The following is a 71,843-nucleotide window of genomic DNA, read 5'->3' on the forward strand; positions in this document are numbered from 1 at the left end:
AGACCATTCTTGCAAAAATTTATACGTTGTCCCGGGTTTTTTTTTGTCCCGGGCTTAGCCACTTTACTGTTTGTCGGTGGGATTTTTACTGCTTTTATTCTTAAATTGAGGTTATCAAACAGATTTTCGCACTTTAGCGATCCAAATAAATTGATTTGGACAAAGCCAACAAGGAAATCAAATCAAAAAATGCTTGCGCAAATATCAAAATAATTGCCAGCGACTTTGATGGACATTTATGTACCTGGCTGTACGTGTGCTTTGACTATGTGTTTCCCTGTTGATTTGCGGTTTGGTTTTCCCATGAATTTACCATAAATATGTAGTAGTTTTTTTTTTTTTTGGCCTCGTGTCAGAGTGCTAATGTCTGGCAAAAGTTTCCTACATTTGTGTGTCACAGATCCCTTCTGACATGGAATTTGTTGAACCTATTCTGACAGCTTGGATAAGAAGTGTAGGATATGAGGCTGATAAAAAACTTTTCTTGCTTCACTGTCTATTTCTGTGATAAAGGGAACACCTTTAACCTGCCTTTGGACAGAGCTGATATTAAATTTCCCACGAGATATGTGCATTGATGAATGTACATTTAATGTTCAAATTCTGACAAATATTTATTCTTTGCTCGCCAACGAATAATATTTGATACGTTTGATACAGCATTTAATTACAGCTCAAAGAAGAAAATTAATTATTTTCAAACAGAAACAGAAATTGATGGAAATGCAATGGACATCAGAAATGCATGTATATTTTACTTAAATTTGTATTGTTTTTTTTCATGGTATGTACATGTATGCATGTATGATATATGAACGTATAATAGCGACGAGCTGAAATGACAGTTTTATTGAAAATGTTTATTCAATTTACAGATTTATTCGTATTTTATTTGTATTTTAATATAAAAATGATTCAACAATGGTTGAATGCTGCTCACATTTCACTGCTGCAGCTCATATGGAAATGGAGCTGTCATTAATACTCTGCTCTGTAATTAATCAATTCTCGTCTCAATGGATCTTTAATTAACTCAATTATTTTCATTTATACATCATTTTTTCGTGTATTCATGCACACCTCATCTAAATGGTTACCAAGAACGTTTCCATAGCATAGCACTTCACTTTACGTTCACGTTTTCTTGGGAAATCCTCTTGAGTAGTTCCTTTTAATTCGTTTAATTTCTACCAAGAACAATTAGCCATCAGCAGCATTCCCAAATTTCATTAAAAACCCCTCCGATTCGAGCAGGCAGACTTAATTTCTTCCCCAGACAACAAGTAAATTATAATCTGCTGAAACAATTTAAGCAGTCTGACAAAAATGTCAAACTCCTGCTCGAGTTTGGAATTCGGCTGCTGTCACGGCGCTCCTCCTCCTGTTGCAGCTGTTGGCTCTGCTACTTCTGCTGCAAATTAGATCGTTGTCCAAATTCGATTGTTTCATTTGGAGAGTTTCTTAGGAGTGCATTTGGTGTCCGAGAAAAGTTTTCCGCACAGTTCTAATTAGCGCAGTAAAGATATTCAACACTCAGCGTAATTAAATGGAATTTTAAGCGATGCATCGCCAGCCAGTGGCAGTGCCAGCGCCAGCGCCAGCTGCCGGTTGCCATTTGGTCCAAAGCGCCTTTAATTACAGGCAGAAGGCTCCTGCAGCTGCAGCCGCAGTTCCTACTGCTGCCGTTGCTCCTGCAGATAGTGAAAACAAACAATTCTGTAGATGGAACAACTTTTTTTGGTGGGCTGCAGCAGGAGACTCCCCCCAGCAGCAGCAAAAACTTGGCCGCACAAATTAATCATAACTTTGGAGGCTGCCACTGCTGCCACTGCTGCTGTTGCATTGGACAAAATGTTGCCATCTCCGCCCATTAAATGTGGGTTAGGCTCTCACTTCTGTCATTTCCCCCCCCCCCCCCCACCCCACACACACACACTTCAACTCATCCACTTGAAGATATGCCTTCGGAGTTTAGTTAAGTTTCCCCAGATTCGTTTTGCCTGGTGCACATTTTCTTTGCGTCGGCGTTGCCGGCTGTCCCATAAATCTCAGCTGTTCCTTGACATATATCAAAATTGCAGAAACTTTGTGAACGGCTGCAGCTGCGCAGTGGCCCAGAGACAAGACAAGTTCCTTGCCTTTGGCCCGGCAAGTTTTCCTGTTTGTTATCCCCCGAAAATAGCCTACTCCAAGGAAGCTGCCGTGCTGTGCACCCAGGTATGTGAATTAATGTTTTTTACGGAAAACTTTCTCCAGCTACAAGCATCCTATCACGTGCCCATCCCTTGTGGCTGTCATTTATGTCTGCTGCTGAATGTTGATAAGCACTAAGAACCAGGAAAACGGCCGAGACGGCTGCAAGTTGCATCAAAGAACTCCAAAGAGGCGGCAACTTTGCTGTCAAGGGAGGCTGGGTGGATGGATGAGTGAGTGGAGAAGACACACCTTTTTGCTTTGGCTCAGTTTTTGAATTATTGCACAAGCAGAGACGAAATATGGGCAGATACTTTCTTTTATTTTATTTATTTTATTTCTTTTATTGTTGATGTGTATGAAGTTTATTTATTTTGATACAAATAATTAGTGAGACTTGGAATTTTTGCAATGGGTCCAAAATATTAATTTTTTTAAATTCTACGGGATTGAATTTATCTGAGTGCGTTAAATTTGGGCGAAACGAAGTTCGCTGTGTTTAGGGGTCTTTCCTTGAAATACTTTCAAGCGCTCCAGGCGTTGCCTGCCTATAGCGTCCACCGTTGAGATGCCTTTTCCGAACTGTATGGCAGATAGCTCTCCTGCCTCATCCCTGGGGTATGTCAAGCTCACCAAGTGGCCAGCACCCAACTGAAGATCGTTAAGGCTGAATTGCATATCGACCTTCAGGGATTCTCCGAATCTCTTTAGCTTTCTGCTATTGACATGTTTCAGGCTTAACGGTATCCCATCCAGAGCCAATTTCCGCCACACAACATTTTTGATTTGCTCAAGCTCCTGAAGTCCATATTAATATTCCATATTCCACAATGGTTGGGAACTCCTGTGGCCAATCATCAGCAGCACGTGTCCGATTGTATATCGTCGTGATTGCGTGATCTCTCTCAATGGTGGTATTTTTCCTCCATTCTATGCCTTAAATGGCGGAGGTCATATATGACTGTATAACTGCGTTGTTCGGCGTACATCATTGCCCCATCGGCTACAACGGGCATTAGGTTCCTCTTCTGCAGAATAATCAACACCTTCTTTACGGCGTGCCGGATCTCCGTACTTCCTATCTGGTTGACTCTCAGCGAGGCCACAGTCAGATGGACGGCACTCACCATCGATCCGGCAGAAAGCAATCGCCAGTGCCTTCCGTTTGCTGTGCTGATCCTCTCTGGCCATTTGGGGCAAGTGGCACTCGCCCAGCATCAGATAAAACGGCTGCTTGTAGTCCTCCAGATCTCCAAATCGGTTGATGTCGCCTTTTTTCTAATTTCTCTCCTTGGGACGCCCGTCTAACATAATCCAGGAACCGGCTGTCATCACTCCCTCTGCCTCGGAATATGAGCATATTCATGAAGAGCGTCCTGTGCTCAGATCCAAGTTAAATTTTGCAGATTCCACGCGACTTCCCCCTATGCAAGACGGCCGCCGCTAGCACGGCCTCAAATTCTAGAGGACTTTTAAGTCGTAGGTTTGACAAGTTTGAAGAGTCTTAAAGTCATGAAACTTGCAACGTTGCGTCTTTCCAGAGCCACCCCAATGGCCACAGGCTGATAAAAATGCTGGAGAATCTGCATCGTATGCTGGACTTGGATCGCCGTATCCGCCGGACGTTTTACGGACAACGATGTACAAATTTCCAACGCAACCAAAAATTAAAAAAATTAAAGGCAGAGATATACGCTTGTGGTACGAGGGCAGATTAATAAGTCCGTGACATTTTGGATCAAAAATAGGTTTATATATAAAAAGTAATTTTATTTGTCAACATAGTTTTTATTTTAGCTCCATATGTTTCTTCCAGCATTTCTTCAATTTTCGTAATTTATTTTTCTGACACGCAATTCTTCACTGATTTTACAATTATTAACCGCTTATTTAGTTTTAGGGTTTTAGTTTTAGTTTTTTTTGCCTATAATATCCGTTTTGAATATACGTTGAACTGCTTTATTTAACTGCTTGCACTGCTTTCACGAAGCAGTTTGGCTATCTCATGGCAGCCAGCTCCTAATCGATAGCAAAAGAGTGCTGCCAGCCAGCTTCTGACTGCTAGCTAAACAGTGCTGCCGGACTGTTGGACCAACAACTGATTTCCAAACTTTGAGCGGGCAATCGAATTTCAAAATTGAAAAGAAAAAACACAATGTCGTTCAATGCATTTATTTTGTAAGGATTGTTGTTTTGGTCAGAAACGCAAATAAATACAGAATTTTTGTAAATAAATAATATAAATAGCTAAGATCTAAATGGAAGTACATAAATTAATTTAAATTAGTTAAGAGAAAAGTCCAGTCGTAAGCACTAACGAAGTTCAGTGAGCCACTAGGCCCCCTGTCGGATCTAGACCTCATTGCACTCCAGATACATCTGGCGGCAGTCAAAGCCGGAGCGCCCCCGGCGACCGGCATCGTACAGTTCCTCAAAGCTGCCGCCACTGCTGCGTCCGAGCACATAGCTGGTGGCGTAACTAAAAAGGGGGACGGAGAGTTGTGATTAGGAAACATCTTAGGAAGGGGTCCGGCCCGACTTACGATCCCAGCTGGCAGAAGATGCTGCTGCCGCCAATCTCGCGCACGCACTCCGTGTTGGCGTCGCACATGTAGCGCTGCGTGCACTTGTCCTCGGAGTTGCGGTAGGTGCGGACGTAGCCCTTCATCAGGGAGATGCCCGCGACGACGGCATCGCTCACCGAGTCACGTTTGCCCAGGGAGCGGGCGGTGAGGGAGCGGTGCGAGAAGGAGGTCTTCAGGGCGTCCAGCAGATTCATCACGATCTGAATGAACTGTGGAAGGGGGAGCGTTGTTCAGTGGTGTTCAGGTGTGTGTGGAGTGTGGAGTGTGGAGTGTGTGTGTTTGTGTGTGGTTGGGAGCGGGGCAGAGGAAGCATTAGTCAATTAGTCTTGCATTTGCTTGTGCCAATTCTAAAAGGTGTGTGTGTGAGTGTGAGTGTGTGCGTGTCTGGGTGTGTGTGTGTGGTGTAAGATTGTGGTGTGTGTGTGTGTGTGTGGTGTGTGCATATAAAACATTTACATTCTCAGCACTAGGCAACAAGATTCAGGCGTGAACTAAAGGAAGAGAAATTTTGCCAAAGAAAACCATTTCACGGGTAACTTTTCATCTTAAACTGATTTAATTCATAATTATGATTAATAATTCTCTATAGAGATACCTGTTTAAAGAAGGATTTTACTTTAAACCCTGAACCCCCCCCCTAAACTCAAACTCCTATTCAAAATTCATCACTAAATTCTTTGAGGGAACTTTAAGGGAACATCTTTAAATTAATTGAAATAATGTGCTATCCTCGCCCCGATCTTGTTGTCTAGTGTCTCTTGATTTTGTTGTATGTTGTGTGAAAGCAATAAAGATGTTTACCTCGCCAGCTTGTTTGGCCATCGAGTTGACTTGATCGGGGTCTCTGGAGCCCAAAACGGCAGACATCACAGCCACCAATATGCCCTGTGCGATTTATTAGAGAGGAAGAGGTATAGGTACAGGTACAGGTAAAGGTACAGGTAGAGGAGGTATGCGGTAGGCGGGAAACGAACATAATCGAAAGAATAAGAAGAGCCAAACACCCAGAATCAGTATAAGTATAAGTAAAAGATATACGAGTATACGAGTATGTATGCATGTATGTATGTATGTATGTAAAACGAAAAAATGAACGATCCAACGATCAACGAATAATCAACGATAAATTACGATAAAAGCAAAACAAAAGTGGCACAAAAGCAATCAGTAAGTGTACACCATGTTATGTGGCTAATGGATCGATCGATTTACCTGCATGGGAGATCCGCCGTTGTCAACCTTATCGATGCCATCGCTGGGTGCTCCGCCGCCCAGCAGAGTGTTGATGATGCGCAGACCTAAGGTGTATAGATGGTTCGATAATGGGAGCTGCAACAAATACGAGCTACCGAGTGAGACTTACCCATGGAGATCACATTGGCCCAGGGACTGCCGCCCAGTCCGATCGGGGAGTCCACATCTTCGGACTTGGACGGGGCATTCACAGCGCCATTGAAGAACATGGTCATCACGGTGGACAGCATGTTGGACCAGGTGAATCCGCCGGGGCCGCCCACACTCTCCTGCAGCTGATTGTTCTCCAGATCGTCCTCGATGTCGTCCAGAGCCACCTTCTTCGAGGCGTTCGGCTTCACCGCGAACTTCCTGGCATTCTCCTCCGCCCGATAGACTGGGGACTGGGACAGCTGGTGCTGTCTCTGGTAGACCTCCTGCTGCGGGAAGGCGTAGGTCATCAGCAGGCAATTGCTGGCCACTATCGCGAGCAGCAGATAGGCGTGCACTTTACTCTGATTCCACATGACTGCTGCAAAAGACAGAGCAAAGCTATTTGAAATTCATCGAAGGCTATAGTCGGCCATTGGCATAACACTTTCACGTTGCCCAATTGTGTGTGTGGGTCAGTTTCCTGAACCGCCGCACGAGCTGGGCATTAAAATTAGGTTTGTCCCCCCTTTCAGTGACCTGATTTGCTCATGCTACGAGTATTACATATGTACGTATGAATTGGTAATAATATCATGTCTCCAATGAAAAATAAATTGAAGAACACGGATCCCTGCAACTCATCTTGACTGGAGTACGCCAGTTCTTGTTTTTACTTCTGGATTAAAATTTAAATATTACAATTCACACGACAAGATTTATCCTCGGAAAATGCTCTTTGAAAATATGCTTTCACCCATTAAAAAAAAGAAAAGAGTCATGCAAGCAACCCATCTGAGTGTTGCAGCATTTCATTTGCATTCAAATATTCTTTAATTGGCACCCAAAAAATAACAGAAAGAAAAGCTTTTCTCCGGGTATTGTCAAAAATTTTCCATTTCTCATGGAGCAAAAATTACTTTACAATTTCCATGGAAACCAGATAAGAAAGTTGTTGTGGCGTGTAATTAAAGCCAACGCCAGAGCCAAAGCCAAAGCCAAAGCGTCTCCAGGTTTGCTTCCGAAACAGCTAGAAACTAGTCTAACTGCTCCCAATTAAGGTGTCGGTCAAACTGAACCTGTTCACCATCCCATACCCATACCCATACCCATGCCATCCCATCCCATGGCAGACCCAAGCCATACCCAGTCCATACCATCTCCTAGTGGTTTCTGTGGCAGAAGCAGCAGGGAAATTATCCAAGTTGAGCAACATGCGTTAGAAAGCCGCCACAGGTGGGGCACAGGTGGGGCGCAGGTGGGGCACAGGTGAGGTGCCAAGTAAGAGCAATTAGTGGCGACTTCCTCAATGCGATCTTCACAGTTTTGTCTGATATTAGCATCCAGAATTGAGCTCTTTATCCGAGCGGCTTAGAATGGGAATGTGAAATGGGTAAAGTTTCTTCATCTTCGCTTTATTTCTGATCTGTTCTTCATGCTCCTCTCTTTTTGTAATATTATTTTGTTGCTGTGGCTAGAACCTGTTCCAGTTAGCGGTTCTCTTGCTCAGATGTCATGCAACAGGTTACCGTTACAATTAATAAAGCCAACGAGTGTGTGGAGTCGTGGGGAATCTCAAGAGTGGAGACTCAAGAGGATTGCCAATGGCAATGGCAATGGCGGAGAAGAGATTGCATTGATTTCCATTTAATTGCCGGCCGCCGTAGAACAGGCTCCCCAGAATGGGTCAAGCTGCATTGAAATGTAAATTGCCAGATCATTAATCAGACAGCAGCAGCAGCAGCAGCAGTGAGCCCCATCTCACGGTTATGCCAATCGAGATTTGATTGTTTTGTGACACAATTCGACACAGTTCCGTGGAAATTACGGTGCGCATGTAAATTTAGAAAGCTGTTGGAGCCAGAAGCTAGTTTAAGCTGCAGCCCCAGAGATCTGCAAGCGTGATCGAGTCGTTAAGATAATGGTAATTAATGGCTGAGGATATACGATATTATACGCTACGATACGATACCCGCATATGGCCGAGAAATTTCATTGATTATATGAGAGAGAGAGAGAGAAATGGTAAAATGCCAAGCCACAATGGGAATTGTGATGGGAAAATAACTCGCATGACTCGCAAAGAACTCTCGTCTTTATGACAGCCATCTGCTGTGACATAATTCTCTCAAAAAGTGGCGCCTTTCCCTCCACAACTTCTGTTTACACTCGAACGTATTCATTTTTCACTTCGGAGATACGAAACACGCAAACCTTAATTGGAAACTTCACACGCAACTCTTACTTTCATGGCCAGCGGCAGCACCAAATCGTTTGTCTAAAAATGGCAATTAAAATCACTATAAAAAGCAGCAAAAGCAATATAACTATTTCAATATAGAGAGCAGCCATTACACGGCTGCAGTTGGTCAAAAGTCGCAAATTAGAAAGTGTGGAAGCCGCAAAAACATACAGAGAGAGGGAGGAAAAGAAATGCCATAACAAGGGGGAGTAAACAGACATATAACAATAACCAAGTTCTTTGGATGGAGAAGGAGAAATATCATTGTAGTTTGTGTGTGATATTTATTTTCAGTTTCGTTTGCGGTCCCATGCCGAGACACGCTCCACCGGCTTTCTGGTCAAAGTCAAAGATGAGAAAGCGGTAAAAATGTTCGTGATTTGCGGTAAGTGAGCACATCTATACAGAGAGAGAGATGCACAGATACACAGATGCCTGCCCATTGCTCTCTGCTCTTTCGTGAATCATTCTCTGCAGCGAAGACCTAAAAGAGCGTTAGCCAGATTTCTGGACAGTCATGGACTGGTTTCCGGCCAACACCGCAGAGAAACTTGAGCAGAGCAGCCACAAATATTCAGGTTTCACTTTCTTTTTGCCCAGAATCCGAGCCAAGGTTTATTGACCAAGAAGAGGCTCAACACTTAAAAAAATAAATGGCAATTGTTTAGAGGCGCCGCGTACTTAGCCTTATTTGGCTGCGGCACTGCGGCTTTCTAGCAAGTTTGTGCCTTAAGTCTTTCGTTTTGCGCCGCTGGTCAGCCACCTCCAATGTAAAGCCGCTGGCAAACTGTAGGCACTCGGCCAAATGATTGACGAACTGTACTGCATTTTAATTCGGCCCAAAAGCTCGTGCGTGAGGGTAAAGAGTGTTGACCAGCTATATCGATTATTTGGTAACAAATATCCAAAGTGATGCAATGTGAACGCAGGCAGAAATGATCGTCAAGCGATTTTAGGCACGGAAAAGTTGACTAAAACTTGTCTTCAACTTTTACTGACCCCAAAATGCAGTCTGCAAATCCAACAGATAAATGCAGTTGGTGGCTGACTGCAAGAAAGCAGAACAAATTGCACTTGCAGTTGCCATTGCCATGGCCATTATGGTTATTAGTCAGCTGCAGCTGCCGCTGAGACACAAATTACAGCTGTCATAGCGACCTGAAAGTCATAGCAGTTTCGCAGAAAGACAATTTTTTAGCTTAGTTTTGCTTGCATTTGGAGATAACATATCCCCCCGCTCAGGGCTCAGCATTCTCTCAAAGTGCAATCAACGAAAACAAATTGAATTTAACTCGACTCCAAAGGCAGCTTCAACGCAAAAACTTTCACCTCACTCGACTTGACAACCGAACAGCCAGCCAGTCAGCAAAACCAACAAATACAACCGCAAAATGCCAAAAGAAACCAACAACCAACAACAAACAACAAACCGATGAATGAATGAAAGTTACCAACGAAAAATAAGAAAAAAAAAGTTAAATAAAATAAAATAACTTGCTTCAAGGTAGAAGCCGATAAGAAATAAATACAGAGCCGGCAGCAGAAAATCAGAAAATGGCTTGAATGCCAAGCAAATTGGTAAGCAAATGGCAGACAAACGTGACCTTTTACAGGCAATTAAATAAATAAAATAAATATATATTCTGCATAGGAAACTGCCCTAAAAGACTTGGCCAAAAGGCAGGCATTAATTGGCCAGCAGAGACAGCAGAGACGCTGAGAGAAAGAGAGTCAAGAGTGAAGAGTGCGAGACAAAGACCCACATGGAATCAAGGCCACAGACAAAACGGCCGCAAGGCCTCCTTCACAAAAGGGGAGTTGGAAGTGCCAAAAGAGGGGGTGGAGAGAGCCAAAGGAGGAGGGAGAGGGCGACAGAAAACGAAAATTCTTTGGAAAGGTGGACAGGCGGGCGACAGACGCCCATTTGGGTCAGTGGGCGGCCATCATCATCGTCAGAGTCGGCGTCAGCAGTGCACATTGGAGGTTTGCCTGGCATCGGTTTGCTTTCCAGAGAACCTGGGCTCAGTGCACATTTCCATATGTAGCCGGGTCTGTTGCCTGCTGGCCAAGAGTGCGTGCCCGGCTGGTAGTGTCGCCCGACCCTACACCGCACCGCACCGCACCGCACCTCCCATACGCGTCTCTCCTTACCACATGCCCCCCTCTTTCTTTTGACATGTTCCACGCTGCGTCCAGTCGATGGGTTTCTGTTTGCTTTTTCATGCAAAGTTGTTAACTCGTTTAACAGAAATTCTCTCTCTCTCGCCCCCCTTTGTGGCTTTATTGTTGCTGTATTTATGCTTCAAGTTCTGTTATTTCTTTAGGCCTGACCCAAATTGTTGGCTGTCGCCATAAAGCCCCAATTTGTTGGACAAACAAAACGCATGGCACGACGACGGTACAGAATTGTGGCATTCAATCAATTGTAAATAACTTTCTAATGCCCCGGTTCTGGTTCTGCTTCTGGGGTATGTCAGTGCTAATCAATTGGTTGTCGATCTGGCTTAAAGACGATACAGTTTAAGCTGCGAAATCTGAAAGTCTATCAGATGATCTTGATGGGGTTTTATTGAGTGCACAGTGATCTTTGAAGTCTGTATTTAAAGCAGGTTCATAAGCGCAATATTTAAGTGTGGTCCTTCACTTTCAAGGCAGAATTCTTAAGGGGAAAGTAGTCGTAGAAAATCCTTGCCATATCAGTTAACGAAATGGTAACTGTCCAGAATTTAAGTATATTTAAAGGAAATATACATATACTATAGATTTAATTTCATATTCAGGTAATAGTATTCATACCTAAAAATGTTATATATCTTGTTTCACACTAAACATATTTTATCCGATGTAATACCATTTCGAAAATTAATCATACGAATTTCCAGGCAATAAAAATCTCCCAAATATCGATTTCATCATTTAAAACTCCCAACTGTATCCGCAAACTTTTACTTCAGATGACTCAAGATATAAAAATGTTGACATAATTAACTCTTTAAATATCTCTTAAATTAAATAAATATTTACACCATTTAATGCGCACTTTCATTAAATTGAATAAATAAATCCACTCTTTAATGGAATGTCTCTGAATTGAACAATTTCAGTTTGCATAGTTCCATTAAAAACTAGTTTAGTTCGACACTTTTTTGCGATGTTGGAAAAAATTTCTCTCACCTGTCTGTTAATCCCGATGTCTCGCAGCTGGCTGAACTCAAAACAATTAAGCAAAATTTTAATTACACCTTTGGCGGAGTGTAGTTTTGGCTCGTTGGCACTGGAAAAACGGAAAAGTTCAGCACGCGATTGTCAAGCACACAATTCACTTAAAAATTCACCCAAAAATTGCACTGGAAAATTTCTCTCTGTATATTTTGTGTGTCTTCGATATGTCGATCGATACCAACTTTCGTTTACTTCGAGAGATTTCGGATTTCACTTCGCGATAGAGGTGGTGCTATTGCTGCTGGTTTTGTGGTGTTGCTGCGTCCGCTGCTAAAGTTGTCTGAAACGGCGATCGCCTTGAACTTGCGTTTATATAGCCTGACCCATTTTTCAGGGGCTTCGCGATGGAACTGGAAAACGAAGAAATGCAAGCGAACATGTTGGGTCGCTCACCTGCACAGGTAAGAGCGCGTTGGACGCCCGAGGTCCAACATGTTGCCTGCCACTCGTGCGCACTGCGCAGGTGCGACATCATCTGTCTTCTGGTTGATCTTCTGCCTCTGTCGCTGCCTCTGCCTCTCTTTTTGTTTGCCATTACTGTTAATGCGTTTATGGCCCATTGTTGTCTGGGCCGTTTTGTTGGGTTAAACGGTTTCTGTTGCGGTCTACCTGGCTGATCTTCCGTCAAGGTTTTCCACATCATTTGCATATCTCTATCTGATTGATTGTCTCCCTTTATTGTGGGTGCGGTACTTTTGTTTTTAGTGCACCTAGACCTTGACTAGGACGACTCAGAGGTGATTCATTAAAGGTGTGTTTCATTAAACTTAATCCGGTCTTTAGTCTTCACAGAGCTAAGACCTAGAACCACTCAAGTCTCCCGCAAATGAGGAAACTTCGTTGCCATCTAAAAAGGGGCTGGAAAAACATTTTAAGAGATTGCCAAAGAACAAAAGATTCTTCTATTTTTTGAGTTTAACTAAAAGTGTATAGTGGCAGGGTCTTACTTCCCCTCAACCTCATCCCCCGCCTGCTGCACAGCTACACGTGCAAAAAAGTTAAGCCGTTGAAGCAAAAGTTTGCCAAGGATGTCTGCCAGCCAGCCAGCTATCCAGTCAGCCAGTACGTCCTACTCCTGCTCCCAGTCATGGTCCTGCTGCTCCTGTCCAAGTCCCAGCCACTGAGGCATTAGAACCCTTGCGAAATCAAATCGGAAAAATAGAAATGGAACGAAGGTTCCATCTCCATCTCCGACTGCATTTGTATGTGTTTACATTTAGTTGTATTCGATTTGCATACCCGATTGGTATTGGTATTGGTATTGGGATTGGGCAAGGGTTCGGTTTCTGGGGTTAGTCCACCCCGTAAATCAATGCCAACAGTGCGGGCAATCAGCAAGAGGAGCTGGAGCCTCTGTCCGACTCCCCTTCAACCCATCCAAGTGGATTATTAAGTGGTCTTAAAGCCCAGTCAAAGTCGAGTGCTGCTGCTGCTGTTCTTCCACCCATATGTGAGAGTGTGGGTGTGTGTGGGTTGCTTATTGAATAAATGTGGCTGGATTTATGCAAATCCAAAGAACGACTGACGGTGCACTCGACTGACCCACGCACACACACACACGCATGAATGGAGGAGTGCTGACCATTTGGGCATATGCTTAATGCGGCCATAATTGTTCCACATTTGTTATCACCGAACGAACTAACTTTGCATATCGTTTGGGTTGCAGCTATAGAGCTGGGAATCAATGGGATTACTGATTTCCGGTTTAATTTATGTGCACAGCTCGTTTTTGTTTGCCAATTCCAATATTTGTGTTTGCAGGCCCTCCAATCGCATTAGCCTAATGATTTCCCTGTCAACCCAGAGAGGGTGAGGACGAGGACCGCAGTCTAAACATGAAGCATAAATCAGCTTATCAAATTGGCATACAGAAGTTTGGTTTATAATTTGTACAGGCAACACAATATTTGGCCCTAAATGATGGATTGTTTGCAGAACAATTCGAGTGAGTGAATCTATGTTTGTGTGTGGTGTATTATCTGAATAATTCCTAATAGAGCAATATCCAGCTGCAACATCCCACCAGTCAAGTGGAAAGTTTGCCCACTTCCGCCACTCTCCAAGCCACACAAATTCTGTTTAAAGAAATCGAAACTCGACAGCAATTAGAAGACAATTTGATTCAATTAGCAAGTTCCGCGGCCCAAAAGATTCAAATTCTCACTCAAATTAGCAAGGCTGCCCGAAGTAAAACCAGACAAAAAAAAAGCTGACCCACATTTGGGCAAATTGAAATCAAGGCATTAACCGAAACGAACGAAAAAAGAAGAACCGACAAACTTCTGCGTCAACATCCAAATTGCGGGCGAAAGAAATTCAGAGATTTGGTTGCATACTTTCAGGCGTTTGCAAAGTTATGCATACGTCCTGGGCATGTGTTTGTGTGCGTTTATTCCGCGTGTCGTCGGTCCTCTACTAATACGAAATCAATAAATTGTAAGCATTTTTTTTTTATTGCCATCAACTTTGCTCGGCATGAGCATCATGCCCCAAGAAGCTCTGTGTTTTTATTTACTCGAATCGTGTCTCATGCTCCCTCTTTTTTCTTGCATAAAGGATAAAGATGCCAAAGCAGAGCGAAAGACGATGACGATGCTGTCCTCCTAACCGAGGTCTGGAACTGGAATTGGGATTGGGATTGTATGGTCAGGGAGAGGGGAAGCTGCTACGCTCTATGAGTTTATCAGCGCAACATCTACTTGAGAAATAATGATGTCTGCCGGGACAGTCGTCGGGACAGAGTAGCAGCAGAATCTGCTACTCTGTTCTCCGTTTTCTGTGGGTAAAGGCCAAGACAATATTGTCATGTTCCATATTAAATATACTTCTCTGTCCATATATACTTGAATATTCCTGTAGATATCTTAAACAATAAAATGGCAGGGAGATGCAAGTGAATCAGCTGCAAGCGAAAAGCTTTTTGTCATGGCAACGAAAACTGGGATGGAAAAATAAATGTATAAACTTCTGCAGAGATTAGATGGCATTTGATAGAAAGCATAGATATACTATACACCAAAATGTCCGCCAGAGACAAAGAGTAAGAAGGGTGGAAATACAGCACAAGATTTAAAAGGCAAATGCATTGATACATAGACTGTTCGGCAGTCCCGCAGGTTTCTGGACGCTTTCCCCTTTCCACCCATAGTTATAATATTTCTTCCATCTACTGTTACCCTACTTACCTACCCTACTTACTCTACTGTTCGGAGACAATAAACCCTTGGGCATTCTGTGGCACAGAGAACCACATGGTGTCTTTAAACATCACATATATTTATAGAACAAATTTCAAAATAATAAATGCAGAAGGTATTTATGTACCATGTATCATGAGTTGCATGTAGAATGTAACAAATGCTTGCCTCTCGAAATACCTGCCTGCACACACAGGCCGGCAGCATTTGCACATATTCCGTATCGCCGCATTCAACGTATTCAACGTCATGAGCAACGCCCTCGAATTAGGCCCACACAATTTCGCATCTGGTCAAATGCAGGTCAACCTATTCGTAGTAGTTGTCTCCGCCCCCAAGCTCTCTCTCAGGGCTTGTCATTTTGGTCAGTAATGGACTTATGCAAATTACCGAGTTACACCGCGTCCAGAATATTGCATTTCAATCAATATCCTGGAGTCTGACTGACATTTGCATATGCCACTTGAAATTTATGAGCAGAGAGGGACTGTGTGTGGAGATGTGAGAGGTGTCGGTGGCATTAATGGTCGAGGCAGCCGATGAAAAGTGTGCAGAGAGCTGATGAAAAGGGTGAAGAGACCTGATAAAAGAGGGTGTAAGGTCTCCCCCCTAATATGATGAAAAGGGTGGAAATAGTCAAGAGTGGCCAAGAGTCGAGAGAGTCAAGAGCTGACGCTGATCAAGAGGGGGAACCTATTCAATCTCCCTCTCTCTAAATTACATTCTGTTCAATCTGTTCCCTGCCCACTCGATTTATCCCTGACCCACACACACACACACACACACACACACACACACATATCCCCAGCATGTTTTTTTATTACCATCCATCAAAATGGAAGTAAAGTAAATCATTAAAAATACATGCTGGCAGCATTCCTTTCACCCATAAACATCAAAATCAAACATCTGTTAAGCATTCTTTTACGATAAAACTTTCGCTTGCTGCGGGTTCAGGTTCAAAATGCAAGTTTAATCTCTAAACAATACTCCTATATATGTACAATTTAATTTACATGTAAATCTGCATAAACATCCGGTTCGCAGACAGATGAGAAAATGCAAAATTGCTGAAGGAGACACAATGCCCCGAGCAACATCTGGTGACTGATGTCCTGGCCCAGGGGTATAGGGTTACATTGGGTCTCCTCTCCCTTTTTCCACAGCTCCATGATTTCCATCGTTTTCCCTCTGCCATCGCTTTGGGCCCTCCTCTTTTCCGCGCATTGGGCACCGGCAAAGATAAAGTACATTTCTGTGATAAATATAACAACAAGTACCCAAGGCACGCACAAATGGGGCCCTGTCCCATTGGCCCATCAGGGCTCGGGTGAAAACGCATCCGAAAATTTCATGCCCAAACCAGGTTCCTGGTGGGGGAGAAAGAGCGGTGCCGAAAGGATAGGGGTACCTTCTGGCAGCTGTTATAATGATGCCAGCGATACATCATCGCAAAATGCTAACATTTTCGGCAGCGACGGCAGTCAACAGCTGTTGCCGCTGATGAATCCTTTGGGTCCGGCATGCCAAGGGTATCCTTTGCCTCTCTTCAGGACAGAGTCCAGCCCATTCCATCCACTAATATTTCAATATTTTGCACATAAAAAGGCGTAAGTTATTTTTCACGTTTTGCCAGGGAACGGCAGCCCTTACGGGCCCAGACCCAGACCTCTTCACCAATGCATTTTTGGCTAATTTCGCCCGTCCTTCCATAAATAAATCTTTGGAATTTCCGAATGTTTGCCTCATAGACAGAGATATAGCCAGAGCGCAGAGCACCGATACAATTAACTATCATAGAATATTCAAGACACGATCTGAAATGCTGCTTTCCCCTTGTTTGGGTACCCCTATCCCATTCTGCTTGGGGCTTCCCTCTGCCTGTTCCTAGTCTTCCCCATTTGTGTGTTGCGGCCACAGTTCTTCTGGTTTCTGGGGCTCACATTTATGACTTGTTTTAATTTGCTGTGCGTGCTTTGTTTATGCGAAATCTGCATTTCCGTATTTGTTCTCTGCTCAAATTCAGCTTAAAGAGAGAAATTGAAAAACTAGGAAAACTAACCAAAAGGATGATAGCGGATTGGGTGCAGAGTGAAGGAGAGTGGCCCAAAAGCCGCTTAAAAGGAATTGCATGCGTGAAGGAAAATTGGAAGTTTGGTCTGACGAATTTTTCCCATTGCCAGCTACCAGAGAACTTGCACCAAGGCAAAGGGAGAACGCATGAGAAAGTTGAGCGTGCTTATAACAAGACAACAAGAGTAGAGGATATACTAGGCAAGGAAACAAGAAAGTGGAGATGAAAAATCTCAGTAGGAAAAGAGATTGAATGCCGAGGCAAAGGATGCTGCGGCAGGAATTGGACAAGCAGCAGTTGCACTTGTGGCCCAGGGAATTGTTTTTTGGGAAAATGGAAAACACGAAAACCACTACACAGCTATGGGTTATGAAAAGAGAAGGAGTTCATTGTGCTGAAAGTATATTTAACGGTAAATAATTCGAAGTCAAAGAGTAAGCCGAATACAAAAAAGGATTAAAAATATAAATAATAATAAATAGAAAAATATGCACAACCTTTAAGCATTTAATCTGAACAAATAATTTAAAAGCCAGAAAACTATCCCCCTAAATGAGCAATATAAGAAACGCCATTGATGTGCCATCGTTAAGCTAAAATCGTAGTAAATTATTAATCACTTAACACACTGAAGCATCGAAGGAACAAACAATGCGGCCGATGATTAGATTGCTTCAAGTCAATTTATTTACTTATAGCGGATACCAGAAAAGGGGAGCTACATGCATGGGATTGGAATGGGAATCCTGTAGACAAGACAGAGCATATATCTTGGTCAGCAGACAAAAAGCTTTCATTAATTCAATATGCTTGCGGCGGGCAGGCAACCAGGGGTCAGTGGGGGGAAGTCAACTATCATTAACTAGCGCTCCAGACAAGCATCGTTCTAATGATGAAGGCGATGATAACCGACTGCAAGGAGAGGGATATGTGGAAATGAATTAGTTTGCATTAAGTATACGCCGGAGTGTACACAGTAGAAGCCGAGAGCAAAGAGCTGAGCAGGATTTAAGAAATATACACATACACATACACATACGAGATTGTACATATGTATTTATTTTCGTACATTTATGGCTGTGTGGCTGTAGCCCGCCTTATGACTACCGCTCATTTAGCTGCTGTCGTAGAGAGAGAGAGATAGAGAGAGAGAAGTGAGAGTGGTAGAAACCTCCGGGGAGATTAAGTTCTGACTGCCCTCCAGCTCCTGGGAGCCTGTTTTGGGGTGTGTGTGAAGCATGGAATATTAATTCCTTAAGTAATTCACAACATTTGCAACTAATGTTTGTTAATGAGCTATGCTCTCTGCCTCTCTCTCCCTCTCTCTCTCTCTGTGCTCCACCGACAGCGCCTGAGGTCAAGGCGAATGCTGTGAAATGTCTGCAGCTTTCCGACTTGTTAAATGCTGGAATTACCAAAATGGAAAAGTGAAAAGGACTCCCAATAGGCGCTCCATGTCCTTAGGGTGACTCTCTGGCTCCTGACAGTCGCCGCCAAAACACTTAATGAAATAATTATGCAAAGCAAACAACCTGTCGTTATACCTGCCAGACCATAGCCACCTCGGCCCCAGAGACTTGCTTTTGACATTCATTAATTTGATGATATCCAATCTTAGTTATTGTACGTACAATTATGAGGACGATGGCTGTACCGGAGGTCAGGTTTGTGAACATTCATCCCAATGAGAGCCTTTAGCCTTGTACGCATTAAGGATAGGATGACGTTGATGGGCTGTCTTGTACAGGATATCCATCTTCTCTATTGATCCCTGTGAGAGCTGGTTGCTCATCTCTGACTAAATTATGCACAAAACACGGAACTATGCGCGCTAAACTTGTTTCCATCGTGCTAATCAGCCATGGCTCAAACATCTCCTCCCGCCAACCCCATTAAGTATGCAACAAACAACAAAAAGGATTCCACTTGCAAGCTGCAGGAGGATGTGCCAGGGACGGTTGAGGCAGCATGTAAAATAATTTGAAAACACGGCATTAGCGTAATGAAGCATGGAAAAGCGGTGGGCGGGAGGGTGCGAGTGTGAATGGGATGGATGGGCGCGAGGGTGGCAGTGGGAAAGTAGGTGAAGCTGTTGCAAGCAGGTGAAAAGCGCACATAAATGCCAGAAGTTATGCAAGTCCTTAACTTTCATGAGTGGGCCAGGCTGTGTGGCAGCAGCACAGCCACTGCCAGAGTGCTGGAAAAAGGAAAACTGTTGTTGCAAATGCAGATAGAAATGACGGCGCGGCTGTCGGGGGGGCAAGTCGCGTATCACACATGTTTGTCATGTGCCTCAAAGTGTCTGTCTGTGTCTGTGGCTGTAGCTGTGCCTGTGTCTGTGTCTCCGTCTGTGTAGGTGTCTGCCCGGATTTTGGTTGAGTGCGAGTGTGAGCTCTCTCGCAGAACTTTGTACTGTGTGGTGTGGTGGCACGATGCTGTGGGAGTGTATTCTTATTCAGTGCGTAATCTTCACCTTTTTCACAGTTTTGCCGTGCACTTTTATTGCATACACGGAACAGGGGGTAGAGGAGGTAAGAGCCAGAGCCAGAGCAGGCGCCAGACCTGCACCGTGTATCGAGAAAAGTTGCACCTTGAATTTGCCACTTTATGACCAACCACCCCACACCCACGGTCCCCGTTAAGTAGTTGTAAGCTGCATAATGTATTTACGCAAGCACCGGAAATTGGGTGCCACGGGTTGGGTGGTAGCGCCGTGCGGAGATGCCACACAACCATAAAGCCTTGTGGCAGCCATCGTGCTAAACGCGCATAGACAAGTGTGATCCCTTGTGGATGGGATGTGGAAGCTGGTGAGGATGCAGATGTGGATGCTGGCACGGATGTGCATGTGGGATGCCGGGGAGGATGTGAATGTGCGATGAGAATACCGGTATGGGCAGGAGGATGCCTTCACTCTTTGCTTCATACTGGCATACTTTATGGCCTTCTGAATCCAGCCAAATTGCAGCACCTCTCAGCTTGAGCGCGGGATTTGATTAATATGCAACGTATTACAGCATCTAGCGATCTACGAGGCTGCAAATTGTCCAGCCCTACGCTGAGATTCCTAACTGTGTAGAGCCATCAACCGGTTATGACACACACTGATTAGATGGCACGTTTCCCATTGGATTTCCAAACATTTAAGCTTCAGTCATTGCTGCAATTTGCTTGTATAATTTTATTTCATTTTTAAAATTAATTTACATGGCTTAGAAATAAATAGACAGGCAGACAGAAAGACGGCGGCTACATAACAAAGGAAGAAGTTCTGACGTAGACACACAAAGACTTACAGGAAGCATAGGAACATGGAATGGTCATAGGCTACAGTCTATGGCATGACCATAAGACCATGACCATATTTTTGGAAAAAAAAACACCACCAGAAACTCTAGTCCTTAGCTTAGCTTAAAGAGAATCCAGTCCTAAAAGATAATATATTTAAGACTTATTTGCCATGCGGACATCCCTAGATCTCTGACTCTCCTTCTCCAACTTTTGTGTTATACTTTTGTCTCGCACTGTTTATGCAGATGTTGGCAAATATATTTTTGCATTTATGGGAACGAGAATTGTATGTAAATTCGTTGTGTAATTGGGCAACATTTAGTTTTTAATACTGGCAAAGAAAGAAAGAAGAGAAACAGGGAAAAGTGCTTAAAGAGAGTAAAATATAGAGAGATAGAGAGCTGACAAGGCCAGAGACAACACCAGACACACCCCATCCTCAATGATGGCCCTGGTCCAGGACCCCGAACCCCTCATCATTGTCATAATAATAATAATAATCATCATCACCATCATCATAGGCAGCCTTGCCACACCGCCATCAGGGGCAAATTTTGTGCGGTAGTATGCAAATTAACTTAAATGTCAACGTTGGTGAAATTTTTAAAACGACAAACGCAGAATTCCATCTGAAAAGGGTGGCAGCAATGGAAATTCGTTGGAAAATTGTGCACCAAATTCGCAGACAGGGACAGAGATAGAGATAGAGAGAAAGAGATAGAGAAAGAGGGAAGAGATAGGCGTTGGAGAAAGAGAGAGGGAAAATAAAAGACAAACTGCAAACGTCAACCTATTTTTTCTCCCGTCTCCTCTCTGTACAGTGACTGAGAGTGACTGAAACTCGGTGACAATGATGTTAACTAGAGTGTGAAAACTATGATTGGCTGACAACGACTGAGGAGAGGGCGATTTATCCACTGGAAAGGGAGGGGTACCGTGATGGAGGAACACTCTCGCACATACTCCCTCTACAGCCTGATTTATGCCATATTTGTGCTCATCCCGCCGCTCAGGGGTCGCCACCTCCGGTTCTCATTCGCATTCCAATTTCCACTACTTTTCCCAGCTCTTCAGGCACTTTGCATACGCTTGTTGAAACAAATGCCACGAACGATTTTCATTTTCATTCTGATTTTCCTTCGCTTCCTTTACCCTTTCCATTTGCCTTCTTACCCCTCTTTTCGCCATGGAGCAGCCTCTTATGTTGTGCACTTAATGGTGGGAGTCCGAAGCTCTAAAGATGGAAATAATTCTTTTGCCCGACAAAATGTGGGTCACATTGTGGACATTTTGTGGCTCTTTAATGGGTGGATTATTTCTCAGATATAAACTTGTGTAATATGTGCTCAAAAAAGTAAAAAAAGTGTGTATTTAAACATAGAAAAGTTCGTTTAAAATAAATATAATAAATACAGCATTTAATATAATAAATTTAAAATATTCACTCAACTCTTCTTCAAAACTGTTGACAAATGTACTGCTTAAAAACAATTTCGTTAATTAAAATAAATATTTTCCACAAAAATGTACTCCACTTAATCAAATTCCCAAAAATTAAATATGAGAAAAATATATTTTGAAAATTCACAAAAATCCCCCATTGACCAATGAAAACGAACTCTCAACTAATGCCGAAACCAAAATCCATTTATCCGTATACCATATAGCTCACATAAAAGTTGGTTTATGCATGGCCACGCCCACTTCCTGCCCAATAACCACAGAAAATTACTTCTGAATTCATTTCGCTTCGTTTTGTTCGTATTCCTTGGAATGGTATGCGCCCCGGAAAAAGTTGCCTGCTGAGTCATGGGTGGAAATATTTTGACATTCAGTTGGTGTGGCATGGTCACAAATTTCAGGGGGTCCGTCGTTAGTTAAATGTGTTGTAAGAGTGAATAATTTGTGTCGGTCCTTCTCTCTTATATTTTTTGTTGGTTAGTTTTTTGTGGGTTCTTTACGAGTAGATGACACCTCGGTGGGGACGGACTGGCTTGTGGTCCAGCTACGAGTATGAATGAATATTTAACAAACTTTTTCACAATGCTTGAATATTTGAGTTGGTCCGGAGACCAGACCTGCGACCATGTATGTGCTGGCATGAATATTTCCAGGAGAAAGAGGGAGATACATCTCTATATCGCTTACCCTTTTGGGTTCTACAGATATCTCAACTAATTTACACATTTCTACGCCCTTGTGCTGTGTGAGATTATTATTCAGAGTGAAAATGGGGAATTTTTTAAAAAAGTTAAGGAAGTAAATGCCGTTGCGAATTCCATTGAAGAAATTGTATTTTATTTATTTTTTATCTCACTTAATTGTAATGGCTTAAGAATTATTGCAAACACTTCATTTGATTTCAATTCAATTACCATTGCAATTTCAATTAAATTTTGCGTTTGCCTTGGCATTTTATTTCAATTTTATGATGCTTTACATCAAGTATACGCAACGTTGCAGAAAACACCATACAATTTTGTTTATTTTGTTGATTAAGTTTTTGATTTATTTTTTTTTTTTGGGTTTGGCTGCGTCTAAAATTGTAGTAAGTCTTTTATATACTAACTAGTGTGTACATTTAGTTTTTCTTTTGGCTTTCTTCGGTTATATAATTAGTTGTGTGATGAATGCATGGCCTCTTTCAACAAACCGCAGTACGAGTATAACTCGCCTATTTACACAGTTATTTATCATATATTGTTTAAGTTTTAGTCTTGAGAAATCAGAGTTTTATAATTTATCCAAATTTATACATACATATTTACAATTTATAGTTTAAGGAAACTCATCGAAATTTTAAACAAATAAACATTTTAATTTAAATTTAATTATATATCTTATTTAAGGTTAATTTTAATATAGTGGTTATGAATAAATTTCTTAAATTGTATATTTCATATTTCCTTTCTGGAGCAGTTCCTTTCATTTATATTGTTGCTTTTCCTTTTTATTTAGGTTAAATATTTATTGGGTTTTTTTTAAACTCAAATATCTTACAACCATGGCGGATTCCAATTGATAAAAAGTCAGTAAAATATTCTTAATTTTGTTATGGGTTTCACTGTGCCTGCTATTTACACAATTCTTGCAAATTTGTAATCGAAATATGCGATATGCCTTGAACCGAAACATTTGTCTTAAACATTCATTTACACTCACACGGCAAACAATTATTAATTGTATATTTATTATTATTATTATTCATGGAGCTATTTTTGTATGCATTGCAATTGGGGATGATTGGGGATGTCTGTCTTTTGTCTTTATGTTTTTTCGGGGGATAATACATCGAGTAAAATCTTAATTCATAGCCTCATTTATAGCATAAAATTCGAGGTGAGTATCACCCTGCACTCAGGTCTTGTCCTCGGCCACTTGTGTGCCGCTAATTGAGCGGCAGACCTGGCCTATGTCCGTACCCAGAGTCCGCCCACTGCTGCTCCGGAGACAGCTGATGATGGGTGTCCTGGTTGCGGTGGCTTTGTTGGCTCTCAACTGGCAGATTTCCATGGCCAGCACAAATTTAATAATCCACAAAAGTGTCAGAAGCGTTGAAACATTGCGCCAGTGCAAATAGCCCCGACATCCAATTAGCACTCTCCAGCTGACACTCCCCGACTTAATGGCCGAGGCGGAATATTCACCTGCAAAAATGTGAAATCAGAGCGGAATACAGGTGAAAAGTTGATCAGAGAGGGTACAAAATGTTGCGGCTTGCACGAACCCGCATAAGTCCCACTGCCATACACAAAAACTAATTCAATAATTATACTGGAATCCGACCAATTTACCCTTGCTGAGCCCATCAGAATCAATTTCTAGTCTCTACATTCGATTGGGCAAATAAAGTGCCCATTGTAATTAAATATTTCTACTGCAACATTGAATAGCAAACACGGGTGGGCGATTGTGTATATTTTCGAATTTTATGCATAGCTAATATTTCTGATGGGTTTTTGCGGCGTTCGCGTGAAATGCGCACAAAACCAAATATTGAAATTGTATAAACATGGCCCCGAAATGAACTGAAAGTATTAGAGCAAATAAAGCCGATTGGCACGGGTGTATGATCTGCAACCACATCGTTAGAGACCCAGACCCTCCCCCCTAATATTGATTAGGCATTGGACTATAATAAATTGGTTTTGAGTTTTTTTGAAATTTAACGATAATTCTTCAATGAATATGAACCGATTGATTGTACAAAAATGCATCAATGTGATGCTATAATCTCTATTTCTCAGGAAAGATAGTTCAAGTTCCTGAGCATACAGAGTGTCAGCCAAATCTCCACAATTATGCCAACTGATGATGCTGGTAGTTACATATTTTCCACCAGCTATTAGGACACCCCTCGAGTACACCCCAATATCAATTACCATAACCACTGTAGCGATAACAAAATCAGGCGAGTCATCGAAAAACAGGACTAAAAAATAAAAGCGAACTTCAAAAGCGTTATGCAATGCGGTGCGGTGCTCGACAAATATGTATGAAATTATTTATTTAAAATAATTAAACTTGAATAATTTTAAACGGCAACCGCACTCTGACATTGTCACTACATAGACGAAGACTACCCAGTGGCAAGGGGCTGGGGAAATAAGCAAATTAATTATGCCACATCGAGTGGAAAGAGATGCTGGGCTAGGACAGACTCGCTCTCGCTGATTTAATAAATCACAGAGAGGAGTGCAATTAAAATAAAAATCCCTGAATAAATAAATGATAATATCATTAAGTTATTAATAATCATTTGTCATGACGGCAACAGCAGCAGCAGCAGCAGCAACAATTGCACAATGCCACAACCATTTTGCCACAGAAATGACATTAAGTTTATTAACCTTTGGCTCTTGCATAAAATCCATGTATGTAAAATTTTATTAAAATATAAAAGTACATCCAGGGGCAGCAGAGCAGAGGCGCTCATTCCAGCCTGTAATTTCATTACACTCTGTATACAGCCCAACAAACACACACAGTGTACACACCCACACATATCTCTAGAGCATTGTTTTCCATTATCCAGCGGGATTTAACATGTTTTCACTCATTTGCACGGACTTAATAGGGAGAAAAAACTAGGCAGAGTGAGAAGCTCGAAGCTTTTCCTTTATCTGTGCCAATTAGTCGAATATTAAACATACATTAATTCATTGTTATAAATGATATTTGTTGTCTCCATTACAATGGAGCAATTTTGCAGGAAATTAAATTGTAAATTGAATTTTGAAAAAATGCCAACACACAATTATGGAGTGCGGGGCTTTTGTTTGCCCTTTCTGGCCTAGACACCAGCACCACTTGACACCTCCTGCTCTTCTGTCATGTCCTTTCCGTCACTCGAAAGTCTCCCACTGTGAGGGCGGCATTTTTATGGCCATTATTTGTAGCCTGACAATTGTCACCGGGTCTGGTAGGGTGGAGCATGTATCTGTCAGTTGCTCCCGGCCGAAAACGAATCCGCTCTTGTCCCTGCGTCAGGTGTCATCAGTCACCATCATTCAGCATCTGTTTTGTTGGCTTACCTCTCAGAGGTAGTGCCTCTCTGAAGAGTGGGGATTGTCAGCTTTTAAGTAGCATGCTTCAAACAGCAAACGACAGGCGTCACAAAAAATGCGAGAGGAACACATGTCAACGTTGACAGGAAAGAAAAGGAACAGGATCGGAATACAGACCAGTAACAGGAACAGAGACAGTAACAGAATCAGGAACTGTTTCAGCAATAGGACCCACAAAAGTCAGCTGAAAGAAAGCCAAAAACCGATTTAAATACAAACGGAAATTTGTGGGAGCCCAGAGACAAACTAGACCAAACAGAGAGACAAATAGAGCAGCAAACAGAGACAGCCAGACAGACTCTGTGAGAGATGGATATCCAGACAGATGGCTAACTATTTGGAGACGACATTTATAGGTCAGTCATCGCCGTCTCCATCTCCATTTCCATCTCCAACGTCATGGACATTTACCTCGGCATCACTGTCATTGTTGTCACCGTCCTTGGCTCATCGTCCAACTCCGAATGGAGGGAGGACATTGTTGTCCTACTGCTCCTGTTGCCCGGCGGACATTGAGCAAATAACGCAATTGTGGCCATTTTCAAGATAACAATAAAACTGCAACCATTTCGTTTCGTCTCGTCTCGACCCGTTGTTGTCTCGTTTCGTTTCGTTTCGCTGGGTTCGGTTTTGGTTTTGGTTTTCATTTCGTTTCGTTTCGCTGCCATTGTGTTTGCCATTGTAGGAAATTGTGTAAACAGAATAAGAACCCCTCGAAATAGCCAGCCACAGTGGTTGTGTGCCACGGAAAAGCCTCAAACCGAAATGATGCAGCATTGTTGATGATATTTTCTATATAGCAGTTGAGGGTTGGCAAACTCTTTGATGGACTCTTTTATGCACGAGGAAGGGGTTTTGATTGAAAGGCTAAGAGTAAAAGATCCATTAGAGCTATGATCAGCATTTATAATAGATATGGCTACTTGAGTCTGTAGATTTCTATACAGGGAGAAACTCGATATTGCTTCTTATTATTCATACCATGGATTAGTGGATCTTCCAATGATTATGCTTTCAATTTGCAATCTTTTTTTGGTTAGATATCATTAAGATTTCTTTAAGGCTACACCTTACCCTTTAAATCTTTTGAAATTTAAAATTTTCCATACATCTCCTTCCACTGTGCGTAAATTTCGCGAAAATCAAAAGTCAAACCAAACACAAACGCATCCGAATAAAATTCAATTAAGCTAAATGAAAACTTAATTCAATTGGCAAAGCCATACAGAAAACAGTTAAGGCAACCCCGATCCACCCCAAGCCCCACCTCCATAGATGTGGAGCCCCCATCGTATGCCCCCTTACCGTTTAGCACGTGGAGCACAATGGTGCGGGGCGCACTGTTCGAGGGGCTGCAAGTGTAGTTGCCGGAATCCAGCTTCACCACCGCCGGAATGATGAGAGAGGCCGTCTGAAAAGGCGCACGGATACGTACAGGAATATATATATATATATATATTTATTTATTATTCAGCTGTCGAGACAGTTGTCAGACAAAAGAACGAGTGCGTTTCGTGTAGCTTGGTAATGGGGGGGATGTACGGGATAGGAGGTGGGGGGTGGGGCAATATTAAAAATGATAATTTGACAAACGTTGACAATAAAAATTTAATAATGAAAATTATTTTACCTGCCACGCCTTCACGCCAATTTGCGTAATGAAAAGGCATTTAATGCGAGCCTTTTCACTCACTGGGTAGAAGAGTGGGGTGGGTGGGGTGGGTGTGAAGTATAATATGGGGCGGGAGAGTGTGGATGTGGGGGAGTGGCACAAATGTGGTAAGCCACTTACCGTTATCTGTTTAATGAAACTGCTGCTTGGCAGCATTGTTGTAGTCATCAGCGTCGTTGTTGCTGCTTCCTCGTCTGCTGCCGCTGCCGTCTCTGTGCTTGACAGCCAAGTGGTTGTTGTTGCAGTGGCTGTTGTTGTGGTATCTGCTGGGAATGCAACACCATCTTGTGTGCTGGCTGTGGATGCCAAGGTGAGCACTGAGGCTGCTGTCGTGGGTGTGGCAGGCCCAGCACCAGCCGCCAAAGATGTTGCAACATCGACTACTCCATCAGCAGCCACTGCCGGAGCCGTTGTCATTTCACTGACAGCTCCACTCCCGGCCGCGACTCCAGCCACATCATTCAGGGATATGCCATCTAATATATATGAGCGGGTTATGGTACCCGAGCCATTCGACGACTCCGATGGGGTTGCGGCTCCTGTTTCTGCCATGGTTGTTGTTGTTGTTGTCGTTTGAGCCGTGGTTGTTGTAGTGGTTGTCGTTGTCGTTGTGGTGGTTGCCACTTCCGGTGGCAGATCGATCCGTTCAATTTCCGTACGCCAACCGCGACGATTATGCAAATAGATTTGCTTCTGATTGTAAAACCAATTAATGAAAAGCGGCGGCTCCAGTGCCTGGCTAATTATGCAACGCAATTTCACTTGGCTTCCGGCCTTCACATGGCGCGTCGACTCGCCAATTAATTCGGTTTTCGGCTCTGTATTGAGAGTGGGATTGAGAGCAAAGACACATACATATACATATACAGAGATATACAGAGAGTGGTTTAGCGGAAGGACAATCACTCACAGACAGCCTCAGAGTGTGTCTCAGTTCGCAAGTGCAACGGTCATTGATTTATTGTCTCTGTCATTGAAGATTTATAGGTGAGGTCAGAGTTCTGATTTTGATTTTGGTTTCGGTTTCGGTTTCGGTATGGGCATTGTGGCGGCCAATGGGTCAATGGGATGTTTGAGCAGCGGTTTTGTTGGCGAGCACTCGCTGTTTGGTATGTATTTTACTCACTAATGTACTAATTCCAATTGGAAATTGAACAGGTAAACACTTTCCCTTGGAGGGATGGCAGAACAGTTAATAGAAGTCTTAAGGGTTAAAGCCAAGTAATACCAGTCCGAGCTTTTTGGAACGTCAAGGATCGATAGATAAATGCTTCTAGTGGCGAAAATTGCGACAGGCTCTCACTGATATAATATTTAAAAATATTTCTAGTTGTAAAACTCCACATTAAGTTGTGTTAATATGGACGGACCCCTAACAGACACTCACACAATTAACTCAACTAAGGACAGCTCTCCTCAGGCCCCAACCATACTCACCCACAATCCTTAGATGAACAATAGCACTGGCCTTGGGCTCGGTGGAGACCTGACATTCGTATGTGCCCTCATCCTTGACCTGAACATACTTGATCTGCAACGACCACCTCTCCGGATTCGGCGAGAAGACCGACTGGAACCGCTGATCCGCGATGAACGTAGTCTGATCCACCGTGAGGATGTGGCCATCCCGCATGCGCAGCCAGGAGATGGGCTTCTTCACCAGCTGTTTGACCTGCCCAATGACAACAAAAATGTACCATCAATTATCGGGCACTGATTCGAAATTTGCGTTTCAATTTTTAAAATTAATTCAATTATCCCTCTTTCAGCACACACACACGCACACACAGAGCAATTCAAACAGTAAATCCCAGCTGTCCGAGACCCCGAAGCAGGAAGTGGATGATGATGATGATGATGTTAGCAGAACTTTGCTTTGTTTGTGCCGTAACCACCTCACAGCTCTGAGACTCCTTTCACATCCACCTCCGCTGTGGGAGGGCTCTTGGGTAAACTTTAACAGGAGGGTAGGAGGTAGAAATCGGTGCTTAAGGATGGTTTTGCGGATGGGAGTATGGGTTTTGGGTTTGGGTTTGGGTCAATGGGAAGACGGTAAACAATAACGATAACAAAACGTCAATTCATTTGTGTCAATAATGGCAATAATAATTTAGTAGCCATTTGTAGGAGGAGCCTCCATTAAATGCGGTCCAATGAAGGGGAAGTCGAAGTGCCTGTCCCTGCCTACTCGCTCAAGGAAACGTGCTATAAGGATATGTCCGTACCTTACATCAATAAACATTGTCCTTGGGCAGACACATCGAGAGGTATTCTACTAATTACACTGAGGAAGTTCCAACCTGCCAGATTTGATTATGATGAACCACGACATCAGACCATTCTCTCAGTGTATCATAATCAATGGAGTGGGTGTCATTGTGGTAACTGCCCAAAAGGAAGGCGTCTGGCGAGTCGTGACAGAGGCAAATGACAGTCTTTGAACCACTGCCATCAACTACACTGTCGGTGTCAGGGCCCGGGCCCGGGCCCCGGCTCCCCAGACAATGGTCCCAGCCCCCCTCCCCAGACAAGAACTCTGACGTAGAGGACGACGACGATGGCGACTACGACAACGTCATGATTAGATACCATAATCATTTGGGTTTTATGTCCCTGTTGTTGGTCTTGTTGTTGTCGTGGCTGTCGCCATGGCAGTGGCATGGGGTACTGTCTTGCCACTCCAGGTCCCCATCCAATTGTTATTGCTGTTGGAGCACGTGCTGTCAAAAACTATCCTTTCCGAATGAATATGAACATCTCCGCTTGACTGACAAATCATCTTAACAAAAATGAGCTTCCTGTCATCATTTTCTACCGAAAATCTTCACTCATTCTTATTTTCAAGAGGACTATCGTATTTCAGCAGAGCTTTTCCCGCAATACAGTGGCACACTTAATTATTATCCCTTCAATAAGTACAATTACATATACTTTCCACGGCATTCATTGAGTCTCACTGGTTAAATTCTGTGCATCCACCAAGCTCTGGCCAGCTACGAGCATCAACAGCCAAATCGAAAAATCATTGATCGCAGCCACTGTGCACAGGACGGAGAGAGAGTTTATTAAATGTTTCCACGGCCACGGACTCTTTGGAGTCTCAGGACATTATTATCGGGGCTCAGCATCGACATTATACTCGGTATTAAGTGAAGATGCTTATCCAGTCAGAAGGCAGGCAGGCAGGCAGGCAACCAGCCAAGTCAGGAGGCTTCGAGTACGTGGCAAGTGTAAGTAAGAGACCTGCCCCAGGCGGCGCTGGCAATGCCTCTGCCTTTGTCCCTGAGGCTGACAAATATCCCTGTGTGGCACTGCCACTGGCTTTGCAGAAGGCTCCCCCACTCCTGGCCGCATCGGCCCTGGCATTAGCTAATTTAAATTTTCGCTGTTTGGCGTAGATTGTGCTTCAGTTAGCCATAAAGTGATGGCCTCTGTGGACGGCTTATCAAGATGACCGAGATGTTTGCCATTGAAATATTGTTAATTAGTTTTAGACTGCAACTCAAACTGTGTCACTTCCGTGATGTCGGAAGAACTCTTCACTGAAACTCTAGTCAAAGTCATAGTCGGAGTCGTTGTCATAGCAATAGCTATAGCTATAGCCATACCCATATCCATGGTCATATCCTTGTCTCGTTTGGTTTTATGTTCCCTCTGGTGTCGTCATCGTCATCGCCATCGCCGGCTTTGGTTTGGTTTGGTTTGAGGGCCTGTCTGCACAGCATCGTTTTCCATCACAGACGAGCAGACAACAAAGTTTGCTCATAACATTGCGAATTTTCGTCTAAACTTGTTTGCAAATAATTTCTTTTATTTTGTTGGTTCCTCAGTGCACGGTCTTCCTCTTTCTTTTCACACAACAATACACCTCAAAGTGCCTGCCTTCATATCCTTAGCAAAAACAGAACAACAACAAAAACTGAAAAAAAAACTTTTCGCTGACTTTGCCGAAAAAAAAGGAAAGGAAAGCAAAGAAAAGAAAAGAAAAGACTGAATGACAGAGGGTTCTGAGAGATGGAGCTGGAGATGGTTGCGTCGATTCTGGGTAAAAATATTCAAGTGCTCGCAGGCAAAGAATTTTTTGGGGTTTCCTTCGCTTTTATTTTCTGTATCGTCTCGAATCGTTATTTTTTGGGCGGCTCCTCTTTGTGACGCCCACGGTCCCAAAATGTATTATTAATTGATTAGGTTTAAGCAGATTTGAAGATTATTTCGGGTATATAAATACATATAGCGTAGAAGCGCACGATGCCGATATGCCAGCAGCCAAAAAGCGACTGAGTTTCGAATGTGGGTGAGTGAGTGTGTATGTGGGCGTATTCAAATTATCTGATAAATATTTTATAGTAGATTGTTTTTTGCGGGGAGGTTTGGAAGTGCGGAGAGCTCAGCGCTGAGGGGGAGTTGCAGAGCAATGGGGAATTTGATTTTATACAAGATTTATTTTGTATTTATTTCTTTGTGCATATTTGTAGTTGAGAATCGAATGAGTTTTCGGGGCTTCGAAAAAACTGTGGCTAATACACAGGTAGCGTGCATACAAAATTGGGGAGAATGGTGTGATGAAAAGAAAAGTAGAGCAAAAGCTGAAAATTTATTAAGATGAAACCTTAAAAATATCCAATAACCTTTTCCATGACCTCCTCTGCCCTTATGTACTCGTATTTTAGACAACCAAATATTAATATTTAGTCATTTTGACTTTGTATTTCTTCAACAATATTTAATATCAAACCATTTCCCTTTATTATGCCACAATGCCACAATTATTGAACCAATATCACTTTTCCATTTTCCAAAAGCCAGACAAATAAATATTTCAAATGAATGAGGCGAAAAAAGAAATCGAAAAAATACTTTTGATAAATGTGTTTGACTTCAAAGGTGTGCAAATAAAACCTTTTTGTGCCTGCCACTCCCCTGCAGAGTTGCATCTTTTAATTAACTAAACTGAGCCGAGCGCCTCCCACCCCTACTCCCCGCTGCTTGTCCTTTACACTTGAGTTCATTTGAATAAGCATCAGCTGAAAGTATCCCCAGTTTTGTGTGTTGAGCATCTGCAGTTGTCAGCTAGATGGAATATTTATTTCTTCAACTTTAAGTTCTGCAAACAGACATTTGCCAGTAATTTCCTGGCCAAACAGTTACCAGCAGTAGCAGTAGCAGCAGCAGCAGCAGCAGCAGCAGCAGCGGCAGTGTGGCAGTGGCAGTGTGGCAGTGGCACCCAGCAGCGCCAATTATAATTTGCAATGTGAGACGCGGATATGCGGATGCAGCTGTGGATGCAACTGCGGATGTGCATGCGGATCTGAATCAAGCAGGCACAACGCCAAGGAGCGAGTGAGTAACTAAGTTATTAGCGGATGCCAGAGCAGCTCCCTCGAACTCCCCACTGCTGCTCCCTCTGCCGATTTGTGCGTACATAAACACTTATATATTTCAGATACATACATACTCGTACATGAACGTATACACGAGTAGTGCCAACTATTTGGGTCATCGTTTTTGAGCAACTTCAAACAAAAACAACAAAAGAAAATAGCTTGAGACGCCAAAGCTTCAGATACCCTTTCTGAGCCATTGCTACTAATAGCCATATATCGTTTCTGATTTAAAAACTTTTTTCGACCGAATAATATATGTATACTAATAGCATACATATATCCAGATACCTTTGATGTTGTTTCTGATCAAAAATATATCGGTATATATGTATTAATTCCTTCCCAATTTTCAAAGCTCTATTCAGTAACATATAATCCCCTTTTCAGGGTATAATATGTCTTCCGCTGCCTCTGCCACTTGAACTGCTTGTGTATGCCCTTTGGCCAGGGCGTGGCAGCAGCATCCACATCGGCATCGGCATCAGCATCCACATCGGCAATTTCCGGTTTTGTTTTCCCTCAGTTCCGACAGCGGACAGCGTAAATTAGTTCAAAGCGCTAAAAAGTTGGAGCCCGGCGGAATGAGAAAAAATTCAAAACGGAAGTCGGGCCAATCGATGGCACATAGTTGGTCGCCCCCACCCTCAGTCGCGATCCCTATACCAATTTCCACCCCAACCCCGAGGCCTGATTGGGCAAAGGCAGAGCAGGTCCTGTATAGTCAGCTGCTTATTATGAATTATCAATGATTAATAAAAAATGTTTAGCAAATATTTTTGCAGCGAGCAATTCGCAGCTAAATAAACAGAGGAGAAAAGAGTTTTCCTTGGGCAGGTTGATTGAATTTTGAGTGAAGTTCGTGCCCGACTCTACCTTTGTTGATTTCCCCCTAGAAATTTGTGAGCCATTGATTGGGCCCTTGCTCGTGCTATCAGACCCGTCGCTCGCTGCTGGCTTCTCATTTCAAAGCCGAAACCCAATCAGTTGTGAAATCTAATTGAAGGGAATGGGATCATGCAAGGGAACTTACGTTGCAGGGCAGATAGGCATGGGTCCCGGCCTGGCTAATTATTGTCTGGTAATCATCTATTGTTGGTGGCGGCCTCAGCGTGGTTGTTGCCACTGGCCTGCGTGTTGTTCTCCTCGTTGTTGTCGTCGTTGTTGTCGATGTCGTTGTTGCTGGCTCTGTTGTTGCGGTGGCAGATGCATTCGCAGAAATTCCTGCTGCTGTGGCATACATGGATGTGGCATTGTTGTCTCCGTGCGTGATTCTATAATTGTGCTCCGGCAATTGCTGCTGCTGGATGTTCCGATTGCTCATAATAAGATTCGCCTCCAGGGCAGCGGTCACAGTGGCCATTGTGGCTGCGGCTACGGCTGCGGCTGCGGCTGGAGCTTGCTTCAATCCATTGTTGCTAATGTTATTAATGATGACATCGTTGGCGGCAGGAGGAGCTGCATCCAAAGCTGCAGCTATTGTGTTCCCAATTGCTGTTGGGCTCCCATTTGCCTGGGTCATTTGCGTCGTCGCCGAAATTAATGCCGGCGATGCCTTAGCTGTCGCCTCGCGCTTTGATTGAGTTCTTTGAAATGTGTGGCCATTTATTTCGCTGCTCTTTACTATTGATGTTGGCTCAGGCCCCTCCCCGCTGGCCGCTGAAAGATACACAAAAAAAAGGAGAATAAATAGATTGTGAGTGCAAATTAATGACTTAGTGTTTTGTTTAAGGTCTCCTCTCTGGAGGGCCTAGATATATTTCAAATGCCTTGATCCCCATTTATCTGGAGTGCTGGCCAACAACAATTAAAACGATTTACGGCCTTTGAGTATTTCTGTTCAATAAATTAATCTTCATTGTGGGCCTGCTCCCGCACAAAAGTCTATAGTCTTTAAGTCAAGTCCTTGGGTGCGGTATTGACAAATTAAACGAAATTAATTAGCTAATTACGATCTGGTACTTGTATTGATTGGGGAATCAGACGGCAAACAATAGAGTCCTTTCGTCCTTGCATAGCCAAACATCAAGTTATACTCGGAAGCTGTTAATTGGAGGATTACAGTCGGTGATTGGTATCCTAGCCACCCCCCGACTAACCAGAGTGCTCACGGATACCGAAAGGTATGCCCTGCCAGATGGCGGGCCAATACTTCGCTTGAAATTGCAATAAAATATATATACTCGCATGAGAATTGGCCATAATTTATGCACCTATGACACTTGTTAGCCTTGAAACCGAATCGAGAGCTCTTTGGTCGCAGCCCCGGATGCAGCTCGAGCTGTGCACTCCCCATACACATGCAGCACGTAAATTTGCCAAATTGGCGCCATAAATTTAACCAGAAAACTTTTCCAAAAGTCAAAGATAGAGAGAGAGGGAGCGGAAAAGGGGACCATTTTTGGCAGCCTGCAGATAAGAAAGTCAAGCAAAGGTTCTGGCAATGCTTTTCTTGAAATTTAATTAAAATTGAGTGCAATTTTTGATTTTCCGAGCAAATAAATGGCACAAGCGGCGGATGCGTAACTTTCTCTAAATCAATTAAACAAAAAGGATCGGAGTAGAAGGAGAGAGTGAAAGAACAGTGAGAGAATGTACTCTCCAATAATAATGGGATAGAGGGAATATTTAGTTAAATTGTATTAAATATTTTTTGCAAAGGAATTATACACCCGGCGTATGCGCAACTTTCGCTTAATCAACTAATGAACAGCGATCACAAGGACCTGCAGGGCAATGTAGGGAAAAGGAGAGTGCAAGGGAAGGTGCTCTTCATTAGCCTGTGAGCCATGATGGCAAAGGGAGCGAATCCTAATCAAGTTGAGCATTTTGTTGTGCTGAAAGTAAATGCAAAACTCGGAAAGCCTCCTTTAACGAGCCCCAACCAAGTCGTGCGTATGTCTATGGCGGGGGTGCTCTTTCTCTCTCTCCCTCTCTATCTGTCTGTCAGTCTGCAATTCTGTGAGTGTTTTTGTAGCTGTGTGTGCTCAAGTGTGCTCAAGTGTGTGTGTGTTATCATGTTTTATGTTTATGCTTCGTGTACGTGCAATAAAGATAAAGCGATTCCATATAAAAAACTTTTTAATTGCCTGCACTAATGATGCACTGCAGCCAACTTGATTATAATAAAGTTGCGAAAATTCCATTTCCCTTCGAGGACAGTGGCGCAAGTACAAGACAGCTAAGAGCGAAAACTCTAGTTGTACTTGAAGCTTAGAGTTTGCTTGAATGCAATTAAATGTGACAAGTAGCATGTGATTAAATTAAATCATTTTAAAGGACACTTTGACACAATTTTTAATTTCATTTGAAACATTTTTAAGCATATGGTTTTTGCATAATTAAATAGTTATAACTGGGACATACAAAAATAAAAATAAGTTACATTCATTAGGGAAAACTTTTATCTTAAATTAATCCAATTTGGATCCACTTCAGCCATCTCTCGGCCACTGTTTTCGGTATATTTTCATCTCCTAATCAACGGTAGTCATCCCACTGTCCAGGACTTCAACTCATTTGCCCGCAAAACACATATAAAAACCAACAGCTGTCGACACCAAGTACAAGGCAGCGCAAAAGGGCCAGAGACAGAGGGCGGAACAGTGGGATGTTTAGAAGGGGGCGTGTCAGCCAGCGATGAAACAAATCAAAACAGCGTAAAAAAGTGCAATAAAACAGGAGGATTACTTGGGGTAAAGACCCTGGGACAGGGTGCGAGCCGACGGAAAATGAAAACAAAATAATAAACTGAAATTATTAAGAAAAAAAATTATCATTTAGGACAGCGGCAGCCAGAGTAAGCAGAGAGAAGAGTAAACGACACTTGGGGGCGCCTCATACAAATTTGCTTAATCTTTGTGCGCGAAAAAGAGAGAGGAAAACGAAACAAACTAAAAAGTTGTAAAATTACACACGAACACAGCCAGACCACTGTAAAAACAAATTGTGCGCAAAGTAAAAAATAAAATCAAAATAAAAATGTAGGGCTGAATTCCAGGAAGACATTCCAGATACTCTTACATATCCGGGACTATTTTAGCTGCTACATTATACAGATAGAGCAATTTCATTCTGTTTAAGAATATATCTACTCCATAAGGTCAGAGATGCAACTATTTCCACAATTTTAGTATCTGCTTCAAATCATATTATATATAATAAATGTTGAGAGAGCATACAGTGTACAGTGTGTGCAAGAGAGAGGCAAATCAAGTCGAGCACTTGACGGAGGATGGAGAAAACTTGCGTAATGAGCCTCGACGGCGAGCAACTGGGGAAAATAGAGGGGGAAACTCACACATAAAATGAGCCTCATCATGCAGAATTTCATTGACTCGACTGGGGCCGAAGAGAAGCGTGGGCAAAAGCAACCGAGCAACTTGAGAAGCAGCTCTGTGCCTTTCTCCTTCTCTCCACCAAAATTAACCGAGCAGCCCGGTTGAAGTCCCGCGGGCATTTTTAGGCGAAAGTGTTTTAATCAAACGCCTCTCTACACTGGTCCGAGGACCATAGTTCCTCTGCCTCCACCATTGTTGTTCTTGAGTACTTGGTTGTTATTGTTAAGGATTTGTTATTGTTAGGTTTACAACAATCAACAAAAATAACAGCAGGAATCACAAGAGCTATGCGAAAAATGGCAGCTGAAAAGTAGAAATGTTCCACAAAATTATGGTTTTTAATTGGAAGGAGCACCACACCCTCGTTACAACTGGGTGGGGGCCTTTCTTTCAGTGTATTCTCCCAGCAGGAGGGCTTTGAATGATGTCTCTCTGAGGTCCGTGCCGGGCTCTGACTACATTTCGACACTTTTCCTAATTATGATGGGCATGTTGCCGAGATGATGAGCCTAATGCTGATGATGATGATGGAAATTGGCTTAACCCCAAGGCACCACATCCCGGTACGGCCATAATCTCTCCTCGACACTTCTATGGGAGACCACTCCACACCGCACTCGACACGATGCGGACACGACAGGACACTCTCATCAAAATGCCGGCCTAGTTTCGTGGCAGCCCTCTAGCGAGAGGACGGAGGAAGCCCACAACCAGAACCGGGACGTAACTTTGTGTAATAATTGTTGTTAAGCGTTTAAGTCGGGGCGTGCCACTTTGGCGGCTAACCGAAAGGCATCTCGTGGGAGTATAACCCGAGACTTGAGCAACTTATCGCTACCGCAAGGCTAGCCGGCCAAAAAGCCAACAAAATACCAATAAAGGAGCCCAAGAGAGGGGTTGAAAATGGGGAAAAAGAGGGCTAGAATAAGTGAGCAAAAGAGAGGGTCTACTTGAGTCTGAAAGGGGCGAATAGTAGGCACAGCATAAGTGAGTGCGAAACCCGGTCTGCGGTTGATCTAGGTACAGTCTTTCGGGCCTGGGTTCTCGAGGGTATGGTATGGGCCTGCTCTCCAGACTTGCTTCACTTTTTGTTACAGTCCCTCAATGATGCTCAACTGACCAGCGGAATTTGATGAAATAAAAGTAAAAGTTTTTAACTTTTTTTTCGCTCTTTCTCTCTTGTTATTCTGATTGTTGTTATTTCTCGTTCAATTGCCGGAATCTCCCCAAGCGTTTGGGCCATCACTTTCATGGCCAAACGAATCGAACAACCAAAATAGGGTTAGAGGGCCATCAATAGAGGATACGGGAGCTCGGGGATAATCAAAGTTTCAAGCTTTTAACGCAATTTAAAGCATCCACATCCACAGCCACACCCATCATCGCTCACCCGTCGTTCGGCCTTGCCCTGCAGTTTTTCCACTGCACTCGAACTTTTTCTATTGCATACAAAAAGCGGGTGCGGGGGCGGAAACCGTTTGATCGAGTTTGGTTCATTGATGAAAATGTCGAGAGTCACTTTCGTTATGCTTTCAACCTCCTGTACTTTTAGTTTAGCAATTTTTGCCTTTTCATGTTGCCATTTTGATTTTAATTACCTTTCTCTCTGTCCCGTTGCGCTTTCTCTCTTTCTGTGCTTTTTGTTTGCTTAACATTGCAGCTCAAGGACCCCCTCAAGGGGCGTGTCCTTATTTTTAATTGTGCAAGGTACAAATTGTTAATAATTTGGATGATATTTTTTAAACCATTGAAAGGGAATGAGTTTTATGGGATTGTCTATGAATGGTTTGCACTTCAGTGAATTTATTATTCTTCTTGGGGCTCAGAATATTTATTTATCTATGTACCCGACTGAGTCTTCACATAACTCAGCTTAGTTTCAGAGAATTAAAAGCAATCTCAAATCGTTTAAATAGTCCCTCTTCTAAAAGAAAATTAATATACTGTTTCGGAAAATTAAACCTCGAAGAGGAGAACCTCGAGGAGATTAAAGCTTATTTCGCATATTTTTTTCAGAAATTTCCCCACACCATTTTATATGAGAATTTTGCTGCTCTTATTTGACTTCAACCAGAAACAGCTTACATTCTTCCACCCATAACTTCGGCACACAAATTCCCACATAATTTAGATTGACCCCCAGACAAACCAAGCAAAAAAGCCCTAACAATGCCTAATACCCATGTCCTGCCCGAGCTCCCGTTCAGCAACACACAGTGCCTGCTGAAATATGCACAAAGGCCGAAGATACGAGTACACACGTACACACGCCAGCAAATGCTTTAAATTCACCCGCAAAATGCTTTTAAGATTCGCATATCAAATTGTTTCTACAGAAAAACATGAGAAAACGATTCACACAGAGAAGGCACAGAAATGTGCCGGAGAAAGTGAGCGAAAGAGAGCGAGAGAAAGTAATTTAATATGCGACAAATGTATCGTGAGAAATAATTTCATATTTGACGGAGCTTACCCGGCAAACAGACGAGCATCGCCATAGCCATCCCCAGGACGAGGATCAGGCCCCGGCGCATCGTGGCCAACTCCATTAAAATGCCAAGCAAATTGATAATCCTTGCTCCGTGACGCGCTGTGTCTGGGAACGCTCTACGTTCCGCGTGCTGCGTTCCGCGATTCGCGACTTGCGATTCTCGTTTTCTTGGTCCGTAGCTGGTTGTAGTCGAGGAGTAGTGGTTGCGATTTGTGTCTCCTTGGCCAGCTAAATACGCTTTAACTGGGTCACATCGGCTGTCTGGCTGCTCTGGAGCTGAAGCTGAAGCTGTCGCTGAAGCCTGTGCAAATTTATCCTCCGCATGGGGCTCTCGGGCCCCGGCAATGTTCGTTATCGTTGTGGCTGCTGCTAATACTGCTTATATGCCTTGACACGAGCTGCAGCGATATCTTCTTCTCCCACTGGGTTCTTTGGCGCGCAAAATCGCATGGTTAACATATTTTCAAATTGCGCTTGCACGCGGTAAGCTTTCAGGGATAATCTAACACAACTGAAAGCAAAAAAAGTGCTAGAGACCTTCCTCAACAACGTGGCCACTTTTAAATATTCTACCACAAAGCGTCCTCCGAGCTGGGGTCATGTTCTAGGTTCTGTCTTCTAACGTTTTCAGGGTCCTAAGCCCCGTGTCCCAGTTTATGACCAACGTTTCTGTGCCGCGTCCTGTTTTGATATGTTTGTGTAAGTTTTCGCTTGGCTGGGGCTATGTGGGCGCACTCTTGGCATTTGTTGCCCAACCATTGTGTTCCCACCTATGGAAATTCCTTTGGAAAACCACCAAAGATAAATACCCCCAAAAGTGGGAAATGGGAATTAGTTTGGGAGTGGATTGAATAAATCAATCCTTTATGTACGTACTAAGTTTACATAGGAAAATGATAATTCTCGGTCACAGAGCGGAATCCTGAATCGAAGAATTATTGAAAGATGTCTTCTAGACACTATGATTTGAGTCTAAGTGAGATATCATTGTTTATTCCGAGTCCTGTATGAACCCACACCGGGAATCTATATCCTTGCGAAGGTTCCCTCCTAACGCGGCGGTGATTTCAAAGCGAAAAGGTTTCCCAGAACCAGCATATGTGTCGTTGTATAAGCTTATGGTCGGGCATTCCATTTGGCCAAATGCTGCTGCCGCTTGCCTGGTTTCCTTTTTGTTGTGGCTGCTTGTGTTACCTCATCTTTCTTTTACGCCCCAGACTATTTGGCATTAACGAAATTTATTTATGCGGGTGTTTAGTGGGGCGTAAAAGGAGTACATATGGCCAAACAGCCAGCCAGTCGGGCATCCACATCCAGGCAGCCGGGCCAACACGCCCACCGAGTCAACTTACAAATGCAGGACACGCGCTGGATGAATTGAAAGGATTCTCCATGGCCAGCAAGGTATACGTATGTATTGGTATGGGTAGGTCGGGGCCTCTGCCACGTCTGTCTGGGAATAATGATTTAAATGCTGTTTTGTCTCAGCCAACAGATGGGCTCTGAGTGCGAGTCTACAGAAGTCTAGGAGTCTCAGTCTCAGTCTCAGTCGGAGCTGGAGCTGGCGCTTGAGAAATGCCAGCACCATACATAAGTAATGGCCGTGGAGTAGTAGGTGGCCCAATGATGCGTTAACTCAAATGTTAAACAAATGTAATGTTCCGGACGAATGAGTTGTATGCATTAAGGGGAAGTGATTGGGGAAGGAGGGAAATGGTAAGGGAAAAGGGAAAAGGAAAACGGAGTTGGACCTTGAGCAGCTCCGGTTGCCTTGGATAACACAAATAATATTAAATTGATTGCACAAACAAAACAGCAGCGGAAGTGTGAATGATTTAACACAATTCCTATTTCTGCTCCCGTTTCGGCTCCCACGCTCTGGAAGAAGACTCCTAACTGCTATCCGTCCTCTGTCAGACTTTGGTCTTGGTCTTGGTTTTTGCCATCTGCTTTTTGAACACTGGAGCCCTGCCTCGGTGGCGCGGAAAGGCGATATTTTTCTGTCTTGTAATTTAGTTTACTGCAATTGCTATTCAATTTCGCAACTATGGCAGCAATTTGATATTACTATTATCATTATATATTATTATGTTGATATTGTTATCGTTCAAGGGTACATAAAGCATGTCTTTTATTAGCGATGGTTCAAGAGTGATGTTTCTTGATGGATTTGCAAGATAAATTATTTGTTAAGCATTCATATTTATTGGCTTGTGGTCTGATCGTTTTTTCATTAGAAAGCTAATGAGCTTTTCATTAAAAGTTAAAGGAGAACTTATTAATTTTGATCAGAAATTATTTGGCATAAATATTTCTAAATATAATATTATATTATATTTATTTTATATTTATATTATATTTTATATTTATTTTTACTATAAGTTGGTTTTAATCGATTTATTATTTAATATTTTTTATAGTTAATTAAAGTTTGATTTAAATATCCTTTATTTTTCAATCTTATGTGTGATCAAATAATATGTTTTCATCTCATGATACCGATTACTAAATTAAAGCCCACTGAAATGTTTGTTAAACTGTTTTGCGGATTAATTTATTATTATTAATGGGCTATTCCGACTATAGAAATAAAAATAATAACATAATATTGTAGACCGTTTGTTTTATCTCAGTTTACTTTAGTTTTTGGTTGCACAGAAATTATTTTAATTTAATTTGTCTTTCACTTTTAAGTGGCTGTACATTTTTAATATTTGTTTCAAACTCAAATAAATATCTATAATTATAGTTATGTTTTTCTTTAAAGTGCACCAGTATATTATTGTTAACCAAGTTTTAAATTAAAGCACAATCACAAAGAAATTTCAACAAATTTGAACTCTGAACCATTATTATTGTTAGTTGTATTTGTTTGTTAACCATTTCAGTTTCTATCTTTGAATTTTGTTAACCGTTTCGTTTTTTTTTAAGTTACTGAGCGAGGAACGCACCACGCTTGGCACCGGCTAAAAGGAAACTAAGCCAACTGACGACACCTTAACATGGTCCAGCGAATCGTGAGCCGAACTTGCTTCGCTTGTGCTTCGTCGCGTATACGCAATATTTGATTTTGCATCTGCAACAGCCTCATGTTAAGCGGTAACAGAGAAAGAGAAAAACTGTTACTCAGAGCAAGAGAGCACGACTGTTAAACAACATTTAGTGTTAACTTTGTTAGCCCGGTTAACAGAACAAATGCAATTACAAGCCTAAATTGTTCTATTGTTAATAAAAATGCTTTATGCATTCAGCATTCAGCATTCAGTTATGCAAATTGCTCATTTGGAATTTTGATTTGAAAATGCATTAAATCAGGGAAATACTCGTACCAATAGAATAAGATCCCCCATCAAGACTTTTATTATCATTCGAATGGCATCAATTAAAACCCTTAATAGGGGGAGATGTTTGGATGGTGGAGAGACGATTACGAGCAGCTTAACAGTGCGATAACATAATTTCTCATTAACGTCGAAGAAAGGGCACTCCTTCACACAATGCTGGACAAAAAAAGGAGCCCGAGCCAAAAAAAAGGAATGCGCTTGACAGGAATACGAAGGAAAGTGGGCCAACAGAGAAAACCGCATTGAGAGCGCGTCTTGGCCGGATATGCAATGGCAAAGTGCAAACCCACAAGAATAACCCAGAGCAAGAATGTCGCGGAAAAGCACAGAGGAGCATCAGTGGGGAGCAGCAGTGGGGAATGCTGGTAAGAAAACAAAAGGCCAAATTATAATGCAGACGAACAGGCTATAGATGTCGCCGCGTCTGGCAGGAATAGTGGGAAATGCTGGCGAAAAGCTGGGGTAGCTGGGTGGCAAGACAACGTGCATTAGAAAGAAAAAGCGGAAGCTTTTGCATAAAATTCAATTTGTCGTGTGCAGCAGCCATGAATATGCCGAACTCCGGCTTTAAAGCTGGTGCCGGATGATGGTGCTTGGCCGGGGCACACTCCCTCCGGTAGTCCTCATCGCTCTTCCCTCCTCATCGTAACATATGCGCGAAATTACTTACGTTGTGCTGTCACTGACAGTTTCGGCTTTGGAGCCGCCCATACCAGTCCCAGTCCCAGTCCCAATGCCAGCTACCACCCCCACAAAAGGCTTGTAAAACAATGGCTGTAGTACGTATATATGCACAAGACACATTCACTTTTTAATATAGTCCCACACACTCTCATATGCACTCACCACATACACTCGCATGCAACCATTTTTATTGTTTATGCAGTTAAACAATTGAACAATCCATTGCCAGACACAATCATTGGCAAATTAAAACGATTTTTGTATCTATAGAAATGTGCAATCCTTTGTTTTCTGGCATTTTGCACCACTTTATGGGGCGAGGCCCGCACTTGATTATTTTTGCACAAAATGAAAATAATTAAAAGGAAAACTCCAAAATCGTTTGTCAATAACACAAAAATGTACCACAGTTCATTACAGTAGGGGCCCCCCGATATGGATTTTAGATGCGGTTCTATGGGGAGGTGGCAGGGCAGGGGCATCCAACAAAGTATTTCCACACAATTATGTATCCTGTTTGCTGTGGAGAGCTCTCACTTGCAGTTGACCGGAGAGGAGAAGCAAAGTTGCCCGTATGAATTTTACATTCAGATATTTTAACTTTTACATGAAGTTCTTTTCCATGAATATGGGAGAAATAATTTTTGCACTTATGTTGACTTTAATGGGAAATTAAGGGAGTTGGGGAAATATTATTTTATGCAGAACACTTTAGAGTTTATTTGATTCTTCTTGGACTGTATTTACCATGTTGTATCACCACACTCTTTTCCATTTCGTTGACTGTAAAGAACATCATGATTGAGAATCGACGAATTGCCCCTGCCACTCTCGATGAAGAACAAAGAAATCAGCTTAGCACTGCATTTCACTCAATAGAACTCAATCATGCAGTACCCGTGGAAATTAATTTCGCTGATGCTCTTTTCCCTTTTGCCCTTCTATAACTTTTGCGCACCTTTCACTTTTTCTTCACAAGTCATTAATCACCGATGGAGACGGGCGAAGGACTGAGGAAAAAAATTATAAAACTACTCAAGCAAGAGATAAAAAATTGAATAAGAATGCGCCTGCTTAAGTGGGTCAGTGGAATTAATGCTGAATTAAATTGGACAAACGCTTGTTCCGATCACAAAAGATAATCAAATTAAGTTCAAAAACAGATACCCCAGCTTATAGAGAGGGAAAGCATCTCAAAAGATATTGGACAGAGATGGACAGAGAGGGAGAGAGAGAAGCAAAGTAATGGCTATTAAGTTAAGGACAAGTCAATGAAGTCCCAGCCAGAGGCTTTGACAGTGGAGGACTTTAATTAAGCTCTGGACTGCCAGCGCCAGGAGCTAACTGCAGCAGAGTGCTACAGGGACTACGGCCAAACAAAAAACTCTGGGCAAGCTCTTTTCGCCAGTTAATAATTGCCCCAAAATCAGAGCTTGACGGAAGGAAGAATGATGGCTGGCAGGAAAGCATAAATTGCAGGCAAAAATGTTCACCAGCCACCAATTAATTCAAAATTTATACGCAGTCAAGCACTGAGGCATCATCATGGTCCAGCCTCGGACACATTCATCCTGTCCGGCTAATGTGAAAGGGATAGGGATGGGGGAAACGGACGTGGACATGGACTGGGGACGGAGGGCTTCTAATGTTGGTGATGGTTGAACTGCAACAAGGGACCGCATTAGCCACAATGGTCATGTGTGACAGCTGGACAAGAGTCGCACATCCCAGAGTGGAGGTTGGTCGGACCTGCCCGTGTCATTTATGCATTGCAGACTGATTGATTTGGCACTCTGGAGCAGCTCGGCAAGTAAATGTTGAATGAATGTTCCTGTGGCTGACAGAGCTCAACGAACGCTGGTTCCATCAGCATCATCATCAGCATCATCAGCAGTACCCGCATGCTCCTTAATTGTGTGACTATCCCTATCTCCGAGTAACTATCATATCATATATAGCAGCTACTCATACTCATCTCCTACCATGCAGAGACAATTTCAATTTCAATTTAAACAGACTTGATAGCAGGCATTTATGGCAGTAAACACTGTGAGTGGGAGTTCAGTAAATGAAGCCTTAAATACAATTCAAATGACAGTGAAAATCTTTTTGCAAATCCTCTAGGCAACAATTACACATTTGGACCCAAACTCGGAACCAGACCCGGACCCATACAGAGTTCTACTCATACTGTCCTGGCATTAATGCGGTTAGATGGTGTAACCTTCATCCGAGTCACAAGAGACACTGGGGTCTGCTCTCTATCTCCACCTCCACCTCCCTCTCTGGCTGTTGGAAAGTGCCAAAAAGTCTAAAAAAGGAAAATCCTTGTGTAGTAGTTGTTCCAGACAGCAACATGGCTGGAGGAAGGCATTCCGCCTCTGCATGACAACTCCACTCTGTTGCTCCATTTGCAACATTTATGGGATTCCGTATGTTTGTTCTCCGTCCGTGTATGCCCGTATCCGGATGAGAATGCGAGTATGTATATGTATACTCGTACATATGTGTGCGCGTGTGTGGGAGAGGTCATTTTATTGTTTCCAGACAAAATGGTCAAATGGGAATTTGGTTTTTGGCATTCAGTTTTTTGCCATCCCGTGTGCTTGCTTGTGTGAGTGGCCTAAAGATTTAGATTGAACTGTCGAACATGCTACTGGGGGGTGCATCTAGGGTCTGTTGCCTCGGCGTACCCAAAAACAAACAGAAAGTTCCAGAGACAGGCCGAAAACAATGCAAATGATTAGAATAATCGTCGTAGTTATTTGAGCCTTGCCCAGCTTTTCCTCTCCCATAACACACACAAATTTTCCATTTGCCGCCATAAAAGCTTCCAATATTCAGCATTCAAACAGTTTTATTACTCTCGATTGACTTTTGGCCCCAAAGTGAATTTTATGGTCTCATTTCGGCGTAGAGGTTTCTTCTCCGACTCCAAGCGCTGTCGTGACCTAATTTAAATTATTCATTGAGAAATATCAATTACCAGTTGCGCAAAAGTCTTGCTGGTTAAGGTGGGAAGCTCTCATCACAATCGTTAATACAAATTTATTGTTTTTCCATGCTGACAGGGGAAGTAAATTGGGAATATAATTCATTCATTTGCACCTTTTGCGTGTACATTTTCTTGGGTCGTCAAGGAGCTCCTCTTCCATCTGCCTGCCTCTCAAATGCTAATTTCTGGAGTGGAAAATTTTGTCTTGCTAGCAAATTGCCTTCCCATTGCCTGGGCGGAGGCCACACCTCGTAAATGTGTCCCGAAACTGCAAACGGTCGATTTGTTTTGGTTTCATGAATATTGCCGAGAATAATGAATTCAAAACACAACTTGAACAGCTCTGATTTATGAGTATTTTGGTGTTCATTTCTTGAGTGGTAGCAAGTGAAATAAAGGCAAATAAAATAATCGAAAATGAGCGTGTTTATATCATTTTAAACTTTATTATAATTCACTCGATCGTAGTAATAAGTTGCTTTAGTTAGTTTTGCTTTGGAGGACCTAGTATTTTTTCGATTTCACAGAGTCTGTCCATGACTTGCTGATTGCGATCTCTTTGGTCCTTCAGCTTCTCCCCAATGGCATCTAGGGTAGCCGCAATGGCCAACAGCGACACATCTGTCGTCTGCAGATCCCTCAGTAAGGGGCGTTATCTTGGCTACTGGAACGGAGCTGGGATCAGGGGATGGAGCATCGATTGCTTCCTTGGTGGGGGCATCGGCAGAATCTGGAGGGGAGATGGCTGCTGGAACTTCTGGAGAAACAGTTTTAGGGATCTCAGCTGCTGGTTCTGGAGTGGATATGGCTGCTGGAACTTCAATAACTTCTGGGGCTTCAATGATGGCAGGCGTCGCCTCTGGAGTAGCAGCAACAATTGCTTCTGGAATCTGTACTTCGGCAGCAGGGGAAGCTACCGCATCCAGTGGCTCCGGTACGGGCGCTTCTACATCAGCAACTAATGGTTGAGGACTTGGGACTAAAGTCTCTTTAATGGCGGCAGCATTTGGTTCCTGATCGGTTGCTGTAGTTTCAGCAGTAGAAACAGTGGGGGGCTGCTCAATGACGGCAGCAATAGATGGTTCCGAAATGGTTGCTGGAACTTCTACTTCGGCAGGAATCTCTGCAGCAACAGCTGGCACTTCAATGGTGGACGCCGCTGCAGGAGTTTCTAACATTTCAGCTGCAGCAGGTTGCGGGGTGGGAGCTTTCGGCTCGGCAGCTTGTGGAGTCTCTGAACTAGGAATGACTTCTGCTGCAGCTACTGGGGCTTCTATAACACCTGCAGCTACTGGCGCTTCGGGACTTACCGGCTCAGGAATGGAAGCAGGAGCAGAAATGACTGGTTCTACAGCTGCCGCTGGAGTCGTGTCAATTGGAGCTGGTTCCGGCACCACAGGTGGAATTTCGACTGTTACTGGATCAGCTGGTGTAGAAGCAAGAACTGTTTCCGGAGTGGGTGTGGGAGTTTGGGCAACATGCTCAGGAGATGCAGTTGAAACCTCTTCAGGAGCAGCAACTGTGTCCGCGGCTGCCACTGGACTTGGACAAACTTCTGGCGTTTCCATCTCGACTGGGACAACAACTGGTGCCTCTGAAGGTACGGTAGATGTTTCTGGAATCGTCTTGGGAACTTCTACAGCTGCAATAACCGACTCCAGAGTGGGTACATCCGCAGCTTTAGCAGTTTTGACAGTAGAGACTGGAGTAGGTTCGATGATTGGTTCGGGTGGAGTGGGGGCTGGAGCTGGAGCTTCTACGACGGCTATAACAGGCTCTGGAACGGGCGGTATATCTGCAACAGAAGGTGCCGGTTCCAGGATCAATGCTGTAGGTTGAACGGCAGGAAGTGCAGCAGCTTCTATGACGGCAGCAACAATTGGCTCTGAAGTCGGTGCTGGAACTTCTACGGGAGTCGAAGCAGCAATAATTGGAGTTTCTACGGCAGCAGAAACTGTTCCTTCAGCAGTAGGAGCAGCCGGAGTTTCTGTGACGGCAGCAACAACTGGAGCTGGTATCGCTGCGGGAGCTTCGACGGCGACTGTAACTGGTTCCACAGCTGGTATATCCGCAACGGGAGCAGTCGGTTCCGATTTAATTGTCTCGCATGAAGTAGCAACGGGAATTTCAGGGATAACTGCAGCTGGAGTGGGCAAAGGTGCTTCTACAGTGGCTATAGCTGCCGCCGGGACTGGCACTGGTACGTCTGCAGTAGCTGGAACGGGCTCCGTAAACTGTGCAGGAGCCTGCACAGCGACTACAACTGGTTCCGGGGCAACCGTTGGTATTTCTGCAGCAGCAGAAACAGGCTCTGGACTAACAACTGGAACATCGGCAGTAGGAATGGCCAGTGGCGTTTCTATTACGGCAGCTACTGGTGCTGGAATCGGTGGAGCTATCTGAACAGCAGCAGCAGCAGCAGCGACTGGTTCCGGGGTCGCTATTGAAGTCTGGACAGGAGCAGCGGTAGCGGTGTCCCCAACAGCTGGTTTTTGAACCGTCCCGGCTGATGGAATGACCGCCGCTGGAGCAGTAGGCGTTGGAACAGGAACGGCAGCCTCAGTAGCGGAAATCGCGGCAGCAATGGGTTGGGCAACGGCTTGCGGCTCAGCAGCTGGCGTGACTGGGGCAGGAGCCGGTGGCGAAATGGCAGCTGGAGGCACAACAGGAGAAGCAGCTGGAGTTGCAACAGGGCTAGTAGCTGTTGGAGACGCAACAGTTGGCGTCGGAGCAGAAACTGGGATAATTGGAGCGACAGCAATCGGTATCGGTGAGGCAATGGGTGCCGCTGGAGTCGGAGCAGCAGTTTGAGTTATTGGGGCAGCAATTGCTGCCGGAGTGGCAACGGTTGCCGCAACAGGTGGGGGTGCCACAGGCACTGCCACAGAAGCCACTACAGCTGCCACCACTGGTTCAATAGGTCCACCTTGTTCCATGTCTGAGCTTTCCTGGGATCCCTCAAGAGTTTTCCACTCAATGTCCAAACGGAATTCTTTTGTGGCACTTTTCCCCTTAGCTTTGCTCTTGTCCTGTGCTCAGTGTCAGACTTTCCATTTCATGGTCAGCACCCCTCTGAAAGAAAAAGAGCAGATAGAAGTGAGACATGGGAGGGAAGCCTTTGGGTAGCCGTCCTTGAACTGGGTCATTGTCTTGGAAAAACAAAAGGGGTTTCCCTGTGCAAACAAAACGACGTGTGAAGGCAAACAGGGTAAACGTAAAAGAAAACCGGGCGGAATGTGAAAGCTCAGCAAAGATTTCATCGTTTTGTTAGGTCTGTTTTCTCCCCGTTTTCCAAGAAATCGATCAATTTAATTGATTTTGTGTGTGTGTTCCCTGGCGCCACGCAGACGGTTCTACTTCCCAACAGTTGCCTACATTTATGAAGAATTTTTGAAGGGTTTCTCGAACCATTTTGAGGGATCTGTGATGACTTAATAAACTGTATAAATTTGAAGAATCAAAGTCTTTTGGCGTAGTATCCATCTGGGTCCGCAATAGGGATGATAGATAGATTTTTTTCTTAGCTAGAAACCTCTTTTGGATAAATGTTACCAATTTGCAATATTTGTATTATTTTTTGTTCACTTCCAGCAACCACTCGTTGACAAGACCCGCGGCTAACTGGCCCGATGACCAATTTTTCTTGGATATTTTCACCTCTTTTCGATGGTTTGCCTTCGTCAAGAAGTCCGATAACTGCCCATTGAAAAGTCAACTAAACGAAGCGTTAAAATTGTTTCTATTTCATTTTAAATTTAAGATGCTTAACAGCTGACCTTTGGCAACATTATTGCATCACTTCCGGTTCCGGTTCACCTGAAAAAAGGTGTTTGGATAAGCGCAGAAAAGTATGCTACAAAATATTTAACTGATTTTATTTATATAAAATTAAATTCATTTATAACTTTAACGAATATGGAAGCATGCCTTTTCTGTGACTCGCCCCCACGCACTCTATTCGGATATTCAGAGGATTTATTCGTTGCTGTGCACCCTTTCAGTGGTTTAGCCTCGCCTGATTGCATATCGCTTACCACTCGCTTTGTCAGAGCCAGACACATAACTTGTTATTTACACAATACTGATTACTTTGCCGTATTTGCAATGTAGTTGTCAACGAAATGCGACTAGTATCTGGGCTCTCACCCTCCCTCCGCGCACTGGTCTGCCATTCAATGTCTGATGCAATGACAGTTGACAAACTGCCACGACACGACGTAGCCGTTGGATCGGAACACATTAGCTCGGTGGAAATGTAATCGTAAAGAACTAAGAAATAAATCTTTCAATTTTTCGAATGAATGGAAGAACTAGGAAGGGCTTCGGCTGGCTCAGGGAAGTGCAGCCAAATGTGAAGCGATTCCTAGTGGCAGTCAGGAGAAGGAGTTGGAGTTGCAGTTGCAGTTGCAGTTTCACTTGCACAGGCAGTCCGCTGGAGCAAGTGTAATGTGATCTGCGTACAATTTGCAGCCCGTCGTTTAAAAAAATCCCAAACCCCACCCCAAACACACTTGAGACTTTTGCAAATAGTTTTTTCCACATATGAACAGAAAGAATTTGCTCAACAAAAAGAGGAATAAATGTATATAAATAAAGGAGAGATGGGAAAACGCTTATATGGAAATGATTTCGAACCAAGGAGCGAACGAAGTAGTTGTGGAGATTGAATTGGCAGTTCAATTTCACGTATTATTGACATTTAAGCGTAAGCATTTGAATATAAACTGAACCCCACCGAAGCAGAGGCTCAGAGGATAGAAAAGATGTATAGATATGGGTGGAGTCCTTCGGCAGGATGCACAGACATTGGCTGCCTATTATTTTCTGTACGATAAATCAATCGCATGAAGGAAAATGCAGAGAAAATACCAAGATAAGTGGAAATGAAATTACATCAAGCATACAAATTGTATTTATACTTTATTCTATCCCTTCCTGCATCACTGCACTCAACAATTGATCCCGGGCTGGCGGAGTGAATAAGGGTTCTTCTACTCCGCTCGTTCTATACATTTTGAATGCTTTATATTACATGAGGGGAGTATTGCATTGTGCTAAGAAGCTCTAAAGGCACAAATCCGATTAAACATCTAAGGTGAAATCATATCCCTTGTGCTCAGCGATCTACTAAAGTTTTCGTTCTCTCATTTATCTGGATATGTTTTTTTTAATTAACTTTGCTGTCCACTTCTTTATTATTAAATTTTAAAATAACTATTTCACATTTCCTTTCTGATTACTACCATTTTGCCATTCAATCCTTGACCTGTCTTTACCTTATTGAATGTTTATTCAATTCAAAAAAGCTTGAATTTCTTTACCAAGCAAAAATATTTGTCAACCGCTCCAGGAAAATACACACATTTTTTCCAAATTATTGACATCACATTTCCCCACAATGTTTTCCAGGTACAACAACAAAAAAGGCAATACAAAAAGAACAGACAACAAGAGGAGAGCAACACATTAATTGCCATCATTTTGCACGCACTCCGAGGGCGATTGAAAGTGGAGCTCGAATGCGAAATGCAAAGACCAAATACAAATAGGAGCCCAGGCCCGAATCGCAATCGTTATGGCAATCGTCAGCTCAAGCTTCAATCCGGGACCGCTTCCGGGTGTATTTTGCTAAATTGCAAATATTTCTCGATTCGCATGCATCAGCAGAGAATGCAATGCAAACAATTTTCGCCCAGCGGCCACAATAAAAAGGGAAACCCCCTGCGAACGCCAAAAAAGAAGCCCACAGCCATACACACCCAAAGAGGCCAAGATACATTTAGCAGAGGAAAAGGCAGCCGAAAAGAACAGCTTTTCTAAACTTGGGCGAGTGCGGAAATATCTACATGCGGGTGCAGGAAAACGCTCAAAGGCAGCGAGAGACAGACTCATGGAGACTTTTACTACCATACCTTCTGTTAAATATACCTTGAGGGAGGCATTTTGCTGGCTCGGCAGAAAAAATGTGCGCCGTATGGCAACCCTGGGCTCTCGGCGAGCTTCCATGCTGCGGCTGTTGCAACTATGGCGCAATTTATTTCCAGTTTGATTGGTTTTTTCGTGCTTAATTGCACTTGGCATGCGGGGGGATCCAGTTGGAAGCTCTATCGGCTCTGTGTGGGTGTGCAGCAGTGGGTGTGGCTGCCTCAATTGGTTGAAAGGTCGCGCTCATCACGTGCTTTAATAATTTATTCAAATTAACACGCGTCAGCCCACGTCTCTCTCAGTCTCTTTCTGCCTGCCTGCCTGCCTGCCTGCCTGCCTGGCTGCCTGTCTGACTGTCTATCTGGCTGTCAGTGGGTCAGGCAGGTCAGGGAGCAGACTGCTCTACGGTTAATGGCCAACACTTTGTGGTCGGAGTAAACCGGAAAAACTGGCAGCCAAATGCAAAATATTGCACACAAGGATCCACTTAAGGGTGTGGATCCGCATCCCTACCCAACACTTTGAGTGTGTGAGTGTGCAAATTACAACTATGTACATATTTAATGCATTTTTATTCACATTTTCCAACAAACACGCAGGGGAAAAGCCCTGACTATGGCCATGGCTCTGCTCTGCTCGAGCACGAACCTTTTGACACTTGACAATTTGATTGTTTTTAAGGCAAAGTGTTAAATTATGCAAAGCACATAACAAACAAAAATCAAAAAGGCACAATCAACACCATGCGCCAGGGCAAACACTGAGACATAAAAAGTAAAATATTTAAGCGGAAAGTTCAACAGCAATTTGCATCAATTAAATTGGCAAAAACACTTGAAATATATTTCAATGAATTTTAGAGATTTTTGTAGTGTCGAGAATTTACAGAGGACACTTACACATTTAAGCTGCAAAATGTAAACTGATGTTAAAAATATGAAGGATTAGTTATGGAAGTTGGGAAGTGTTAACAGCACTTGAGAGATACATAAGTGCTAGATAAGTAAAGGATGCTTAAAATACCTAGAAAATTAGTCGGAAATCCTTAGATAGGAAGGAAATTCCTATATTAATGTCTGAGAAGGTAAAGAAAAGCTGCTTAAATTCAAGACCTAAATAAATACGTAATGTAACAGCTATTTTTCCTCCATTGAAATAATTTAGAGCTGCAATAAAATGTTCGTAGCAGACAAGATCTTTCGTCTCCAGAAGTCCACACATAAAGCGATAGCCGCAAACAGTTTATAAAATTCAAATGAATTACACATTAAATGAACAATATTTACTTCTTAATTGCAACTAATGTAGCAAGTTAAATGGCAGTAAACTAATTACGATCCCCTGGCCTGGTTCAACATAATTTTCATTTAATTTTTTTTTCTCCTCAGCTTTTCTTTCCCGTGGCTCTGGCTCCGGCAACTGCTCCTGCTCCTGTTCCCCTCTGGCCATGTCCTTTTCCACTCCTTTCTGGCTCCTTTCTTGTGGTAAATTAACTTGAATGCCGCAATGTATTTACCGCTACTCCTGGCCAGAAAGAAGAACAACAAAAAATAAAAATAAAGAAGGGGAAAAAACAATGAACAAGCGGCAAATGGAAAGGGTTAAAGAGCAAACAAATCCGACAAGCCAGGAGAGGAATGGTGCAAGGTGTCCGGGAAGGATTCCGGAGCGGAAAGGATTCCAGCGGAGGTTCAGTGTAGAAAGGTAGCCCTGGAGAGGCGTAGAGGCAGGCAGCTGTAGTCGCGTAACTTTTATCATTAGTCCGTTGGGAAATTTAACGGGCACTTAAGTTTTTCTCACTCGTTTTCAACTTATTTTTCCTGAACTATTGCTTAGCCATAGTCATTGCCCCTCTCTCTGCCCCTCTTCAGGCTGTCACCTTTCATTTGGCTGGGTATACTCGCAGCCTGCAGCTCCTTGAGAAATTTATATTACATTCACTCCAAAAACAACCCACCGAAAAAAGGGCACCACCTTTGCTACATCATTTATAAGGAACTTTTATTTTGTTAAGGCTTGTTCTTTGCTTCGGTTACTGCGGATATTGTTGCAATTTATTTTATTGCATTTTGTCTACAGTTTGTGGATTTAATTTGGAAGAGGGTTCGGTTCCCCCATCCCATCTACTCTTGACTCGGAGCGTAACAAGCTGCCAAGTTTTTAATGTGTGGATAAGGCCTAAGCGAAAACTTTTTCGATTTGCACGGGGTTCACATTTCTTCCGCCTCTCATCTTTGCCTTCCTTTTATGATTTTATGAGGGTGTGCTGGGTAGGGATTACTTTCTTCAGATTAGAAGAGGTCACTTGATTTGGAGAAGCCTCTTACGCGGTTTAAAAAACAGATTGAGTACAATATTTTCTTGGAGGCATATGACTGTAAATGCGAGCGCTAGAATCCTAGACAAGAAACCTATAAGAGCAGTACTTCTTGTGTGTCTATGTAGATATGAATAGGTAGAGCACTGAAAAATGAGAAAGAGTTGTGGTAGTAAATGGAGTAGATCCGAATGTGTATCGAATATGAAAAAATATATATATATATGTGGACCATCTATATACTCGTAGTCACAATACATGACTAACGTCTTATAACTTCTCTTCAAAATTCGTTGAGAAATATTTGAAAATTGCCAGATATCACTAGTCTTGTTGCTGCTGCAGATTAGATTACATCGGCTTAGCTGCTTGTCCCATGTCCATGTTCATCATCTGACCAGAGAATGGCTATCAATGTACGCTCTGGACGATGATACCAACACTTCCGCTTCAGACACGTACTTGGATGAGAACCAACACTCACTCAGACGGCAACATGCTGCTGCTCGTCCGCAAAACGAGGAATAAACCAGAAGTTCTTGTTCTTGTCTCTGGTTTTTGGATATTTTCAAGATGTGAACATATGAACGCTTAAAGAAATGTCAATTACATTTGTCGATGTGGACATTGTTGTTGGTGTTTCTCGTTCTACTGCTACTGCTGCTGCTGCTGCTGCTGCTACTGCTGCTACTGCTGGCTCTGCTGCTGTTGGTATTGCTGAAATTTCAAATTTCATTGTGTGGCAGCCCGGCAGCCTGGAAGCCCAGTTTCCATTTTGGCCCGAGTGACATTTGTTGAGCAGAGGCCACAACTCAGGCTCGGCTGTGGGACACTCAGCACATGTCGTTCTCTGAACAAGAAATTATTCTCCTCCTCATCTTGTTCTGCATCTCTGTCCCCTGTCCCTTGTCCTGTGTCCTGTCTCTCTGTCTCCATCTCTCTTTTTGTGGGTGCTTTGACAAAAGTTGAGACAATTTTAGCAGCACGCACGCATACAATTTATGAACTTTTCACTCAGCTGGTCTGGCAGCATGTTTCTCCGCTTTCTCTCTCTCTCTTACTCACTCTCTCTCTGTCTCCATCTCTTATTCTCTCTGTAAGTATTTGTATCTGTATTTTTCGTTCTATTTATATCTAGTATCTCCATCTCCGGTTGAGGTTTTAATTTAACAAAAATGCTCTTTTGTCGGTACTGAAAGCACACATTTTTATTGCAGAATTCTAGCATAATTTGGATTGTTCTGCAAACATTTTGTTTGGTGAGCAATTTCACCTGATTTTCCACACACAGAACAGAAGCTGCGGTCAGTGCCAGGCAATGCAATGCCAAAAGCAAATCAAATTTATTGCAATCCACTTTTAGCCCAGCCTCGTACCTCTTTTGGCATTTTCCAAGCTGTGCGACGGGACGTATGCGTAATTTGCCAAACAGATTTCAAGCGGAATGCCATGTGAGCGGCAAGGGGAAATGGTTTAGCAAATTCTTAAAAATATGTAGAGTTATTTCGTTTGTTTTGGTTGGGTTGTTTGCCTTGAAGGTAGGAAATTCCGCATCTTGAAGTGTGTGCAGCGTGCCATTTTCCATGCCTTGCTGCCGGTTCACCTGCTGCACTTCCGTTTCCGTTTCTGCACTCTGTACTCTGCACTCTGCAGTCTCCATTTTGCATTCTCCTTTCTCCATTTCGAGTCAATTTATTTTTTATTGAATGCATTGATGCGCATTACTTTTATTTACAATTCACCATTTCTATGTATATTTCTCAATGATTCTTGTGCTTCGCTGCCATATCCATGGCAAATATTTAATTTCATTCAATTATGCTGGTTGAATCAGAACCAATCAACAGATAATTACCGTTCATCTTGGGTTGCATGTGATTCGGATTACTTTTTCGCAACAGACACCGCTTTACCCAATGCCAAAGGAAAATCTTACCCATAAACACGAGCCACAATTGGGCCAAAAACGGTTCAAGCTGTGCTGGGCCATATCCAATCAAAGGAGGACGCGTCTGTGGGCGCCTCTTGAGAATATGTGGTAAGCGAAGTCCTCATTCAGACTGAATTCTATGGGAGTTCTATGGCACTTCTTTGCCCCTCCATTCAATCCCGATTCAAAGCCATCTGCGAAACTGTGAAATGAGCGAATCGAGTGAAGGCCTTGGTGGTCCTAGCCGAGATTCTGGCTACTACCTTTTGACTTGGTCGAAAGTGTGCGAGTGGAGTGGGCAACCATAATAAGCTCCATTTCCGCCTTTCCACACCAAAATTGCCAGGCACTTACACACACCTTCGAGCCCGTCACACCGCCGCAGCTCACCACCGCCGCACTCAGTGGCAGAGCGAAGCAGGTGCAAATAAAACGCTAAATTTGTGTACATTTCGACGGTTGCAATGCGTGGCCGGAAAATTTTTGCACTCAAAAAGGAATTGAAAAACATTTACCACAAAGCCATTCACATACGTATATACACGTACGTACGTGGAAGGAAAGCCGGGAAAAGAGTGTAAAATGCCAGAAGGAGCAAGAAAGCTGAAAGCTGCAAAAACGCCATGAGATGTTCAAAAAACTAATGCAGGAAAAGCGTTTGCCCAAGAGCTGGAAAAACGTTGCCAGGTAAGCAAAGAACAGAACAGCACAGAATAGAATGGAGCAGAGCAGAGCAACGTGGAGCACAGCAGAAAGGAGACCCTCGCAGCTCACAGGGCACCTAAGTGCCAAGCATATGTCTTCCAACAAAGTAGTAGATAGACACACACAAGGACCCGCTCGAATGTCGCTCTTCTTTTGCCAGCTTCACGTTGGTTTTTCCTCGCGTCTGATTTTTCCACGTGCCCGGCACATAGGTTTTTCCCTTCTGCAGTGCTAATGTCGAGTCCCGTGTCCAGTTCTCCATTTAATCCTCTTCCCGACCCTGCACTTCTTTCACATTTTCTTTCGACTATTTGTGGGAGTTTTTACTTTTTATTCAATGGCAGGGAAAACTTTACTCTGTTCACTGATGGTAGCATATGGCTGGATTTTCAGCTGCGATTGAATCAATAATATTTGAGCTTTGTCTCTGTGGTTTTAAGTTTGTGCATTTTATACGATTTGTATTTATTTTTTTATAGCGCATTTTATATACCCTTTTGGTACTCACTTCAAAATAATTTCAATTAAAGATTCACATTGTGCAAGTCTTATCTTCCCCCATTTCCCAGGCTTTATACACCCTCCAGAAATTCCCCAACTTAATTTCCCCGGAGTGCACTATGAGATCGTCTAAGGGAAAGGACTTCCGACACAATTTGTGGGCAGCCAAGCGGTGGACAGGCTCCGACAGTAGGACAATGATGTCCTTTGGCCATTTATTACCTTGGCACCGAAAAGTAAGTCATCATCCTGGTATTTACAGTTGTTTCGCGCCACCAAAGAGGTGCCACGTGCCACGGCGGCACGGACCACGGACCACGGAAAGCGAAGCATGATGCGGGACCTGGAACAGATTTCCTTCCTGTCGGTGGATTCGCCCTGCCATCCCTGCAGACAAAAACAAACGAGCCAAAAAAAGAGTTGAGCTCCGTTGAGTGGAGCGGAGTTTGGTTGAGTAGCGGCTCACGGGTCTCTTGGCAGTTGTTTACTGGAACATACAGTCTTGTAAGCCCGTTTTGAGCACAGGAATTGAGAAGTTTTCCCCAAGTTAATTGTTTAAAGAGACTACGAGACTACGTGAAAATGTCAAAGGAATTTTGTACGAGCTCTCCTGATTTATTCAATTATAATGAGATACTCCACTTGACTTTTGGCACCCCGTGAATAATGCAAATCAAATAACGCATTAAAGTCTATAATCTCATATCACGCATGCCCGCAGTCCGTGGGAGAAAAATCATCATCAGGGAGGAGTCCTCCCCATTTCCATTAAGAGCCCGCCTTCAGACAATCACATAAACACGCATTTGTGTCTGAGTGGGACAAACTAAATTACAGCAAAGCAGCTTTCATGTCTAGGACAGAAACAGCCAGCGATGGGATGGGGAGGGCCACATGGACACATCATCCTCCTCCTCTGTCCAGGACAAATCGTAATTCAAATAAAACAATGTAATTTAGCACAGGAAGCCGAGAACGTGGTCTAATAGGCAAATGCCCCACCAGACAGCATCTACCATCCACGGCAGGACGACAAGGAAGTGTTCGACAACAAAGGGAAGCTGTAACACACCCACACATGGAGTGGCTGTCCTCCAAGTTTCTGTCCAAATATATCATTGAAACTTGACTCGAGTTCGAGCTCACCCAAAACAAAGCCCTTGAAAATACGAAACAGAACAAAACAATTTTCTTGGTGTAATTATAAATATTCAAATGTATTTTGCCAGCCAGCAATTTAGCATTATGTTAGAGCTTAGGGTGACCCAGAGCCGTGGCCCTGAAATTGAGTACACAAAAGATAATTTCAGATTATCGCCAAAGAAACCGCAGCAGCAAACCGAAAACTTTCTCTGGCACAACAAAACCCCAACAAGATATCATTTCATTCGTACGAATATATAGAGCCACATACTCGCACTTGTTCAAAAAAGTACTCAGACACACACAGATAGTCGTGTGTATCCTCCCTCGTACGTACGTATGTACATATACCACAGAGTTGCTCATACAATTTATGGGAAAACAGATGTATTTGTGTTTATTTATTTGGAGAGTCGGTGGGGGTCGGTTATGTTATGGGGCCGGGCCGGGCCGGGCCGGGCCGGGCCCGCTTGTTGTCTTTTGTGCCACCGCATCACAAAAAATAATCTCAAAGGAGCCCCCAAACACACACACACAAACATATATCGCATATCCAGGACAAAGGCAGAAATCATATACGAGTGCGTGGTAATAACAGTAGGAGGAGGAGATATGTAGGAGCAGGACCAACAGGACTCCAGAACAGCAGGAGTACCAGTAGCCGACATGGAAACAAATCCCTTTGCACATTTTCCGAAAATGAAAAAATGCAAAAGTTTTGCTTGCTTCGGGTAAGACAATGGCTGTGGACCGTGCAACCCCTCGGCCTCATAGAGAAGCGGCAAATTAAAACAAACCTCAGGTTGCCCGTATTCGGAAATGAGCAAAAAACAAGACAAAAAAATCCAAAACAAGAAAGGGAGTTCAGCTATCGCAGTCGAATTTTTGGATACTCTTCGAAATCTATAATTTCTGTTCATACTACATTCCAGGAAAAAGGAGAACTATTGCAAATATTGTATCCAAATTGTTCCAAAACCTCGGCACGTTCTTTGTTGAAAATTTATTATTTTTGTATTGATTCCTCCTAGATTGCAGAAGACTTTTTCCTCTCTATTCACAACATCTGGGCGAATTCGTAATACCCCCTTGAAGAGTACATAAACAGAAACAAGCCAAATCCAACCGAAACTTGAGAATATTTTTGGCCAACTTTTTTCTCCCATCCCCCAGAACATCCGTAGGGCTGGCTGCTTCTGTGCATTGGACCAAGTTGATGAAATGCCAAGGGGAGCTGTCTGGCATCTGCTTCTCTTTGCGCGAGTGTGGGGGCGTTTCCACATTAACTCCGAGTCGAGTTCTTCGCACCCTCCACAGGGGGTCGGAGTTCTGTTTCGGTTCAGAGGTGCGGGTAAAAGCGTTAATGTTCGCTGATGTTTACGTACGGGAATTAACTTATTTGTCAGGTACTTGTTAAGCTAATAGGGGCACATTTAATGCAATGAACTGAAAATTACTGTCACGCAAGATTCTCGCTGCTGATACTGCGGAGAGTGAAACTGAGGGGATTTCAATATTTATTCTGTGCAGGAATGGACATACAGAGTTAAGCATAAATTTATGACTTAAATATCCCATTTAAATTTTTATCCTCCAGCGATTGTTATCCATAAAAAATGAAGCTTGCATGGAGGAAATCCTCCTCTCTATTAATTATATCCGTGAATGTTCTTTCCCTTCTAATTAACTTTGATGTCATTGAGCCAATTCATTGGAATTCCTGCACCACTGATTGGCACCTTAACAGCATAGCAGCAGAGCAGGTTGCATAAGAAAAAATTATTGAAATCTAGTAAATATTTTTGCATTTGTTTGTCTTGTCTTCGAAGCAATATCGCTTACCGATAGAACCCCCTTCGCAGGGCATACCAAGACCTTACAGGGAGAATGTGTTTTTTCATTACGACTGGCAAGTGCGCTTTGTAGTGGGGCTCCGAGTGTTCTTGTCTGTCTCGAGTGCACTTCTCTGTCTCTCTGGGTGTGCAACCTTCCTCCGCTCTGAAGCCTTACCCGAAGAAAGTGAGGGGATTTTTCATAACGCCAAGAAAAAGACAGTGACGAGAACGACGAGGACGACGAGGACGACTATGGAGATGACGATGAGGACGAGAACCAGGACGAAGACGATTCAGCGTCCTCTTCACAAATGAAGCGCAATTAAAATGTAATTTTTATGCAAATTCCGTGCATAAGTGAACTTTTAATTAATTCAGCGCGAAAATAAATGAGAACTTTGCCCATAATTATGCATTCCTTGGCCCCATCCTTCATCAGACTTTTTCTGCTTGTTGCATTTCACCTCTGTGCCAGGAGAACTTGCCACTTTTATCTCCTAGCAGTTTGTGGAAAGTTGTTGTGTAGCTGAAATTACGCAAAGCTCCGACAACAAGCAACTAATTATTGGGGAACAGATTTGCCCTCACCAAATATATATCCTTCTGTTCTGAGCAGACAATTTACCAAACAGACAATACAGGAAATTCCCCCTATCAAAATGAGCAAAATATATGAATGAATGAAGGCCTATCGAAATGAGGCACTACGAAATGCAAATGAATGAATAGGAGCTGGCAGTATGCCCAACTGATTATGGGTTCGGTTTGCAATCATATATTTTACACGCCTCATTCTGGGGCCCTCACTAAACGCTTAATTAAAATAATAAATGTTCTATTTCACGAGTACTCATACTCGTATCGTACTCTACCCTGAGGCAAATGGCCTTATGGATGTGCAGCCCTTTTTGCTGCCCGAAAGACCGACAGGCAGCTGCACAAAAAACCGCGACACGTTTAGCAAAAAAAAAAAATATCAAAGTGTTAATTTAAATTGCGATACGTGATGGGAATCCAACGAAGGCGGAGCCACTCCCTCTTTGCCTCACTGCCTTCTATTTTTCCCCTCTTGCGTTGGTTTCCTGCCCCATGGCCCATGCCTCCTGCCATGTACGCCGGGACTGCGCACAATTTTATGCATGTCCAGCGTGTAAAACACCTAACGGAACGCCATCAAACCGGTGCCACGCCCACTTTAGCTAACAACCAACCTCATTCGGCCCCACTCTGGCCCCTGCGTTAGTTTTCCCGAACCGCTCCCGCACTGCCATCGATTAGTTTTCATTTTGCGAACAATTTTTGCACTGGCTGCACTGATTACAGCCTGCTGAGCAGACTTCGCCTTTTACCCCTTCTACCCTTTACCTCTGCGGTCGTGCTACCGTTTACCCCTGGCCACTATCCAGACCCTCAACCCGAAATATAGAGCTCCATGCGATCGTTTTGGTATGTAATCTTTTCACGGCCTTTGGATGTTTTGGGAGAGAAATCTATTCTGAGGAAAGGAAACGAAATTCATTTCTGTTTAGTTTGGCAAATAAATATATTAGTTTTCCCAGCTGAAGCGTTTTTCCACTACTGTACTCGTGAACTGCATACAAATGCAAGCATTTTAAATCTAAATAAACATTCAGATATATTTTTTAACTATTATTATAACTTTTTATTGCCTTACAGCCCACCTTACAGCCCACCAGTGACTTTCACTTCGACGGGTACCATAAATAAACGAGAATTAAATGTGTAAATAACTGTTATTTATGATTTTTTGTTGTTCCTTTTGGTTTCAGGGCGAATGTCTGATGTCTGAAATGGCTGCAGTGGTGCATATTTCATTTGAAAAATGTTTATGTGAAAGTTTTGGCTCAGCGCTGAAGAGCCTCTCTCTCTCTCGCTCTCTCTAGCCTCCACCCTCCCTGTGTCGCTGTAAGCCTTATCTTGTTAGCCAGCATTTTTTTGGCAGCAACTGCGAGGTGGATACCAAAGGGTAGAGGAGTCACAGGTTCATCTGCACTCTGAAAAAATATATACAAAAATTCACCAATAGATTTTATGATACACAGAACAACAAAATATTCCCATACAATCTCTGAGCTCTTTGAACTTTGAGGCCCGATCTTGGGAGCCACTACGTTCCCGTTCTTCCGCTTGAACGCACACCGCCAAACAAATTGCATGGATGAATTTGTGTGTTCGATTTTGTGCTCGTGGGGGTTTCCCTCCTTTGGCGTTCTTCATGCATGCCCTGATTTTATGATTTTATCAATCAAAATGGTAAAATATATTGATCCGATTGATTTACGTGTTGCAGTTTGGGGACTCAGCCTCTCCTATGCCAGGCCTCTGCAGCCAGCACTCAAAAACTATAGCTCCAGCGGCGGAATACATATGTACATAAATATACATAAAGCGCAGTGAAACATACATACGTACATCCATGGGGAGATATGTACTTGGCTTGGTTATTTACCTACGATACATACTGGCATAAATATGGCATTGTTTTTCTCTGACGGCAGCTGCTCGCTTTTTATTCGCGATACTTTGAAGGGCAGGCAAGGGGATGTAATACAAACTTGGACAAGTGTGACGTTCATATTCATGGAAAACAATGTACATATGTACATATCTGCCTGGCTGCAAGCACCACCAGACGTTCGAAGGTCTCAAGTTCACCTTTTTACATCACAATTAATTTGAACAAGCAGATCTTTTTTAATTTTTATATTTTCATTAAAAGTTCAGAGCATTTTTAAACTCTCTTTCACAGAGTATCCTCTAGTCGTTAGCTGTCCGTGAAAGTCTGCTTATTTGGTTTTTGCTGCTGTCATTAAAAATGAAATGCATAATAAATGTCGCCCAGAAACACATTTACATACTCGAAATTGTGGGCGGGTTGACTGTCGGAACATCAGATATGACTCTGTACATAAATACGCACAATAAATATGAATATGTTCGATGTCCAGTCTGACTGAAATTAAATACACTCTCTCAAAGAGAGGGACTGTAGATCTTTGAGAAAATCGTATGAGATGCGAGTGAAAAAGAGCCAAACACATAGGAAAAATCAACGTTAAATAGCCATCGGTTTCCGTTTTCAAAGTACCCCTGAGTCCAAAGTAGAGTATCCTCTTAAGTAGCCATTTCATATCGGTTCGCATTCCTTATTTTCTTTTAATTTATGGATGTGTACGGATTCTGGCGACTTATAGGCTTATGCTCAATCGATTCCAATAAGCAAATGATCTCTGACAAAAGACCCTCTCCCTCTTGCGCCCAACCACCCACCCACAACCTCCATCTTGGCCATTACGTTGGCCATTTAACAGTTGTCCTGGTTACGTCATTTCACCATGTTTACCAAATAATCAGGTTTCCTGCTATATACATATACATATATATATATTTTTTTAAATATATTTCATCTGTGTGCATTTATTGTTGATTTTTTTCGCAGCGCATTTCCCCGCAATAAACTCAATAAAGCGAGTAAATCGAGAAAATCGAGACCGGTGCCAGCGAAGTGTGCCATAAAAGGAAAATTGTCGAGTCGAGAGTTTCCCCCAATTTTATTGCACATGTTCGAGCAGGTCCCAAGTCAATGGCGACATTGACATCAGCATCAAGAAGAGCCCTTCAGTGATTGCAGCAGCTTAAAGCTGGAGAGTGTGCTTAAAAAATGGCGGGTGATATGGGTAACGAGTTCGGGAACGGGATATCTGATCTCAAAAGGGTGACCAGCCAAGACTTCGCTGTCTAAGGTGCTCAGTAACTCTTGTTCCAACCGCGTTCATTGTTACAGTCGTAGCTCCAAATGGTCGAAGCCAGCATCAAAAGAATAACTACGCTTACGAGAACTCCCCCAACACTGTTACGATATTAGCTTAATTTTTTCCAGCCGGTGGACATTCAACAAAAATAATTCCCTGTAATAGCAGACAGAAGCGAGCAGCTCGGATGTGCCCCAGGCCCGAGGTAACTCGTTTCGTATGCAAATCTATGCACATGAACCTATGTATATATATATGTATATTGTACACACATACGTTTGTGTAACCCTCGCATATGCCGGATATTTCTATTGTTTTTCCAAACTATTCGGTATTTACGTATGTCCCGAGCATAACTGAAATATGCGAAACATTTTTTGGAGCTCGGCCAATGTCCTGCATAATTATTTGCCATGGCCAGTGGGATCCCGTGTATGCGAAGGCCACGCCACCGAAAGGGCTGAAACGAAACCAATTTGGGAACTTCTAATGCGGCTGCAACAAATACTAATAATAATAATAGTCGCGGAAGGTCCCAGCGATTTGCAAGTTAAATGCTACAATTATATTTAGTGCAGCGCCCCCATTCCGGTTAAACCATTTACAGAGCAGGGCAAATGGAGATTGCAACACTTTGTTTGCCTTCTGTGAGGTTTGCGCCCGGTCATCGTATCCCATGTTTGCCATTTGGCTTTGGCTTTGGGTCTGGTTTGGTTTGGTTTGGTTTGGGCCTGGTTCCCGCAACTAAGCCAACATCAGTGTTACACATCGAATGTCCTGCTATAATGACGACAATCCCACGACCCACAAACACTTACACACACACACACATACACAACACCATTTGAATGGGTGCGGTGGGGTGTTCTGGGTCAGTTTTTGGGGCATCCTTTGATGTCAGCAAAACAATTTGAGTTTCCATTTAATATTCTAAATTATAAAATATCCAAATTAAATATTTGCTTATGTTTTTATTGGCTAAATGAAACGGTGCGTAATGAGGGCAAACAATTCAAATTTAATTGAATATTTTCACAGTGGAAATTTCCAAAGCTCCACATAATCCAAAAATCTTAAATCCATGGTTATTAAGCTTAACTTTGAATAACTCCCGAAATTCCTTTAGTAATTGCCACACACCATCCATATCGGTGGCATTTTGGGGCCCAAGTGAGTTAATTGTGCAGCGGTGCGTATGAGTAATGCAGTCAGCTGTGGTCAGAAACCACCGCACGCACAATGGTGGCAGGCCTGTGTCGCGCGGCCCTCCGCCTGCTTTTAAGCATCATTAATTTGCAGTGGACGAGAGCCAAGAGTAATTATGTGTACAACACGGACTAAGCTCGCAGACGGATGCAGACGGCGGATAGAGTCACGCAGAGATGTAGGCAAATCCCCCGCCGCCTATATCCGAGGATCCATTACTAGTGGCCAACCAGGACGACATTGTTAGCACGCAGCGACAACCAGGACAACCATGGATGGGCATCGAATTTTTAATGGGTGTGGCTGTCCCCCATTTTGTGGTCATCTCCTCAATTATAATTCGCCCTGCATCGCGTCTACTTCTAGGGTCACCATCACGGCTGTTGTTGCCTTTAATTTGATTTTATTGGTCAAGGTGTTGCTCGATGCTACTGTTGGGGCTACTGTCATTGCTGGCCAGTCTGGTTATTAATGATGCTGAGGAGGAAGTGGCCGGAGAGAGAGAGAGAGAGAGACATTAAATGCTGTCATCATTCATTAGCCACAGCCATTAGGCAGTTGTCTGGCCAGGACTGTGTTTTAAGTCCCCTCCCACCCCCCTTCAACACTTGCACATAACTGACTAGCTTCCTGTGCCCCGAAACTACACACGCAGGTGCACTAAGAGAAATTGTGGTGTTCGTTCAGAGGAATCTTTTCAAGAACGTCTCTTATAATCTCTCTCTTTCTATCCGGTCGCTCCGTGTATGAGAGCCCCTTTCTGTTGTTTATGTCCTGCACATGCAAACAAAATCCTTAGGAAAACCATTCGTTGAATGCGATTAGATTTGTTCCTCCTGCTCCCAGACTGCTGCTCCCCAAAAACCCCATCCTATCCTCCCTCAAGCCTCAGCCCGTACCACCACAAATTCAGTTGAACAAGCTTCAGCTTGTGGTTGCAGGTTTGCTCGCCCAGCTGCTGACTGCTGACATCCTTCCTGGCCATTCTCCATGGCAAAGAGCCTCTCCTATTATTGTTGTCTTAGTATTTTAATTAAAACGTGTTTACATTTCCCTGCAACCCACACACACTCACACACACACACACGCACGGACATCTGAGGCTATAGTCATAGTCCGTCTGCCCAGGTTTTGGTTTAATTTTGCTCGGTCTGGCTCTCTCATCAAATTATGTCTCAAGGATCAGTCTTCATCTATTTCTGCAGTCGGGGCTTACTTTGTTTAAGCAAATATCGTGATTTGCATACAGAAATGCTCATTTCATTTCATTTATGACAATGCAACATATTTTATAGGAATATTTTCCATAATTCAATAATATTTAATAAAGTTTAAATATTAAATTTATGAGACGTAAAAACTTATACAATATGGAATAAAAATAAAGCGTACGTCGAACGTTTTCTGAAACTTATGAATATTTGTAATGATATTCATCACAGTAGGAATGAATATTCTCTTAGAGAAACATTTGGAAAGGTGAATAGAATATATTTATATGCACTAATGCTCTCAGTTTTTGGTTAGTTATTTGCTTTGAGATCTTCATTTGATATTCCATTCGCTTTTTGTTGAATTTTGCATTTGTTTGCCACCTTTGGAACGTGCCACGCCAGACAGTGTCGTCTCTACACACTTGCCCCCCCTTGCTAACCTATCCCTGTGCCTGCCCCTGACACCTTTTCCAGTCCGTGCCCTTTTTTCTTGATTCCTGTTGGTTATTTGTTTTTGTTGTAAGTGTTTGGTTTGCATTAACTTTATGACCCTTAACACATAGCATTATCCGCACCACCCCGCCCCCCCAGTCGAGTGTGTGGGTAGCTGGTAGTAGGTGTTCTTTTTGTTGCTTCCCAGGCTGTGGGCAAGGCCACCACAAATGGCATCGTAGTAGTCATCATCATCATCATCCCCATTGTCGTTGGCCCATATTTGATAAAATAATCGTAAATAAAATGCTATGGTAATAATTTTTTGATGTCCCTCTAATGGGTATTACGTGAGAATAGCATAAATTGTGATTTAGTGTCCCAGACAACATTGGACGTGTTGACCGAAGGCCAAACGGCTCCAGATATTTTCACCTGAAAGAAAATTGTCTTGTGTCTAAATGAAACGTTTTTCAATACCCTTGTGGAAAGGAGAGTATATCCAAACTCTGGGATGGGATTGGTTAGAAGGGGAAGAACTGGGGGAGGAACTTTACCATTGAATACTTGTTTCAGCCTTCTTTTCTTTAAGGATTTTCCTTCTAAATCTTCGCAAATGAAGAAATATATATATTTTTCTTTTAATTGTACCTACAGACAGCATAAATATATATATGTAAGTTTCTCACGTTGTGCTTTTGGTGAATTCAGGAAATTGAAGGAGCTGAAAATTCATTAACCGAAAATTAATTTGTATTAAGGTTTTCCATTAATGGCCAGACAAAGAAGCGACCGCGCAAATGTCAAATGTGAAAAGGTCAGATCTCACACACACATACACACATACACACAAACACACTTAATACACATGCATGTAAGGGTATGCCTGTATGTGTATAATATATAAAATTTAGAGGCCATCAATCAAGTCAAGTGGAAATTTATAGCACTTTTGTTTGTTATTATTCGTTTATGCATGAGTTAATTAGAATATTGGCTGTAAACCTTTCCCCGGACCCCAGCCCGGTCCTTTTTTCCGGACCTTTTGTATTTAATGCACAAAGATTTACGATGTGTGTGTGCGTTTTTGTCCCAGTATTAGTGCATTAGGCCATATGCTGAACCGGCCAAGAGCCTGTGTCTGGGTCTGAGACCGTCTGTGTATGCGGTGTGCATTCAATCGGAACTCAAATGCCAAAATACTCTCCAGCCGAGGACTTGGCACGTGTCCTGATCGAAATACTTGATTCGCTAATTTTCCTCATTTCCGCTTTGGGGTCTCGGCTGATAGTTCGATAAAAGATTTCCATCAAATTGCACATTTTGTGGCTTTTGATGGTCTTGCGGGGCAACTCATCCAAGTGCTTGACCCAAATTTAAAATGACTTTCGAGTGGTTATTTAATGTGAGTATTTATTTAGCCTTCACTTGAAATCTCTTCAGAGGTTTCGCAATGAAATAAAAGATAACTGGTTGATTCTACGGGGTACAAACATTGATTACAAGCAAATTATTGGATGGAACGTTAGAAATGGATTTTGTTTTCATCCTCAAAGTTGAACCGAAACCTTTAAAGCCTCAGATCTGAATCGCGAAAGTCCTGGAGACACTCCCCATACCATTTAGCGCATCGCTTCCAAAACAATCGCCGTGGCAATCCCCAAGCCATCTGGCAGTTTAGCGAGGCATCGAAAAGGTGAGCGAGCGCGCATCCACGCAGCGGAAGTGCCAATTAGAAATTATATGTCAACAGGCCAATATCAGATACAATTCCAGCTGGGGACGCGTATGGGTACCCACACCCAATCAGGGAAGAGAGCAACAAGGAATTTCATAAATCTTGAAAAGAGAAGAGAACTGAGAAAGCGCTGACAGACTTCGATAGCAGTGGTGAGTGCGCAGACGCCTGAGAGCAGAGCTATAACTCTCCCAATGTAAGGGTTATGTTAAGATTTCTGTTCAGATTTAACAGTGCCACGGATTTAACGAGTTTCCTGGCATTCGAATGCAATAAAAAAGCGACAAGGTGGCAGCTTATCAAATGGCCCGACTAAGTGGTGACAGACCCATAGCAAAGCTAATTTCTACCAATTAATACATTAAAATTTCATTGCCATTTCATTGGTGAGGTCCATCCTCAGAGTCCGCTGGGGGGGACTCATTTGGGGGTGGCCCGAAAATGCTGCCTATAGAAATTAATAGCAAATATTTGTGCAACAATTTGTTTGCTTGGGGCAACAAAGACTCGGAAAGAAGGAGGGAGGGCGCTTGGATGGGTGGAAAATCTCATTTTGGCAGGGGACTGCGGGGGCGGGGCAAGAATAATCAATTTAAGAATGCCTTCCACTTCCGTTCGAACAGAACACAGAACCCCAATAAAAAATGCAAAACAAAGTCATTTCGGCCTCTTGAAAATCCTCTGGCAGCTGCACCTTTCGTCCACAGGAACAATAAAAAATTCGCCCCTAGCTTTGCCAGCTGTTTCCAGCTACAGCCTCCTCCATAGCTCCTCAGGCGCCTCTTCTTTTGGTATCAAAAATCCCCGCTAATAATTTGTCAATATTACGTGAGCAGAAAATTGAATAAAAAGCGCTTTTGCATTGAGAGGCAGGAGGAGGCAGGAGGCAGGAAAAAAGGACTCCATGGAGGGAATTTTCTTCTGTGGAAAATCAAATAAATTGTTACAAATGAGTGCAACTTTTGCCTTTGCTGTGTCTTTGCCCAATTTCGATTTTTCATTTGCTAAGCTGATTTCCCATTTTCCTCTGCGCTGCTCCACAAAACTTTTGCCGTTGCAAAATATGAATAATTCAGCATACGATTCCGGTTTGTTATTTTTTTCCCGTGCCTGACCAGCGCCACACATTCGGTCTCTCTCTAAAAATTGTGGCCGTAATAAATGCAAATGAATTGATGAAAAGTCGTGCATTTTGGATCTTTGTTTACATTTCCCCGATTTGATATGCGAATCAATGTCAAGTTCCCCACCAGGTACCCCACCGTGCTGGACAAATAGAGATGGATAGAAATGGGGATATGATATATATGATATTATCAATAGCAGCACATAAATTGTGAATACTCGTATGTGGCATAATCATGGCTGAAATGGAAGAGAGATCTTTTTAAATTATTCATCCCTTTGATGGGAGCTCATCCACGCAACGCAACCCCAAAAACTAAACCAATCAACCTATCCACTCGACTCGGCTCTGGTCTAAATTAAAATTCAGCTAAAATTACCTATCAACAAAATAAACTTAATTACTCATACTCTGTGGCATACTCGAAAGGGCTCACATTTATCCTGCATAATAATGCTTCCCGCATAGTTCGAGTGGAAACCACAGAACTGAAGCCACAACACAGCGTTTGCGGCAATGTGTGCAAAAATAACATGTAGCACGAGTATATATCAAAGAATTTATTAGCTCTAATTAGGGAGAGTGACAGGAGCGATAGCACCACAGAGTTGTAGTGCACAGTAGGCACTCGCCTGATGATGACAGAGTGAACACTGCATAACATGATTAGCCAGGGGTACGGAGAGGCAGAGGGAGAGGGAAATAGTGGCAGATTGGAAAGTGATTTGAAACTATTACACGAGCCAAAGACAGCTACAATTGATGACTAGCCAAGAGAGGAAATTCAGGCAAAAGGAATTGGAAAAAGAACTGGACTCTGAGGTCGCATGCAACAAATTGCCGGGCGCCTCTCGAGCCCGTCACCAGCAAGCAAGACAAATTCCATTTCACTCATTGCCAGTATTGACAGTTGCACACACAGAGACGGGGGCATGCCGATGCTTCAACCAGGGGCCGGGCTTAGGATGACCAGCTCAATTTGCTTGTATTTGCCAGGGGGCCAACTGATGATCGAGCCACTGCGGTGCACTGCCGCGCTGTGCAGTGCAGGCGATGGCGAAGCTGCTTCTGCTGCTTCTGCGGCTGATGCTGGACGAGCAGCTCAGTGCCTCATAATGCAAACAGTTGGAGTACCCATCAAGCCAGCCGCATCCGGTGGGGCACAGTGGTTGAACCCAGCAATTTCTGTGAGGCTCCTGCACATAGACTGTTTTGAGATTGTTTGCTAGAATTCTGAGCAAGAGGATAGGTATCTCTTTAGTAAGATATTTTTGTACCCTGTTATGGTAGGAATCACGGTGACATTGCACCACTGTGCCTGTTCTTCGTGTGTG

General features: G+C 43.1%; 3 protein-coding genes across 6 annotated transcripts; all 3 read right to left on the reverse strand.

The window, feature by feature from the left end:
* Nucleotides 1–4,374: 4,374 nt before the first annotated feature.
* On the reverse strand, nt 4,375–11,916 carry LOC111068378. Of its 3 annotated transcripts, XM_022357823.2 has the most exons (7): nt 11,739–11,916; nt 11,578–11,677; nt 6,142–6,543; nt 5,991–6,076; nt 5,580–5,663; nt 4,737–4,987; nt 4,375–4,672 (listed from the first exon to the last, which is right to left on the reverse strand). In XM_022357823.2, exons 3-7 carry the CDS (start codon nt 6,536–6,538, stop codon nt 4,546–4,548), a joined length of 945 nt encoding a protein of 314 aa, XP_022213515.1. In that variant the 5' UTR covers nt 6,539–6,543; nt 11,578–11,677; nt 11,739–11,916; the 3' UTR covers nt 4,375–4,545. The 3 variants fall into 3 exon arrangements, with proteins under 3 accessions (XP_022213515.1, XP_041450986.1, XP_041450987.1); XM_041595052.1 differs by having other exon boundaries at nt 6,142–6,540; nt 11,578–11,916; XM_041595053.1 differs by lacking the exon at nt 5,580–5,663 and having other exon boundaries at nt 4,376–4,672; nt 11,578–11,916.
* Nucleotides 11,917–23,025: 11,109 nt separating this feature from the next.
* On the reverse strand, nt 23,026–42,608 carry LOC111068456 (mucin-5AC). 2 transcript variants are annotated; one of them, XM_022357937.2, is made up of 7 exons: nt 42,554–42,608; nt 39,624–40,152; nt 33,844–34,469; nt 28,867–29,101; nt 27,550–28,247; nt 27,063–27,168; nt 23,026–23,837 (listed from the first exon to the last, which is right to left on the reverse strand). In XM_022357937.2, the coding sequence occupies exons 2-7, from the start codon at nt 39,697–39,699 to the stop codon at nt 23,548–23,550; spliced, it is 2,031 nt and encodes a 676-aa protein (XP_022213629.2). In that variant the 5' UTR covers nt 39,700–40,152; nt 42,554–42,608; the 3' UTR covers nt 23,026–23,547. The 2 variants fall into 2 exon arrangements, with proteins under 2 accessions (XP_022213629.2, XP_022213628.2); XM_022357936.2 differs by having other exon boundaries at nt 42,522–42,607.
* Nucleotides 42,609–47,090: 4,482 nt separating this feature from the next.
* Nucleotides 47,091–50,290, reverse strand: LOC111068450 (calphotin). The gene is given in 4 exon segments (XM_041595134.1): nt 47,091–47,313; nt 47,315–48,049; nt 48,086–49,736; nt 50,217–50,290. Coding segments are annotated over 3 exon segments (2,415 nt in total). The 5' UTR covers nt 49,601–49,736; nt 50,217–50,290; the 3' UTR covers nt 47,091–47,148.
* Between the last annotated feature and the right edge of the window lie 21,553 nt (nt 50,291–71,843).

Source organism: Drosophila obscura, unplaced genomic scaffold, assembly GCF_018151105.1.
Source record: "Drosophila obscura isolate BZ-5 IFL unplaced genomic scaffold, ASM1815110v1 contig_4, whole genome shotgun sequence".
NCBI lineage: Eukaryota > Metazoa > Arthropoda > Insecta > Diptera > Drosophilidae > Drosophila > Drosophila obscura.

Excerpts from the sequence above, each read along its gene's own strand:
- LOC111068456 (XM_022357937.2), bottom strand. The coding sequence starts at position 39,699 with ATGGAGTTGGCCACGATGCGCCGGGGCCTGATCCTCGTCCTGGGGATG. Across the intron at positions 34,470-39,623 it reads GATGCTCGTCTGTTTGCCGG|CGGCCAGCGGGGAGGGGCCT; the intron begins GTAAGCTCCGTC and ends TGTATCTTTCAG. Across the intron at positions 29,102-33,843 it reads ATGCCTATCTGCCCTGCAAC|GTCAAACAGCTGGTGAAGAA; the intron begins GTAAGTTCCCTT and ends GTCATTGGGCAG.
- LOC111068378 (XM_022357823.2), bottom strand. The coding sequence starts at position 6,538 with ATGTGGAATCAGAGTAAAGTGCACGCCTATCTGCTGCTCGCGATAGTG. Across the intron at positions 5,664-5,990 it reads ACGGCGGATCTCCCATGCAG|GGCATATTGGTGGCTGTGAT; the intron begins GTAAATCGATCG and ends TAAATCGCACAG. Across the intron at positions 4,673-4,736 it reads ATCTTCTGCCAGCTGGGATC|TTACGCCACCAGCTATGTGC; the intron begins GTAAGTCGGGCC and ends CCCCCTTTTTAG.